This window comes from Staurois parvus, unplaced genomic scaffold (genome assembly GCF_062004578.1).
Source record: "Staurois parvus isolate SC_StPar_1 unplaced genomic scaffold, SC_StPar_1.0 ptg002162l, whole genome shotgun sequence".
NCBI lineage: Eukaryota > Metazoa > Chordata > Amphibia > Anura > Ranidae > Staurois > Staurois parvus.
This window is the reverse complement of record NW_028319958.1, coordinates 146,070-218,158: the sequence shown is the minus strand read 5'-3', so window position 1 is coordinate 218,158 and position 72,089 is coordinate 146,070. Positions and strand designations below refer to the sequence as shown.

At 49.0% G+C, this 72,089-nt stretch overlaps 1 long non-coding RNA gene across 1 annotated transcript; it reads left to right on the top strand.

The window, feature by feature from the left end:
- Positions 1–18,814: 18,814 nt before the first annotated feature.
- Positions 18,815–40,151, top strand: LOC149432319 (uncharacterized). Its single transcript, XR_016309147.1, has 3 exons — positions 18,815–19,019; positions 39,653–39,732; positions 39,853–40,151. It is a non-coding gene; the product is annotated as an uncharacterized LOC149432319 (long non-coding RNA).
- The last annotated feature ends 31,938 nt before the right edge of the window (positions 40,152–72,089 follow it).

The window sequence follows — 72,089 nt, the reverse complement described above, 5'->3', positions numbered from 1 at the left end:
ACACCAAATCCCCAACAGAATGCCACATCGTTCGCCATGGCTAAAGAAGGGAGGAATGGTAGGCAAAACAAAAGAGGGGGAAGAAAAGGGCTGCTCACCTAAAAGGGGGAAGAAAAAGGCTGCACACCTAAAAGGGGGAAGAAAAAGGCTGCACACCTAAAAGGCTAACCTCAAAGGAACTTTATTATGCACCATAGACAGTAATGAGACATTGGAGACATGACTCTTATTACTGTCTATGGTGCATAATAAAATTCCTTTGAGGTTAGCCTTTTAGATGTGCATCCTTTTTATTCCCCCTTTTTTTGTTTTTGACAATTGATTAGGTAGCACCTTCCAGATATTCTGGTGGCACCTCCACTTTTAGATACTGTGTGTGGATTCCCCAGCATTTCCCAGTTCCATTTTCCCTGATTTTTGAATGAATGGTAGGAAGTTTTCCCCAAGCCAACTCTCTTCTGACTGAAAGCTTCCTAGGACCCTCCCACTGACCATCTCCTGGAGCCCCTCCTGTTCCTGCCTGACCCACCAATCTAGTAGTACCCCTTGATTCCTATTTACTTTAATCTATGGAAAAAACCCACCTATGCCAAAGCCGGTAGGCATCTCTACCTAACAAGGTACCTGTAGGCCTCCAAGCCACACATCACCGACTCATTCAATAGCACCAATAATCATAGATACTACTATGAACTCCTCCAGCTCACTGTTGCTGAACCATACAAAATAAGAGGAGCCGTACCTAAGACAGGTCCCTACCAATGTACATTTTGTCCATAATGACCACCTTCAAGGACCTTGTTCCTGCAAGCTGTTATGACATGTCCACACCAAATCCCCAACAGAATGCCACATCGTCCATCAAGGCTAAAGAAGGGAGGAATGGTAAGAAGTTTTCCCCAAGCCAACTCTCTTCCGACTGAGGGCTTCCTAGGACCCTCCTACTGACCATCTCCTGGAGCCCCTCCTGTTCCTGCCTGACCCAATCTAGTAGTACCCCTTCATTCCTGTATAATAATAATAATTCCTATTTAATTTAACCTATGGAAAAACCCACCTTTGCTAAAGCCAGTACGCATCTCTACCTAACAAGGTACCTGTAGGCCTCCAGCCACACAACCCTGACTCAGTCAATAGCAACAACCATAGATACCACCATAAACTACCCCAGTTCACTGTTGCTGAACCATACAAAATAAGAGGAGCCATACCTAAGACAGGTCCCTACCAATGTACATTTTGTCCATAACGACCATCTACAAGGACCTTGTTCCTGCCAGCTGCTATGACATATCCACACAAAACCCGCAAAACCCCAGCAGAATTCCACATCGTCCACCAAGGCTAAAGAAGGGAGAGAGGGTGGGAAGTTTTCCCAATGCCAACTCTCTTCTGACTGAAGGCTTCCTAGGACCCTCCCAATGGCCATCTCCTGAAGCCCCTCCTGATCCTGCCTGACCCACCAATCTAGTAAGCACCCCTTGATTCCTATTTACTTTAATCTACAGAAAAAAATCCTCCTAGACCAAAGTCAATAGACTTCTCTACTTAACAGGGTACATGTAGGACTCCAGCCATGCAACGCTGCTGCTATGACATATTCACCAAACCAGTAAACCAAATGCCTCATTGTCCACCAAAGCTAAAGAAGGGAGGGACTTCAGAGTGAACACTATCTAGGACCCTCCTATTGGCCATCCCCTGAGGCCTCCCCTGTTCCTGCCTGACCCACCAATCTGGTAAATACCCCTTGATTTCTACTTACTTTAACCTACAGAAAAACCCTACATTGTGAAACCCTGCGTCCATGCTTCTCTAATATTCTGGGCCTACATTATTCATTCTATTTCATTGTAAAGCTTTCATTTAGGCCTCATTCACACAAGCTGTAAACACAGGTGGTTGAGCCATGGTTTTACCACACCTTGACCGTCCATCTAAAGTAAAAAATGAAGCCATCTAGGATTGTACACTAAGCAAAACAAAAATGATACCCCATGCCATGTTCAGTGGGCAACATCACCAGTATTCAAGTGAATGGGGCCATGCAACAAGAGCCTTACTGCGCGTTGTTGAGCGTGGTGATGCCTTAGCTCACTTCCTGTGAGCTGCAAAACAGAATATCCTCCCTCCTCGCCATCTTCTGTAAACTACCAATTGCCCTGCCCCCCCCGTGTAATGGAGATGAAGAGATATGGATGCGTTGTTATTCATATCAGGTGAGCAGCCCAGAGTGACAATCATGGCTCCCTCCATAGATACAGTGGAGGAGTGTCATAGCCCCCCAGGGACAGGAAGTGTGTTATTTGGAGGATCACCGGGTCAAAATAAAAGGAATGAAGCTTGAAAAAAGAAAACAAATGCAGCCACCACACCAAGTACTAGTAATCTGCAATATATTATTAGGATTACAGCTAACACCCTGAGACACATGGGAAGGGTTTGGATACATCGAGTTTGGGGAAGAAAACTCCTTTCAGCCCCATATCCAATCGCTGTCCAGATCCTGCTGCCTCCATTTTTGTAAATTGTTTTTTTTTAAATATGCCCCTTTCTTAACCAACGACAGCACAGAGCTTCTGCTCTGCTCACTGGTTGTCTCCCGCCTTGGGTATTGCAACTCCCTCCTTGCTGGCAGACCTCTAAGCAGACTATTGTCCCTTCAGTCCATCATGAATGCTACTGCCAGACTCATCCACTTTATCAACTGCTCAGTGTCCTCCACCTATCTCTGCTGATCTCTCTATTGGCCTCCGCTCAGTGTCCTCCACCGCTCTTGGCCAATCCCTCCACTGGCCTCCACTCAGTGTCCTCCACCGCTCTCTGCCAATCCCTTCACTGGCCAACACTCAGTGTCCTCCACCCCTCTCTGCCAATCTCTCCACTGACCACCACTCTGTGTCCTCAACCCCTTGATACTAATCCCTCCACTGACCTCCACTCAGTGTTCTCCACCCCTCTCTGCCAATCCCTCCACTCAGTGTCCTCCACCCCTCTCTGCCAATCCCTCCACTCAGTGTCCTCCACCCCTCTCTGCCAATCTCTCCACTGACCACCACTCAGTGTCCTCCATCCCTCTATACCAATCCCTCCATTGGCCTCCGCTCAGTGTCCTCCACCCCTCTTTGCCAATCCCTCCACTGACCTCCACTCAGTGTCCTCCACCCCTCTCTGCCAATCCCTCCAGTGGCCTCTGCTCAGTGTCCTCCACCGCTCTCTGCCAATCCCTCCACTGGCTTCCTCTAACCCAACAAATAAAATTCAAAATACTAACAACTTACAAAGCCATTTACAACTCCGAGTTACATCACCAACCTCATTCCAAAATATCACCCAAACCATCCTCTCCGCTCCTCACAAGATCTCCTGCTCTCTAGCTCACTCTTTAGCTTCCTCATCCCCTCCCGCCGATACTCACCTCTAGGACTTCTCCAGAGCCTCTCCCATCTTCTGGAACTCTGTACCTCAAAATGTCTGGCTATCTCCTACTTTCCAAGTTTATGTAATCCCTGAAATCTCATCTCTTCAAAGAAGTCTATCCCACCCCCCCACCTAACGACTGTACTTTTACTTTCTCCAGCAGCTCATCCCCCAGTTATTACCTTTTGTATCACTTGATCCTTCCTGTTTCTGTTGTAAGCCCCTGGTGCCCAAACTATGTCCCAAGAGCCACATGTGGCCCTTTAGTGTTTGAAGTGCAGCCTTTGAGCCCCAGCAGTCAGTAGAGGGAACATTTGAGATTTGAAAAGGGTCCCTTAGAAGTAAAGTCTTGCAGTTTCAGGCAACATGGCCCTACAGTCTCCTATTGCATCATTATTATTATTATACAGGATTTATGGCGCCAACAGTTTGCGCAGCGCTATACAATATAAGGGGGGGGGGGGGCGGTACAATTACAATACATTTCAGTACAGGAGGAATAGGAGGGCCCGGCTTGTGGAGCTTACAATCTACAGGAAGGGGGAGGTGATACAAAAGGTGATAACTGCGGGGGATGATCTGGTGGTGGTGGCTCAAGTACAGTTCTTAGGTGGGGGTGGGGTAGGCTTCCCTGAAGAAGTGAGTTTTCAAAGATCGCCTAAAGGCAGACAGGGTGGGGGTTGACTGGACACACTGTGGTGGGGAGTTCCAGAGGATGGGAGAGGTTCTGGAGAAGTCCTGGAGGTGAGTGTGGGAGGAGGTGATGAGGGAGCTAGAGAGGAAGATATCTTGGCAGGAGCGGAGCGGGCGATATCTGTGGATGAGGTCGGTGATGTAGCCGGGGCAGTGTTGTGGATGGCTTTGTAAGCTGTGGTTAGCAATTAGAATTTTATACATTGGGTTAGTGGAAGCCAGTGAAGGGATTGGTAGAGAGGGGTGGAGGACACTGAATGGAGGCCAGTGAAGGGATTGGCAGAGAGGAGTATAGGACAATGAATGGAGGCCAGTGAAGAGATTGGCAGAGAGGGGTGGAGGACACTGAGTGGAGGCAGGTGGAGGGATTGGCAGAGAGGAGTGGAGGACACTGAGTGGAGGCAGGTGGAGGGATTGGCAGAGAGGGGTGAAGGACACTGAGTGGAGGTCAGTGGAAGGATTGGCAGAGAGGGGTGGAGGACACTGAGTAGAGGCCAGTGGAGGGATTGGCAGAGAGGGGTGGAGGACACTGAATGGAGGGCAGTGGAGGGATTGGCAGAGGGGGGTGGAGGACACTGAGTGGAGGGCAGTTGAGGGATTGGCAGAGAGGGGTGGAGGACACTGAGTGGAGGCCAGTGGAGGGATTGGCAGAGAGGGATGGAGGACACTGAGTGGAGGCCAGTGGAGGGATTGGCAGAGAGCGGCAGAAGTCGCTGATCGGTTGGTAAGGTGTATGAGTCTAGCAGCAGCATTCATAATAGACTGAAGGGGCGATAGCCTGTGTTGCACGTATTTCATGACTTCAGCCTCTAACCATTCCAGTAGAATATTTTTGACCATTTCCTCTAGTAAGTCTTCAGTCTGCAACAGTTTTCTGGAGCATTACATGCAACAAACATTATATGCTGCCCTTTGGACACAGTAGGGGCCACATTTGAGGCCCCCTATACCTTGCAAGTTAACAACCACTGCTATAGACTCTAATGAGCGGGGCCCTCTGATCCTTCTTGTATTGAATACTATCATAACTGTACTGTGGGCATGGGGGGTATTTACCACAAGGCAAACAAGGCATTTGCTTAGGGTGGCATTTTTCAGGGGGGCAGCACCACTCCCTGGAAGAAGGAACAGAAGAAGGGGCCCATGCGGCATGGGGACCAGGTGGGATCCGAGAGAGGCTGCGGACTGTTTGAAGGTGTATGAAGAGCCTCAGAGACTCTCATTCCAGGGGATGTCTGGACCTGTGAAGGGGGTGGGGTGTACGCTGTATGGAGGGTGGTGGTAGTGGAAGGCTTTCTCGGATGGGGGTGGAGGGGGGAGGTGGTATTGGTTGGTGTCAGGCTCTCTCCGTGGGAGGGGGGGGGGGGGCAGCCAATTTTTGTGTTGCCTGGGGCAGCACAAAATCTAAATTCACCGCTGACTGTGGGCCCTCATTTTGTAAAGTAAGACACAAACTGTCAGCTGTATATAAATCCTGAATAATAATAATCATTTTTGGTTTTGGGTTTAGATTCCCTATAAGTCCTGTTTTTGGTACAGAACAATTCCTCAAAGTGAAAACCCCCTTTGAAACCGAACGAATACATTTCTTTTTCTCCTTTGAATACGACTTCCATGGTGGTAACCCTTAAAGGAGATCAAAGAGCGGCATATTATGGATGATCTGAGGGCCTCTAATCTCCATCAACTCCATTAATATAACACGGCAAACCGAACAAGAAATCCTCCGCCATTCCCTTTGTGGTTTGACGTGCGACGACTAAATGGAAGAAGAGACCGATTTTAAGAGACGGCCGTATTAACGCGCCCTGTCCGCTCTTCACATGACTCCTCATCACAGCCATCGGCGCGAGGATTTGTCGCTTTATGGGGGAATCTGCAACCCTTTACATCTCTCCGGAGCTCCACAATGAACAATGGCAGCACACATACGCCATTAATGTCAAAGAGAAGCAGGACACATGGAAATTTCCTGCCGCAGAGCTCCATTTCCTCATCATGTGGAATTTTTCACATTCTTCTTGCAAAACAAAAGCGCGTCCTGTTGGTCTGTCATCTGCTTTTTTGGCCTTAGTTAAGGGCTTGGGAAAGAGAAGGAGGAGGCGGAGCGTGGCGCGCATGGACGTATGTATGGATTTAGTGGCCTCGCTACAGTCCATCCATCATGTGCAATGGCCTTTTGGGAGTGTTCGCTCTTTTCCTGTGTGCTTAGATCGCTTCCTTCCACTGAAAAGGCCGGCTTCATCATCAACAAATCACAAGTCAGGCTCTGTATTCTGCGATGTGAAACCCATCATGGTGAAGGTCTGTCCTAGACTGGATATTGTCTCAGATGTGGAGTTATATTTGAAGCTGAGATTCAAAGCTGAACCCCAGGAAGATACAAAGCAGGAAGTAAAAAAACAGCAGCGCTAAAATCTTACAAATAATAACTGAATAAATTCCGAAAAGAGTTACCGTATGCACTCACCGGCCACTTTATTAGGTCCACCTGTTCCATGGCTCAGTAACACAAATTGCTAATCAGCCAATCACATGGCAGCAACTCAATTAATTTAGGCATCTAGACGTGGTGAAGATGACTTGCTGAAGGTCATGCTGGGGAAAAAAGGGGGATTTAAGTGACTTTGAACGTGCCATGGTTGCTGGTGCCAAACAGGCCGGTCTGAGTATGTCAAAAACTGCTGATCTACTGGGGTTTTCATGCACAGCCATCTCTGGGGTTTACAGAGAATGGTCCGAAAAGGAGAAAATCTCCAGTGAGTGGCAGTTGTGTGGAGGAAAATGCCTTGTTGATGTCAGAGGAGAATGGGCAGACTGGTTCCAGATGATAGAAAGGCAACAGGAACTCTGATAACCACTCATTACACCCAAGGTATGCAGAATACCATCTCTGAACGCACAACACGTCCAACCTTGACGCAGATGGGTTACAGCAGCAGAACACCACACCGAGTGCCACTCCTGTCAGCTAAGACCACACCAGGGGCCTAATCCTGTCAGCTAAGACCACATCAGGGGCCACTCCTGTCAGCTAAGAACAGGAAACGAAGACTACAATTCGCACAGGATCACCAAAATTGGACAATAAAAGATTGGAAAAACATTGCCTGGTGTGATGAGTCTGGATTTCAGCTGCGACATTCAGATGGTAGGGTCAGAATTTGGTGTAAACAACATGAAAGCATGGATCCATCCTGCCTTGTATCAATGGTTCAGGCTGGTGGTGGTGTCATGGTGTGGTGGATCCATCCTGCCTTGTATCAACGGTTCAGGCTGGTGGTGGTGTCATGGTGTGGGGATCCATCCTGCCTTGTATCAACGGTTCAGGCTGGTGGCGGTGGTGTCATGGTGTGGGGGATCCATCCTGCCTTGTATCAATGGTTCAGGCTGGTGGTGGTGGTGTCATGGTGTGGTGGATCCATCCTGCCTTGTATCCATGGTTCAGGCTGGTGGTGATGGTGTCATGGTGTGGGGGATCCATCCTGCCTTGTATCAATGGTTCAGGCTGGTGGTGGTGGTGTCATGGTGTGGTGGATCCTTCCTGCCTTGTATCAACAGTTCAGGCTGGTGGTGGTGGTGTCATGGTGTGGTGGATCCATCCTGCCTTGTATCAACAGTTCAGGCTTGTGGTAGTGTCATGGTGTGGAGGATCCATCCTGCCTTGTATCAACAGTTCAGGCTGGTGGTGGTGTCATGGTGTGGTGGATCCATCCTGCCTGGTGATCCGCTGGCCAGCACTGGTACTGCAGCCTGCACAGCAGGTCAGTCATTTCCTGGATCTGTGAGGAGAGGCTGTGTGAGGAGCTGCTGCTGCTGAGCTGCAGGACAGCTTGAGGGGCCTGGGGCTTGCCTGCCCCAACCCAGCCCAGGTGGGATGTCGGTCCCTGGGCCTGGTTCTGCTGACCTGAAGGCCCCAAAGCCTGGGACCTCAGGGGATGTATCCGGCTTAAACAGGATGGAAGACCCTGGGCCTAGTCCTGGAGGGAAGAAGGCCCCAAAGCCTGGGACCCCAAGTGCCCTGCCCGATCCAGGAAGGAAGGAGGGACCTGAGTCCAGTGAGGTTAGTACCCTGGAGGGACTTAGTACCGGCCTCCAAATCCCAGCAGTGGAGGACCTGGGAACGGGCCCAAAGATGGGGGAGACCTACTCCCAATACAGGGAGCGTGTGGCGGCTCGGATCAGGCTGGTGGAGCAGGAGGGGGCAAAGCTTAAGAAGCTGTCTCTTGGTTTGAAGAAGCTGCGCACCTCTTACTTACGCGTGTGGTCCTCCAAGAGGCAGGCGATGAAGCCAGGTCTGGAGGCCTTGGAGCTCCAGGTGTCCCAACAGGAGCGGTATGTTTTGGCGCTGCAGCGGAAGAGTGGGGCCCTTAGTGAGCGGTATCTAAATGAGGCCAAGTTCAAGGCCGCGAGGAGCCGCAGGGTAGCGGCTGTGCGGGGCCCTGTGGAGGAGGCCTCATCTGTGGAGGATCTTGCAGTGGAGTTGTCGGAGGATGGTGAGAGGAGACAGGGGCTGGCTGAGCCCGCTGTGTCGGTGGAGGAAGAGGTTCGGCCTGATATGGAGGAGCGTGCGGCTGTAGAATTATCAGAGTCTCTCCCCCCTGGGCAGCATCCCACAGATTGGGGGACACAGATGGAGGAGGCAGAGCTGGCAGGTGGGCTCCAGTTTACGGTGGAGGAAGGACCGGAACTGCGTCATGCGGACTTCCAGTTTTCATCCGAGGAGGAGGAAGTGGACGCCGGAAGTGACGTCATCCCGCGCAAACCCGCCAAGCCGGTGGCCAGGGAGCGTGCCGCTTTCGTGCGGCTGGATCACAGTCCGCAGGAGGTGCTGGCTAAGGCTGGGGAACTTCCCTCAGGACACAATGGACAGGACTCTGCTACTGGGACTGGTGAGGTATTCTCGGGCATGGGGGTGACAAATGTCATATCTGTTGATGTGTCAGGAGCGCAGGTCCGCCCCACGGTTCTGACTAGGGGTCTCCTCTCCCCAGTAGTCCTGCCGGGCCCCGCCCCCTCGGGGGTTGTGATGGCTGCAGGTGTACAGCCTCATACTACTCCTCGGGGGGATTTGTCTTCTGAGCCTCTAGTACAGGCTCCTATGGGTCATGTCCAGGTGGGCTCCCCTGCCCAGGTGGGTGATGTCCAACTCCCAGCTCCCTGGGGTCCCAGTGTTTCACAGCCTGTGCCCCCTGTCTTGGCTGCCAGTGCAGTGGTTCCTCCTGCAGGATCCCCTGGTATAAGTGTCCCTAAGCCCGCGTTGAGCTACTCCGCGGCGGTTAGGGGTGGTCCAGTGCCCATGGGGTCAGCCAGGGCAAGGGCAGGCAACCTACCCACTTCAGCAGCCAGGCGCAATGTTGTCCAAATTAAGTGGACAGGGGTGGGTCCCCCCCTTGGTAGGAGGGAGGTAATCGACCGGATTCTGGAGATGGGGTTCCAGGCAAGTGAAATCTTTGCCTTTATCGCTCCGGTTGGGACCGGGGAATATGATGTCTCTTTCATGCGGCCTGACCAACTTGATTTGTTTTGGCAGCGGTATGAGGCCACTTTTGTGTCCAGTCCCAGGTGGGTGGGTTTGACCCCCCGGCTTTTGTCCCGCCAGTCCCTGGTTAAGAAGGTTACAATCCTGGTGCGGAATGAATCCATCCCTGCTGCGGATATCCAGGTCTGGTTGGGCAGGTATGGAGATGTGTTGGGGCCCTTGGGAAAGGTCCTGGATGACCGGGGGATATGGACCGGCGGGTGGACGGCTTCTGTTCGCCTCCGTGTGGTCGGGAATGTTATCCAGCATGTCCCCTCCTCTGCGTTCTTGGGGAAGGATCGGTTAATTATCTTTTATCCTGGCCAGCCGAGGGTCTGTCACCGGTGCGGGGCTAAGGGGCATTTTGCTGCCACCTGCCCAGTTGTACGTTGCTCTCTCTGCCAGGAGATAGGGCACTTGGCAAGAGATTGCAATATCATCAAGTGCAACCTCTGTGGTACGGAGGGGCACTCGTACAACAGGTGCCCAGAAGCCCTCCATAACCTCCCTGTGGGAGAGTTGGCAGCTGAGTTTTCCCGCATGGATGCGGAGGAGGCGGGGGAGGAGTTAGTGAGGGCTGCTTCGGCTTTGGCAGCTACCCTGGCGGGGGAGGTGGAGGCTGCTGAGGCTTCTTTGGTCTCTGCCCCTTCTGCCCCATCTGTCCCAGTTGTGTCCTCTGTCGCCCCTTCTGGCATGCCTGTCCCCCCTCCTAGGAACAAGAAACTGCTGAGGGAGGCTGCTAGGGGGGCTGGGTTGGTGGAGGCAAGGTCTAGTGTAGTTGTGGCCGCTCCCCCTGTGCTCTTGCCTTTGCGGAGGGAGAAGCCTGGTAAGGGGCCTCAGGAGTCCCAGGGTTCTGTCCCGGTAGGGGCTCAGGAGGAGGAGGGGTGGTCCCAGGTGTCTGGGGGTAGGCATAATAGGCCTGTTCTATCCCCTGCGGGGTCAGTCTCCTCTCTGGAGGTGGGGGAGGTGGCCCTGGAAAACCGGTTTGGGGCTCTATCGGGGGATGAGGGTGAGTTGGATCCCACTTCTCCGATGGAGGATGAGGAAGCGAGAGGGCTCCTGAAGCGTGTAAGGGACCCTGCTAAAAAAGTCAGGAGGAGGGTTAAGAAACGTCCCTCTCAATTATCTTAATGGCAGTTCCCGCTCCGATAAAGGTGGCAACCATTAATGTTGCCAGCATAAAGTCTGTAAGTGCTAGAGAAACAGCCTTATTTTTGATCAGTGGGATGGAAGCTGATATTTTCTTTTTGCAGGAGACCAGGTTGCCCACCTTGGCTGATGTCCATCTGGCCAAGCGTGAGTGGAGGCGTGGGCCCTCCTACTGGTCTCTTGCGGCTGAGCCTTACAGCGGAGTTGCGGTACTTTTTACCGGCATGGTAACGTGTCGGCGGATAATTGAGGTAGAGATGGGAAGATGTCTGATTCTGGATGTTCTCGTAAGGGGGCAAGAGCTCCGGCTCATCAATATCTATGGCCCACAGTCCAAGTGGGACAGGAAGAACCTCTTTGCGAGGATTAAACCTTACCTCTTTACATCCCGGCTGGTAGTCTTTGGAGGTGATTTTAACACCATTACTAGGCCCAAGGACAGGAGAGGCTTCACTGACAGGCTGGGATACGACAGCGTTTTTCTAAATGCTATAGTCAGGGAGGCAGGTCTGGTTGACCCTTGGATTCAAAGTGTCCCAGACGGCACGGGTTTCACCTATAGGAGAGGTAATAGCCAGAGTAGGATAGACAGGTTTTTTTTGAAGGAGAACTCTGCCTTCTCGGCACCTGAGTGTCGGGCGGTGGAGTTTTCCGATCACCTTATGCTATCTGTCACCTTGAATATTTCAGACACGCCGCTGAGAGGAAAGGGCATCTGGAGGATGAATTCGTCTCTGCTGGAGGACGAGGAGGTGAGACGATCTTTCGAGGAGTTCTTTCAGGCGCAGGAGACTGTGCTGGATTTCTGCGGCAGTAAGTCTGAGTGGTGGGAGCTCACCAAGGTGCGGATCAGCAGGTTTTTCAAGGCCATTGGTAAGAGACGGCAGTTTAAACAGTATAACGCCTACCAGCGGTTGCGGAGGAAGCTCGACCGCCTTGTTTCTAGCGGTGGAGATTCGGGGGCAATCTCGGAGGTAAAGCTTCTCCTCAGGCAATTCCAGTATGATCGGCGTGCCTCTTTGGTTCTGGAGAGGGATTATGGGAAATACCACTCACCCGACCCTTTCCAGAATTGCAAACGGAGTGCAGCAGTTAAGACGATCTCTGCTCTGAGGGATAGTACGGGGTCCCTGACTAAATCCAGGTCGGGGATTCTGGAGGTCTCCAGGTCCTTTTATGCGGATTTACTGAGTGAGAAGCACCTTGACCGGACAGGGATGTCAAGCTTTTTGGAATCCACGCCTGGTCTGGACAGTGATGTCCCTCTGGCGAGTTTGACTGGAGAGATTACTGCAGAAGAGGTGTCCAGAGCAATTGATAGTCTGGCCATTAAGAAGACTCCTGGGCCAGACGGTCTGACAGCCGAATTTTTTAAGGCTTTTAAATCCCGCCTGGCACCTCGTCTCACGGAAGTGTATAACAGCTGTCTGGATGAGGGATCTCTCCCTCCTTCCATGAGACAGTCTGCAGTTATCCTCCTGTCAAAGGGTAAGGATCCTTCGGCTATTGAGAACTGGCGCCCCATCAGCCTCCTCAATGTCGATAGAAAGGTTCTGGCGAAGATCTTGTTCTGGCGCTTGTCGTCAGTGGCAGACAGTTTGCTTTCCCATCAGCAGCATTGCTCGGTTCAGGGCAGGAGTACCTTTACAGCGGTGTTAGCTGTCCGGGAGGCTCTGGAGCGATGTAAGGCTGAAGGATGGGGAAAGTACTTGCTGGCGGTGGATCAGGCAAAGGCCTTTGATCGAGTTGATCACAAGTACCTCTGGCATCTCCTAGACCGGTATGGTTTGGAGGGGAGGTTCATCGGCTGGTTGAAGACTTTGTACCAAGAGGCTGAGAGCTTCATGTTGGTGAATGGTTGGGTTGGGCAGCCCTTTGAGGTTGGATCTGGGGTGCGCCAGGGGTGCCCGCTGAGTCCCTTGCTCTATGCCTTTGCCATCGACCCCTTCGTCAGGAGGCTAGATGGTGGGGCAGTGAGCGGGGTGCCGGTGGGTGCCACTGGAGATCCGCCTTTGAGAGTTGTGGCTTATGCTGATGACGTTTCTGTTTTCATTTCTGGACCAGAGGAGGCGCAGGAGGTGGTTTTAGTAATGGATCAGTATGCCGAGGCATCAGGTTCCAAGGTCAATCAGGACAAATGTGAAGTTCTTTGGATGGGCAGGGAGGGTGAGAGCTTCTCACTCCCGGACGCCTTCCCAGTGCCTCAGCCGAACATCAAAGTGTTGGGCATCAATTTTGGCCCTGCTGATTACAGCAAGCAAAATTGGGAATCCAGGCTGTCGGATGCCGAGGTCAAAGTGAGATGCTGGAAGGGGTGGCGGCTCTCCTTGAGGGAAAGGGTTGACTTGATCAAGACTTTCCTGCTCCCAGTCTTTTTATACGTCAGCTTTGTTTGCCTCTTGCCAGAATCGCTCTATGCGAGGATCTATAGCTGTTTCTTCCAGATGTTATGGGGGAATCGGCTGAACCTCGTCAAGAGGGACGTGACTTACTCATCCAGGCGGGAGGGTGGCCTAGGTATGGTCAACCCAGTGGTCTTTTTCTCTCTGATGTTCTTGAAACATAACTTTGGTAACATGCTGGCAGAGAGTCCGCCTGCATGGGTAGGACTGTTCCGGATCTGGTTTGGACCCTTTCTGCACAGTTGGGAGAGTGGTGGGCCAGTGAGAAGCCTGCGGGTCAAGCATGGTGAGCTCCCGGCTTATGCGGCCCCGTGCCTGAAGTTACTCCGGCGGTGGCATGTGACTGCGGAGGAGGTCCGGTCCCTCCCTAGGAGGCTCCTGGGTGAGAGGATTGTGGCATCTGCTTTCCATGCGCCGCTGGCCTTGAGAGATTGCCCGGGCCATGTTTTGAGGGAGGGTTTGCGGTTGATAAATCTGGAGCGGATCCCCCTGAAGTTGCGGGACCAGGCCTGGCTCGCCTTCCACGGCAGGCTCTACGTGAGGGGTAACCTGAAGTACCGTCCTCCGGATGACCGTGGTTGTCCGAGGTCGGAGTGTGGGGGTGAAGTGGAGACTATGGACCACTTCTTGCTTCAGTGCCCCTTTAACGTAGAGGTGTATAAACAGGTGGGAGGGTCTCTGGGTGTTCCTTTCCTCCATCGCATGTCGTATGCGGAGTGGGTGTACGGAGCATTCGAGTGTCGCATGGGTTTTGATTTGGACACCTTGTTTTTAGTCAGCTTAGTTGTCCGTTACTACACTTGGATGGCACGGTGTCAGGTCTCCATTCGGCAGAAGGTCCTCCCTGTTCAGGTGGTGGTGAGTGACATTCTTGGTGAGGTTGGGAAAATTCGGGGTCTTGAGAAAGACAGGCTGCGGCGTAGGGCTTGGATGGAGGCGTGGAGGAACATCAAGCCTGTTGCTGCGGTCTGTTGATCTCGGGTGATGGGAACTGTCCCTGTTTTCTGCCTCTTGTACTCCCTAGCTTTTGCGTTTCGGTCTTTTTGGTAGCCTTTTGTATGGTAGGTTGTAGGTGTCAGACGTGGAAGATCTGCGGGTTCCTTAGCCCTCCCCCATAGTGTATAAAATGGTTAGGTGTTTTTGTGTATAGTTTGGGCCATATAGGCCGTAAGCGGCAGGTTTAATATGGAAATTGTTTATGGTTTACGTTTATGTCTGAGCCATAAAGGCTCCTAATTATATGGTCTTGGCCATAGAGGCCTTGTACTGCACATATTGTATATAAGTTCCGTTTTTTCCTTTCAGGTTATGGACTTTTATGTTCTTTGTTTATTATTTCTCCCACAGGGGTTGTTGGGACTTTTTCAGTTTCTTTGTTTAGTTTTGTATTTATTTATTCTATTTATTATATTTTGTACTTTTATATATAAGTTGAGGATGGATATGTATGACATTAATACATAAATAAAAAATCTCCATCCTGCCTTGTATCAACAGTTCAGGCTGGTGGTGGTGGTGTCATGGTGTGGTGGATCTATCCTGACTTGTATCAGCGGTTCAGGCTGGCGGTGGTGGTGTCATGGTGTGGTGGATCTATCCTGACTTGTATCAGCGGTTCAGGCTGGTGGTGGTGGTGTCATGGTGTGGGGATCCATCCTGCCTTGTATCAACAGTTCAGGCTGGTGGTGGTGGCGTCATGGTGTGGTGGATCTATCCTGACTTGTATCAGCGGTTCAGGCTGGTGGTGGTGTCATGGTGTGGTGGAGATTTTCTTGGCACTAGCAAGGTGGACCTAATAAAGTGGCATAGGAGGATGGGATGGGAAATTTTCCAAGAGCTTAGTCAATGAGTTGAAACTCTGCTGACTTCTCTCATCCAATCATGTGCAAGCAAAACATCTGTCTTTTTTTTCCTGGAAGTGATTGGATATTCTTTGAGAAGTAAAATTTCACCACATTCACTGAATTAGGAGGTAATCTGCTTGCAAAGTGAAAATGCCCCCACAAAGTGAGCCGCCTATTTGTCTTGGACCATCCCCATTGTCTCCCCGATTCAGTCTTTTTCCATTCCCATCTTTTTTTCTCTATTTTTGGATTTGTTTTGTTTTTTGTTACATTTTACTTTTTTTTTTCAGCGAGCATAATATCCTCTCTTGCCGAGTGGGCGGTCCTTATATGCCTTTAGTAATACAACCCCTGTAAGTGATTAAATCAGCCGCCTTCATTTAAAGGTCAGGTTGGGGTTAAGAGAGTCCCATTAGGAGGTCAGAGTCAGGTTAGCTGGTTGGCGTTGGGTTCAGGGTAACACTTCGATGGATGGAAGGACTCTTCTGGATCAGATACTTTCCTCTCGTATGTTTCTGTGTTGTGCCAGGACAGGACGCACCCACAAGGACGCACCCGCAAGGACGCACCCGCAAGGACGCACCCGCAAGAACGCACCCGCAAGGACGCACCCGCAAGGACGCACCAACAAGGATGCACCCACCAGGACGCACCCACAAGGATGCACCAACAAGGATGCACCCACAAGGACGCACCCACAAGGATGCACCCACCAGGACGCACCGCACAGAGTTATTCATCAGATATTCTGTACCCCGAAAGTCTATGAGCACCGAGGCTCGGGTCACATCTCCGTGTGCCGGGAACGCATACAAAATCGCATGCCCCATGAGTTGTCAGTCCGCCCTGTGCTTACCCGACAGGCAGACAAAAGTGTTGCACGTTAGCAAACGCATGGAGGTGCCATTGATTGTTAATGGCACCCCCATGCATCTGCAATGCACGCATTTTTTAGGGTGCCATGCACATCGGTGCCGCAAGATTTTGGAAAAGCGTCAGGGACTTCATAGAGCAGCCTATTGAAAGGGTGAGCCTGACATAAGGGGAACTGTGGGGGGAACTCCGCTAGGGACTCTAAAGCAAGGGTGCTCAGATGTAAGGGAGACTCTGATGGGGACTCGGACATAAGGAGAGACTCTGGTGTTGTCCATGATGTAGGAAGACTCTGATGGGCACTCTGGGGGTACTCTTATGAAGATCCTGACATAACAGGGGCTGTGATGGGAACCCTGATTTGAGGGGGAGGGGGGTGCTCTAATACTCTAATAGGGATTGTTATGTAGGAAGACTCTGATGGGGACTCTGATGTAAGGGTATGTCTGATGGAGACTCTAATATAAGGGGGGACTGTGGTGGACACCTTGATGTAGGGTGACTTTGTCAGGGATTCTGACGTAAGAGGGTCTCTGATGGGGATTCTGATATAAGGGGGGACTCTGGTGGGCACCTTGATGTAGGGAGACTTTGTCAGGGATTCTGATGTAAGAGGGTCTTTGATGGGGATTCTGATAGAAGGGGGGACTCTGGTGGGCACCTTGATATAGGGAGACTTTGATGGGGACTCTGACATAAGAGGGTCTCTGATATAAGGGGGACTCTGTTGGAGATCCTAACATGAAGGGAAACTTGGATAGGGACTCTGACATAAGGGGGGACTGTAATGAGAACCCTGATATGAGGGAGGGCACTGCAATCAGGACCCTGATGTGAGGGGGGACTCTGAAAAGGACCCTGCTGTAGGGAGACTTTGATGGGGACTCTGACATAAGGGGGTGTCTGATGGGTACTGTGATAAAAGGGGTCTCTGATAGGGACCCCAGTGTGAGAAAACTCTGATGTGTACCCTAACACATAGGAGTACTCTCATGGAGACTCCGACTTAAAGGGGGGCTATGATGGAAATCTTGATGGGGGGGCACTCCAATACGGACTCTGATGTAAGAGGATTCTAATAGGGCCTTTGACAGGAAGGAAGGAAGTGTCTGATGGGGACATATAAGAGGATGCCCCGATGGGGATTCTGATATAAAGGGGTCTCTGATGTGGACCCTGGTGTGGGGGGGAGGGGGACTCTGAAAGGAGACCCTGATGTTAGGAGACTTTAATGGGGTCTCTGACATAAGGGGGTCTCTGATGGGTACTGTGATAAAAGGGGGACTCTGATGGAAACCCTAATGTGAGGGAAAACTGTGATGGGGACCCTAACATCAGGTGGTACTCTCATGGAGATCCTGACATAAAGGGGGATGATGATGATGGGAACCCTGATAATGGGGGGGGGGCACTCCAATAGGGACTCTGATGTAAGGGGACTCTAATGGGGACTTTGAAATAAGGAAGTGTCTGATGGGGACACATAAGAGGACACTCAGGCGGGAACTGTGACATAAAGAAGTCTCTGATTGGGACTCTGATATAAGGGGGGCTCTGATGGAGAACCTAATGTAAGGGGAAACCCTGATGGGGACCCTAACGTAAAGGGGTACTCTCATGAAGACCCTTACATAGAGGGGAGCTATGATAGGAACCCTGACATGGGGGGGGGGGCGCTAATGTAAGGGAACTTTACATTGGTGTTGGAGGACTCTGAAAGGGACCCTTATATATGGGGGATGACTGATATGAGTTTGACCCTGATGTAAGGGGAAACTCTAAACTCTGATGTAAGGGGAAACTCTGATAGGGATCCTGATATTAGAGGGACATTGAAGGGGACTCTGAACTCAGATGAGGACCCAGATGTTGGGGGACCCAGATATAAGGGGGGAATGTGATGGGGCCCCTGATATGAGTTGGACCCTGATGGGGCCCTTGATATGAGTTGGACCCTGATAGGGACCCTGATATGAGTTGGACCCTGATGGGGACCCTGATATGAGTTGGACCCTAATGGGGCCCCTGATATGAGTTGGACCCTGATGGGGACCCTGATATGAGTTGGACCCCTAATGGGGCCCCTGATATGAGTTGGACCCTGATAGGGACCCTGATATGAGTTGGACCCTGATGGGGCCCTTGATATGAGTTGGACCCTGATGGGGCCCTTGATATGAGTTGGACCCTGATGGGGCCCTTGATATGAGTTGGACCCTGATGGGGCCCCTGATATGAGTTGGAACCTGATGGGGCCCCTGATATGAGTTGGACCCTGATGGGGCCCCTGATGAGTTGGACCCTGATAGGGACCCTGATATGAGTTGGACCCTGATGGGGACCCTGATATGAGTTGGACTCTGATGGGGACCCTGATATGAGTAGGACCCTGATGGGGCCCCTGATGTAAGGTGGAATCTAGAGGGGACCCTGCTGGGCTGAAGTTGATTTCTTTGTTTTCTCTGTTACTTTGTATCATTTCCTGCTGAACCCCAACAAACAAACAACCATTTACATTGTATTCATTCTTTCTTTTGTCCTGCGAATATTTGTAAAATCTACAATGGGGCCCTTCCAAGGAGACGTTTGGTGACCCCAGAAACAGGAGTCCTAAAGACGGACCAATCAGTGTGCCCCATCCAGGCTCCGGTCACTCCTTTATTCCCTCTACAGACCGGAGTTTCTCCCGGAATTGTTCGTTGTTGGATCTTCCATTCGTCCTTGTCCCAGGGTGGAGCGTTCGATCCCCAGAAGCCCTGTCCTGGGATTGGCTGGTTCTGTGTAGGAGCTTCCAGCGTGTCGTTCTGCGGAGTTCATGGAACGTTAGACTCTATTTCAGGACACGCCATACACGTGACTCCGGCTATTCCTTCTGGCAGCGCGGATGAATATGTCACATGATATCACACAGACTGCTGAAAGGGATTTGTGACCCTGTGAGCGCCCTCTCCATTCCCCAACCCGGCCGAACTTCACATCGATTGGCTGGAAGGGCCTTCGTTCGGCCATTGGGATAATCGGGGGAAACGTGACCAATCCGCTCTGTATGGAGGAGAAGATATACGGGAGTCTAGGAAGTACACGAATGACAAACGAACAAAAACCAACGCTCCTCCAGTAAGTCCATGTGTACAGTAAGTCGATGTGTACAGTAAGTCCATGTGTACTGTAAGTCGATGTGTACTGTAAGTCGATGTGTACAGTAAGTCGATGTGTACTGTAAGTCGATGTGTACAGTAAGTCAATGTGTACTGTAAGTCCATGTGTACTGTAAGTCCATGTGTACAGTAAGTCGATGTGTACTGTAAGTCGATGTGTACAGTAAGTCGATGTGTACAGTAAGTCGATGTGTACTGTGTGTTTCCACCGACACCCCTCAACCTTTACATACAAGAAATTTTACAAAGGAGGGAAAGATGGAGGAGGAGCCGTCACCCAACACAACATGAAACCATCGTCCGACCAGAGCGAACAGCCGGAACAGTCCGACCAGACAGAACAGACCGACCAGATCGAACAGCCGGAACAAACTGAACAGCCAGAACAGACCGAACAGACTGAAAAGACCAACCAGACCGACCAGACGGAACAGACGGAACAGACCGATCAAACGGAACAGACCGACCAGATGGAACAGACCGACCAGACTGAACAGACGGAACAGACCGATCAAACGGAACAGACCAGACCGAACATCATTAATTGTGCAGGAGGAAAGGGCTGGATGGTTTGCATTTCAGAGATATGTTTCTACTATTTTGCCCTCCTATCCCTCTTGTATTGATCTGTATTCTGTATTGTCTCCCGTTATATCGTAAAGCGCTGAGCAAACTGTTGGCGCCATAAATCCTGTATAATAATAATTTTGACTATCTATTACCCTGGTGGCCAATCCATAGCCCAAGGGCCACATGTGGCCCTTTGGCACTTTTTCTACTGCCCTTAGGGCCTCAGGGATCAAATCCTTCTTTCCCTCATGAACATGCAGATCCGTCATCATTTGTTAGACGCATTTCTGCTGAATTTGTTGTTGTATTCTGTCTCTCAGTGTTACACCGAACATTCCATTGTTAGACCGATCATTTCTGTGTGAGGGGCGAACATTCAGCATCGGGGGGGAGCAAATACACATTTCCTTCACTGTATGCCTGATCTGTGTGTAACTACTGGCATCCAGCAATCAGGTACATAATCAAACACAGTAAGCAAAGTTACAGTAAGCCATGGCTGCCATATTGGAGCCCATTTGAAGACCAAAGTTGGGAAACACTGCTCTACATTAAGCCATGGCTGCTATATTGGAGCCCATTTGAAGATCAGAGTTGGGAAACACTGCTCTACATTAAGCCCTGGATGCCATATTGGAGCCCATTTGAAGACCGAAGTTGGGAAACACTGCTCTACATTAAGCCCTGGATGCCATATTGGAGCCCATTTGAAGACCGAAGTTGGGAAACACTGCTCTATATTAAGCCCTGGCTGCTATATTGGAGCCCATTTGAAGATCAGAGTTGGGAAACACTGCTCTACGTTAAGACTTGGCTGCTATATTGGAGCCCATTTGAAGACCGGAGTTAGGGAACACTGCTCTACATTAAGCCATGGCTGCTATATTGGAGCCCATTTGAAGACCGAAGTTGGGAACCACTGCTCTACATTAACCACTGGCTGCTATATTGGGGCCCATTTGAAGATCAGAGTTGGGAAACACTGCTCTACATTAAGCCCTGGATGCCATATTGGAGCCCATTTGAAGACCAAAGTTGGGAAACACTGCTCTACGTTAAGCCTTGGCTGCTATATTGGAGCCCATTTGAAGACCAAAGTTGGGAAACACTGCTCTACATTAAGCCATGGCTGCCATATTGGAGTCCATTTGAAGACCAGAATTGGGAAACACTGCTCTATGTTAAGCCCTGGATGCCATATTGGAGCCCATTTGAAGACCGGAGTTGGGGAACACTGCTCTACATTAAGCCATGGCTGCTATATTGGAGCCCATTTGAAGACCGGAGTTGGGGAACACTGCTCTACATTAAGCCATGGCTGCTATATTGGAGCCCATTTGAAGACCGGATTTGGGGAACACTGCTCTACGTTAAGCCCTGGATGCCATATTGGAGCCCATTTGAAGACCGAAGTTGGGAACCACTGCTCTATGTTAAGCCCTGGATGCCATATTGGAGCCCATTTGAAGACCGAAGTTGGGAAACACTGCTTTACATTAAGCCCTGGATGCCATATTGGAGCCCATTTGAAGATCAGAGTTGGGAAACACTGCTCTACGTTAAGCCATGGCTGCCATATTGGAGCCCATTTGAAGACCGAAGTTGGGAAACACTGCTCTACGTTAAGCCCTGGATGCCATATTGGAGCCCATTTGAAGACCAAAGTTGGGAAACACTGCTCTACATTAAGCCATGGCTGCTATATTGGAGCCCATTTGAAGATCAGAGTTGGGAAACACTGCTCTACATTAAGCCCTGGCTGCTATATTGGAGCCCATTTGAAGATCAGAGTTGGGAAACACTGCTCTACGTTAAGACTTGGCTGCTATATTGGAGCCCATTTGAAGACCGGAGTTAGGGAACACTGCTCTACATTACGCCCTGGATGCCATATTGGAGCCCATTTGAAGACTGAAGTTGGGAAACACTGCTCTACATTAAGCCATGGCTGCTATATTGGAGCCCATTTGAAGACCGAAGTTGGGAACCACTGCTCTACATTAACCACTGGCTGCTATATTGGGGCCCATTTGAAGATCAGAGTTGGGAAACACTGCTCTACATTAAGCCCTGGATGCCATATTGGAGCCCATTTGAAGACCAAAGTTGGGAAACACTGCTCTACGTTAAGCCTTGGCTGCTATATTGGAGCCCATTTGAAGACCAAAGTTGGGAAACACTGCTCTACATTAAGCCATGGCTGCCATATTGGAGTCCATTTGAAGACCAGAATTGGGAAACACTGCTCTATGTTAAGCCCTGGCAGCCATATTGGAGCCCATTTGAAGACCGGAGTTGGGGAACACTGCTCTACATTAAGCCATGGCTGCTATATTGGAGCCCATTTGAAGACCGGAGTTGGGGAACACTGCTCTACATTAAGCCCTGGATGATTAATGGCTTAATAAAAATCAGTGGTTCCCAACCTCAGTCTTCAAGCACCCTCAACAGTTCATGCTTCCAGGGTTTCCTTCACCTTGCACAGGGGCTTTAAGTCAATGTCAGAACACAAGTTCAATGACAATATTTCATGAATATTCCAGCGTTGATGTGAATCTCCCTCGTAGTCCTTTTCCTGCTGGGTTGAAGCTGCCACAAAAAGCTTCCCTGGCGCTACACACCCGAGGAAACCGTAAGTGACCCCAGGAGGTACAAACAAAAGCCTACACAAGTACCGGGCTGTTTTTTGGTGTCGCTTTATTTTTTTAAATCCCATTTTCTTCATGAATTATCGGGGACGTGGCGAAGCTTCGCCCACAATTGAGGCCAAGTCAATGCAGGAACCCAGTCCATTGTGAAGGCCGATGAGTACGCCTGTGCTTTATCTCAGCTGTATTTGCACATAAATATCTTTTTATCGCGGCGATGACACAATTTAAAATCAAATTCTGCCTCTTTTTAAACTCCAAAATGTTGTCTATTATGGACGGAGCGCGGCGATGTGCGAGGAACAGGTGCGGCATAGGAAACATAACATATGGTTATCAAGGAGGCACGCTCCTTGGAGACTCCGCTCTATATTTATGAGATGGAAGGAAAAAGACAAAAAAAAAAGTGCGCCGTTCTCTTTTGTACTTTTTACAATTGTTGTCTTCAGGTCTGGCGGGATTATTCAATAAGGCGATGGCGAGAGCAAAAATCAGAAAGAGCCAGGAGCGAGAACCTACGGCGACACGTTGGACGCCATAGACGGGGCTTCCGTCAGCTGCAGGCAGATTCCTTACTATTGATTTCGGCATTTAACACACAATCTCCTAAATCAGGGGGGGGCAACTGTGGCCCTCCAGCTGTTGTAGAACTACAAGTCCCAGGAGGCATTGCAAAACTGACAGTTACAAGCAGGGGTGTGTTTACCACAAGGCAAACAAGGCATTTGCCTAGGGCGGCATTTTTCAGGGGGGGGGGGCACCACTCCCCGGAAGAAGGGACCCATGCGGCATGGGGACAAGGTGGGATCCGAGAGAGGCTGTAGGTTCTTTGAAGGTGTATGAAGAGCCTCAGAGACTCTCATTCCAGGGGATGTCTGGACCTGTGAAGGTGAATGTCTGGACCTGTGAAGGTGAATGTCTGGACCTGTGAAGGTGAGTGTCTGGACCTGTGAAGGTGAGTGTCTGGACCAGGGGCCGCTGAATGGAGGGTGGTGGTAGTGGAAGGCTTTCTCGGATGGGGGTGGAGGGGGCAGGTGGTGTTGGTGTCAGGCTGTCTCCGCGGGAGGGGCGGCGGACGATTTTTGTGTTGCCTAGGGCAGCACAAAACCTAAATACACCATTGGTTACAAGCATGACTCCCAAAGGCAGAGGCATGATGGGACTTGTAGTTCAGGCATGATGGGACTTGTAATTCAGGCATGATGGGACTTGTAGTTCACCAACAGCTGGAGGGCCACAGTTGCCCACCCCTGTCCTAAATGCCTTATTCATTTACACGGATGGGCGAGGGGTGGTAAAACTAGACAGTTTAAACAGGGTTTTACCAACCCCCAACTGCCGAGCCATAGGTTAAAGTGGTTGTAAACCCTTCCATATACCCAGTGAAGTGACACAGAAATGAAACAAATCCTCCTACATAAGTTGTACCTGCTTATCTACAGCCGTCTAAAACATACAGATCAAAGGATTCTGCTCAGCTCCAGAAAGCAGGGGGTGGGGATCTGATGATACACACTGCACAGCATAGAGCAGGGAGCTGAGTGTAATCTGAGACCTGAGTGTAGGGATAGGACAACCCCCCCCCCCACTACACAGTCACACAGGGAAACATGCACAGCTGTGGCTGTCAATCACAGGCTATGTGCTGAAAGCCCCCTCCCCGTTCCCTCTTGATTACCTGGAGTCTGTACAATCTGTCAGAAGCCAGTGAAGTGACTGGCCTCGGGTGATACACAGAAATGAAACAAATCCTCCTACATAAGTTGTACCTGCTTATCTACAGCCTTCTAAAACATACAGATCAAAGGATTCTTCTGAGCTCCAGAAGGCAGGGGGTGGGGATCTGATGATACACACTGCACAGCATAGAGCAGGGAGCTGAGTGTAATCTGAGACCTGAGTGTGGGGATAGGACACCCCCCTGCTACACAGTCCCACAGGGAAACATGCACAGCTGCGGCTGCCAAATCATAGACTGTGTGCTGAAAGCCCCCTCCCCGTTCCCTCTTGATTACCTGGAGTCTGTACCAGGGGCGGACTGACAACTCACGGGGCCCCCGGCAATTGTGAATCATGGGGCCCCTGTGTCCTTGCCCACACTCAAAACACACCCAAAAAAAGCCTATAAAAAGGTACCAGGGGCATTTTATGGGGCCCCCTTCTGACCCCGGGCCCTCGGGCAGTGCCCTAGTGGTCGAATGGTCAGTCCGCCCCTGGTCTGTACAATCTGTCAGAAGCAACTCATGCAGATAGTAGAGGACAGAGAGAGGAGACAGAAATCACACTCAGTGCTTTGGATGGAGGCAATATACACTATAGAAGGATATGCTTTGTTCATTTTACATGTCAGGGGTATGACCTGCGGTCATGTTAGTTGACATCACCATGGTTATGACGCAGTGAAAATTATATAACCTGCCGCTTTTGGCGGAGAGAGGAGCAGAAGAGTACCTTGCCATCCTAGACTATGGGCCCGTGTGTTTCTATTGATGCACACAGTGTAGGAAGACACAACTCTAGTTCCTACATGCAAAGGTGGCTCCATAGGATGCTGCAAGAGAATGGAGCCACCCTGGAACAGGAAACCTGAGGTCATGACTCCAGCTGGAACACAGTGTAGCCACTGGTTACTCCTACGAGTGAAACGCGTTGGTATTTGCACCTCACATGGATTGGTCTGTTCTTTGGATGGATTAATAAACGGTTCTGAGGCTTTCAACATGATGAACGGTTCCCCTTTCTTCTTCAGAGTTATTATAGAAAATAGACGTGCGGTTCGTTTCGGTCCAAATAGAAATTCAGACAAACGTTTCACTATTCTCAGATTCGGATATTTCTGAATTTACAAATTATAATAATAGTAACAAATTTAAATGAATCCGAAATAACAAAACTAAATTTTGTCCAAAATTTGAATCAAATGCGAAAATGAAATCGAATTCAAAAACAAATTTTAAATATAAACATATTGCCGATTTCCAAAAACTGTGTGCGTTATATTTGTTTTCCAAAAATTAGAATTTTGAAAAGAATACAATACAGTAAAATAAAAAAGACTAGAATATAAAAGGATGGAGTAGAAAAAAAAAATAGAAAATAAAAATAAAATAAAGGAATAGAAAAAAAAAAAATAGAAAGAATATAGCTGTCTAGCCCCGAAATTCGAATTTCAAAAAGAATAGAATAGAGTAAAAAAGAACAGAATAGAAAATAAAGGAATAGAATAGAAAATAAAGGAATAAAATAGAAACTGATAGAAAGGAATAGAATATAAAAGAAAAGAATAGAATGCAATAGAACTTCAATTGTAAATAAATACAAATTTTGAATGAAATAGAACCAGCTGTTCTTCACAATTAATTTGGATCGATTCAATATTTTTATGTATTAAGTACTTATTAGGGTTGGACATGATGTTCGTATGTTCGGCGAACGCACAAACCGTAAGGGCGTTCGGCGGTCTTTTCGCCTGCCGCGCCCCACAATGCACTGCACCCTGACAGTGCATTGTGATTGGCAAAAAAAAATGCACCTGGCCACAGGTCAGGTGCAATGCTTTGGCCAATCACAATGACGGCGCAAGGGGCAAGGTGACCCCACCCCCTTGTGACATCACAGTATTTAAGAAATGTCATCCGGTACAGCTGTCAGACGGTAGGAGACGGCGTAGAGAGCGGAGTGTTTTTTTTTCGGGTTGGCGGTGGCGGCGGACATCGTGATTGACGTGAGATCTACTTCAGGGGACATTTTTTTAATTTTAATAAAGGACTTGTCACAGACGGTCTCCTGTCATTTTTTACACTACACTTTTTTTTTTCCACATGGGGGGGGCAGGATCTGGGGATTCTGTTAAGCCCCCCCCCCCCCCCCCGCCTGCAGACCTCTACAACCACCGTCCACTGTTGTGAGGAAAAGACTCTTGTTCCCATCAACATGGGGACAAGGTGCTTTGGGGGGAGCCCCCCTGCCCCAAAGCACCCCCACCCATTTTCAGGGCATGTGGCCTAGTATGGTTCAGGAAGTGGGGCGCTCACTCATCACCCCCCCTTTCCTGACCTGCCAGGTTGCATGCTTGGATACGGGTCTGGTATGGATTTTGAGGGGGACCCCCATACCATTTAAAAAGAAAATTGGCGTAGGGGTTCCCCTCAAAATCCATACCAGAACTGAAGAGCTTGGTATGGATGGGGTGAGATCAGGGGTGTGTTTAGGTTTTGTGCTGCCCTAGGCCAGTGTTTCCCAACCTTTTTTCAGTCAAGGCACCCTTTAAAAATGATGGACGGTCCCGAGGCACCTTTAAAAATGATGGACAGTCCCGGGGCACCTTTAAAAATGATGGACAGTCCCGAGGCACCCTTTAAAAATGATGGACAGTCTTGAGGCACCCTTTAAAATGATGGACAGTCCCGAGGCACCTTTAAAAATGATGGACGGTCCCGAGGCACCCTTTAAAAATGATGGACAGTCCCGAGGCACCCTTTAAAAATGATGGACAGTCTTGAGGCACCCTTTAAAATGATGGACAGTCCCGAGGCACCTTTAAAAATGATGGACGGTCCCGACGCACCTTTAAAAATGATGGACGGTCCCGAGGCACCCTTTAAAAATGATGGACAGTCTTGAGGCACCCTTTAAAATGATGGACAGTCCCGAGGCACCTTTAAAATGATGGACGGTCCCGAGGCACCCTTTAAAATGATGGACAGTCTTGAGGCACCCTTTAAAATGATGGACAGTCCCGAGGCACCCTTTAAAATGATGGACAGTCTTGAGGCACCCTTTAAAATGATGGACAGTCTTGAGGCACCCTTTAAAATGATGGACAGTCCCGAGGCACCCTTTAAAATGATGGACAGTCCTGAGGCACCTTTAAAAATGATGGACGGTCCCGAGGCACCCTTTAAAATGATGGACAGTCTTGAGGCACCCTTTAAAATGATGGACAGTCCCGAGGCACCCTTTAAAATGATGGACGGTCCCAAGGCACCTTTTAAAATGATGGACGGTCCCGAGGCACCCTTTAAAATGATGGACGGTCCCAAGGCACCTTTTAAAATGATGGACGGTCCCGAGGCACCCTTTAAAATGATGGACAGTCTTGAGGCACCCTTTAAAATGATGGACGGTCCCGAGGCACCCTTTAAAATGATGGACAGTCTTGAGGCACCCTTTAAAATGATGGACAGTCTTGAGGCACCCTTTAAAATGATGGACAGTCTTGAGGCACCCTTTAAAATAATGGACGGTCCCGAGGCACCCTTTAAAATGATGGACAGTCTTGAGGCACCCTTTAAAATGGTGGACAGTCCCGAGGCACCCCTTAAAATGATGGACAGTCCCGAGGCACCCTTTAAAATGATGGACAGTCCCGAGGCACCCTTTAAAATGATGGACGGTCCCGAGGCACCCTTTAAAATGATGGACGGTCCCGAGGCACCCTTTAAAATGATGGACGGTCCCGAGGCACCCTTTATAATGATGGACGGTCCCAAGGCACCCCATTCTAAAATATGAGAAACTCTTCTAATAGTTTTTATAACACAGCAACACCCACACTTGTAGGACACCCAACATTGGAGGTGATTTATTAACTAAAAGGCCTGTCCACCCACTGGTTTGTATACAAGTTTTGGGCAATTTTTAGACATTTTGCCAAGGCATCCCTGAAGAGACCTCAAGGCACCCTAGGGTGCCTGGGCACCCTGGTTGAGAAAGGCTGCCTTAGGCAACACAAAAATTGTCTGTCCCCATGGACACCGACCAACACAACCCTCCCTTCCCCCTCCTGCGTAGAGGGACATTGACCAACAACACCCCTGCCCCCCACCCGGGAGAGTCTTCCACTACCCCTCCTTCCCAAGCGACAGAGAGACACTTATCTTCACCGCTCCGGAATCAAGCAGCCCGCAGCCTCTCTCGGATCCCACCTGGTTCCCATCATGCACGTGTCCCTTCTTTCATTCCTTCTTCTGGGGGGAGGTGCTACCCCCCTGAAAAATGTCGCCCTAGGCAAGTGCCTTGTTTGCCTGGTAAATACACCCCTGTTTATGTTTTCAATTCAATTCTTTTTACAATCAGCGGTCAGTGCGGAGCTTTGCTGACAGCGGAAACATGGAAGAATGTGTTTTGTAGCTGAACGGTGTCATACGCAGACGCGGTAAGATTCCGCTTTGTGAATTGTCCCCTCTGTTGGAAGCAGAGGCGTAGCTAGGATATTTTGCGCCCGGGGATGAACGGCCACCTCATGACACCCCCCCCGCTTTATATGGTCCCTTTAGACACCTCCCCTATCCCGATCACATTGCCCCTCTCCCCTTCTTCATCCATGGCACTACTCACCCGGCTTGGCCTCTCCCCTCGTCCCCCCCGGCACATGCCCGGCTCACTGCCCTCCTCTCCGCTCCTCCCCCAGCTGGCTCCTCTCTCCTCTCATAACTCACTGTGGATGGCAGACTTATCGGATGACATGACAGTGATCTTGTGACCTCATTTTGGCACCCCTGTACCTTGGCGCCCAGGTACATATGTACCCCCCTGCCCCCCCTAGCTACGATCTGGTTTGAAGTTCGCGGTCAAACTTTCGTTAGGTTTGAATCTTCGACCATGAACCGAACATGGGGATGTTCAGCCCATCACTGGTACCTACTGTATATGGCGCCATCAATTTACGCAGCGCTTTACATATATATTGTACATTCACATCAGTCCCCGCCCCGTTCTGCACATGTCTAATAGAATGCGCTTCTCCCTAGGTTCACATCTGTGCGGGTGGTGCCGCAGCTCCGCACAAAAATCCGTGCAGCCGCCCCACCCGCACAAAGAAATGCTGACCTGCGGGCGAGTGCCATTAATTCTAATGGCACGCCGCCTGCGCTGGAAAACGCAACCGTACTGGGAACCGAGGTTCCTGTGTTGGCTGCGTTCCCTCCATGTCTTGGGGTACGGGAGTCCATTCAAATGAATGGGCTCTTGTGCCCGTGCACAACACAGCCTGCATGGCCGCATAGATGTGAACCGGGGGTCTATGACAGATCAGAAGGGATGAAATAAGAGAAGTCCATTGTAGAGTTTACACTTCAGACTCTTTTTATATGACTCTTCTTTTACGGCGATATCTACAATGACTGCAGTGATAAAACGCACATAGAAGGTTCTCCGTCTAAATCATTAAACGCACTTCAAACACCATAAAAGAGCCAGTGGCCCAATAAACTGCAACCGGTTCAGCGTTCTTGTAATTCATGTTCGCCATACCAGTGCAAGCTTCGCCCAAGGGAACGAAAATCCCAACCCAGAGGATATATAGTATAAAATGTTGGCTTTCTCACAGGCCTTTCAGACTCACCAGCACACATCACCCAACTATAAACGCTCATTTGTAGGCTCTCGAAGTTTTCTGCTTGGCACATACCCTGGGTGGCCCATTCTACCAGTGAGCTGTTATAAATCAGCCATAGCGCCTTGCTTAAGAGTCTCATAAATCCTTTAACATTCTTTTATTTCTTTTCTTTCTTCTTCTAATCCCTATTTCAATTTAGACGTGCCTTCTGTGAATTACCCAACACGCACGTGGGGAAATTTATCACAGAAAACCGGCTGCGAAATAATCGGAGATGAAGAGATCACGATTCTTGTACTTCGTGTATCAAGAAATTCAATCTCTGAAAGATTACGTTTTGTGGTGAAAAGTACCCGCGTCTGTATGTAGACACAATATATGTCATCACAATAACTTCAAAAGGATCAAGTCTTGGAGATGGGAGCCTTTAAGTGGCTGTTGGCTTTGCCGTGTACCTGCATTCAGCATGGATATTGGAAGGCTTGGCGAGAGCATGTTTGAGACGAACGAAGAGTCCAAGTCTCATATCCATGTATTGTCTACGGCTAAAGGACGGCGTATGTAGCATGAAGAAGGCAACAGAACACCAGCACTAAATAAGAAATGGCTTGTGTTCTTACCCTTTTAGACTTTCCAGTTCCCCATGACCCTGCCTTCTCTCTCGGGAAGATGAATAAGTGCTTGGTGCTCATCCCTATAATCAATACATCTCTGCCCTCCAATGTTGGTCAGACACCTGGACCTTGGCATAAGGGTTTGCCAGAGTAAAAAATATTAAACTGATAGAGAACCACATGTCCACCATTAGGTGAACACTAAGCAAGAAATGGCATGTTTTCTTCAGACATTAACAGACTTCCCAGTTCCCCATGACCCAGCCTTCTCTCTCGGGAAGATGAATAAGTGCTTGGTGCTCATCCCTATAATCAATACATCTCTGCCCTCCAATGTTGGTCAGACACCTGGACCTTGGCATAAGGGTTTGCCAGAGTAAAAAATATTAAACTGATGGAGAACCACATGTCCACCATTAGGTGAACACTAAGCAAGAAATGGCATGTTTTCTTCAGACATTAACAGACTTCCGAGTTCCCCATGACCCTGCCTTCTCTCTCGGGAAGATGAATAAGTGCTTGGTGCTCATCCCTTTAATCAATACAGCCCAAGGATGCATCTCTGCCCTCCAATGTTGGTCAGACACCTGGACCTCGGCACAATGGTTGCCAGATTACAAGATATTAAACTGATGGAGAACCACATGTCCACCATTAAGTGAACACTAAGCAAGAAATGGCATGTTTTCTTCAGACATTAACAGACTTCCCAGTTCCCCATGACCCTGCCTTCTCTCTCGGGAAGATGAATAAGTGCTTGGTGCTCATCCCTTTAATCAATACATCTCTGCCCTCCAATGTTGGTCAGACACCTGGACCTTGGCATAATGGTTTGCCAGAGTGAAAAATATTAAACTGATGGAGAACCACATGTCCACCATAAGTGAACACTAAGCAAGAAATGGCATGTTTTCTTCAGACATTAACAGACTTCCCAGTTCCCCATGACCCAGCCTTCTTACTGCTCCATCATAACACAATCATAACACAATACTCTGAAAGACACATAAGTGTTTGGCACTCAACACAGCCAGGGTATGCATCCCTGCCCTCTGGCATTGGCCATACCCCTAGACCTTGGCACAATGATTTTTCCAGAGTAGAAGATAGCAAAAAAATGGAGGACCTTGTGTCCCCCGTTAAGTGAACAGAGGAATCACAGACTTCCCAGTTCCCCGTGACCCTGCCTTCTTCCTCAGGAGGACGAATAAGTGCTTCGTGCTCACCCATTTAATCAACACAGCCCAAAGATGCATCCCTGCCCACCAACGTTGGTCAGACACCTGGACCTCTGCACAATGGTTTGCCAGATTACAAGATATTAAACTGATGGAGAACCACATGTCCACCATTAAGTGAACACTAAGCAAGAAATGGGATGTTTTCTTCAGACATTAACAGACTTCCCAGTTCCCCATGACTCAGCCTTCTCTCTCGGGAAGATAAATAAGTGCTTGGTGCTCATCCCTTTAATCAATACAGCCCAAGGATGCATCTCTGCCCTCCAATGTTGGTCAGACACCTGGACCTTGGCATAATGGTTTGCCAGAGTGAAAAATATTAAACTGATGGAGAACCACATGTCCACCATAAGTGAACACTAAGCAAGAAATGGCATGTTTTCTTCAGACATTAACAGACTTCCCAGTTCCCCATGACCCAGCCTTCTTACTGCTCCATCATAACACAATCATAACACAATACTCTGAAAGACACATAAGTGTTTGGCACTCAACACAGCCAGGGTATGCATCCCTGCCCTCTGGCATTGGCCATACCCCTAGACCTTGGCACAATGATTTTTCCAGAGTAGAAGATAGCAAAAAAATGGAGGACCTTGTGTCCCCCGTTAAGTGAACAGAGGAATCACAGACTTCCCAGTTCCCCGTGACCCTGCCTTCTTCCTCAGGAGGACGAATAAGTGCTTCGTGCTCACCCATTTAATCAACACAGCCCAAAGATGCATCCCTGCCCACCAACGTTGGTCAGACACCTGGACCTCTGCACAATGGTTTGCCAGATTACAAGATATTAAACTGATGGAGAACCACATGTCCACCATTAAGTGAACACTAAGCAAGAAATGGGATGTTTTCTTCAGACATTAACAGACTTCCCAGTTCCCCATGACTCAGCCTTCTCTCTCGGGAAGATAAATAAGTGCTTGGTGCTCATCCCTTTAATCAATACAGCCCAAGGATGCATCTCTGCCCTCCAATGTTGGTCAGACACCTGGACCTTGGCATAATGGTTTGCCAGAGTGAAAAATATTAAACTGATGGAGAACCACATGTCCACCATTAAGTGAACACTAAGCAAGAAATGGCATGTTTTCTTCAGAAATTAACAGACTTCCCAGTTCCCCATGACCCAGCCTTTTTCTTTTTCCATCATAACACAATTATAACACAATCCCACAATCCTCCGAAAGATATATAAGTGTTTGGTACTCAACACAGCCAGGGTATGTATCCCTGCCCTCTGGCATTGCCCATACCCCTAGACCTTGGCACAATGATTTTCCAGAGTAGAAGATAGAAAACAAATGGAGGACCTCATGTCCATCATTAAGTGAACAGAGGAATCACAGACTTCCCAGTTCCCCATGACCCTGCCTTCTTCCTCAGGAGGATGAATAAGTTCTTGATGCTCATCCATTTAATCAACACAGCCCAAGGATGCATCCCTGCCCTCCAACGTTGGTCAGACACCTGGACCTTGGCACAATGGTTTGTCAGATTACAAGATATTAAACTGATGGAGAACCACATGTCCACTATTAAGTGAACAGAGGAGTCACAGACTTCCCAGTTCCCCGTGACCTTGCCTTCTTCCTCAGGAGGACGAATAAGTGCTTGGTGCTCACCCATTTAATCAACACAGCCCAAGGATGCATCCCTGCCCTCCAACGTTGGTCAGACACCTGGACCTTGGCACAATGGTTTGCCAGATTACAAGATACTAAACTGATGGAGAACCACATGTCCACCATTAAGTGAACAGTGGAGTCACTAAGCAAGAAATGGCATGTGTTGTTCAGAAATTAACAGACTTCCCAGTTCCCCATGACCCAGCCTTCTTCCTTATTCATCATAACGCAATCCCCAGAAAGACATATACGCCTTTGGTACTCAACACAGCCCAGGTATGCATCCCTGCCCTCTGGCGTTGGCCATACTCCTAAACCTTGGCACAATGGCTTGCCAGAGTAGATGAAAGCAAGAAAATGGAGGACCTCACATCCACCATTAAGTGAACAGAGGAATAACAGGCTTCCCAGTTCCCCATGATCCAGCCTTCCTCCTTCTCCATCATTACACATTACACAATATAAGCGTTTGGTACTCAACACAGCCCAGGTATGCAACCCTGCCCTCAGGTGTTGGCCAGTTGGCCTGGATTTTAGTACAAATGTTTGCCAAAGTAGAAGATAGCAAACAAATGGAGGACCTCACTTCAACCATTAAGTGAACAGAGGAATCACAGACTTCCCATCTCCCCATGACCCAGCCTTTTTTCCTTCTTCATCATAATATGATCCCTAGGAAGGAAGACGTATAAGCACTTGCTGCTCACCTATCTAATCAACACAACCTGGACATGCATCCTTGCCCTCTGGCATTGACTGAACACCAGACCTTGGCACAATGGCTTGCCAGAATATAAGATATTGCACTAATGGAGGACCACCCTTTCACCATTATGTGAACAGAGGAATCACTAGGTATGAAATGGCATTCGTTCTTCAAAAAGTTACAGACCTCTCAGTTCCCCATGACCCGTCCTGTTTCCTTCTCCATCATAACATGATCCCCAGGAAGACATATGAGCACTTGCTGCTCATCCGTTCCATCAATGCAGCCTGGGCATGCATTCCTGCCCTCTAGCATTGGCCAGCAAACCCCTGAACTTGGCACAATGGTTTTTCCAGTATAAAATATCTAATAGAGGACTTCACACCCACCATTAAGTGAACAGAGAAATCATTAAATGCAGAAATTCACAGACTTCCATATTTTCCCATGACCTGGCCTTTTTCCTTCTCCCTCATAACATGATCCCCAGGAAGATGTCAAAGCAAGCACTTGGTGCACAGATATTAAACCAGTGGAGGACCACATGTCCACCACTAATGGAAGAGAGGAAGCCTATTGCCAGTGAATTTAAATTCTTGGAGGAATACACCTTTTACATGGTAGCAACCTGAGACTCTCGCTAGCCACCTGGCCATCCCTATATCTTGAGGTTTGGACTCACACCTTAAAGGAGTGTTATTGCTGTTCTGGTTTACCACAGATTACTTTTACAGAATCCTTTTTATTGTCATTTGTGGATGTCTGTTGAAAGACTATGTTGTATCAAAAAGGAATACCTACCTGCCTGGAAATGAAGACGTATATTAAACTGAATGGTTCAGTACACACTAGCACTTGGCAAGGTGCTTTATTTTGTGTTTCAACAAAATGAATGAGGGCTGTAGCATACATAGACATTAAATGTTGGGCGCGCGAGGCGGATTCTTGATTCTCTATCCCATCCGTGCCCTCATTGTTGGGCAACTGGGACAGCAGTACCTATGTGCTCATTGGATGGTGGCATGGCCCACCCAAGGCATCTTCGTGGTTAGGTAACAGGTCAGCTACATCTGCCTAGCCATCTGTAGGCAGGTGCAGTCATTATTCTGCACTGCGGATGGTGCTCGACTGTAGTGCCAATGCAGATGGATACCTGGAGGAACTCAGTTCTTCAACAGTTTCCTCGGTCACAGGGTGTAGTTATCCCATTGGATGGTGGAACCCCATGTGATTTTGGTGGTCATCTTGGGTCAGCCAGAGTCTATTTAGACCCTGGCTCCTGGGCTTGGTGTGCTTTTGTTGAGTAGACAGGCTAGGGACAGGAACCCCGTCTGTCAGGGAAAAGCTATAGGTAAAGGTTCCAGTGGAGAGAGCAGGACCTACATCTGTCTTTTCAGGAAGCCTCCCCTTTTGGTCCGACCAGCAAAGCCACACTCTGCTACTCCTGACAGATGCTGTTGGCATCTCGGAGTCTTCTGTCCACTGATTGTCTGCTGCTGCTCAGTTGTAAGTGGACCCAGATGGGTAGCATCCCACTAAGACTGTTCATACTGCTGACTTGGCTTACAATGCAACGTTCTTTGCGAACTGGGACTGTGTGTTTTCTGCCTGCCACACCACATTGCACTTACTTCAACACATCCACAGCACTGTTTGGTCTATGAACCCTACCTTTAATTCCTGCTCCCTGATTGACTGTGTGCTTCCTGGTGCTTTAAGCATTAAGCATCAGAATCCCAGGGCTCTGGACTTGTGATAATGTCATCTTCTTAGCTCCCTTCTTGTTGTGCCCTGTTGTGTGTTACCTGTTGCTGGAAGTTCTCATTGCGAAACTCTGCCTTGTACCCAGATTTCTTTGGATTGCCACCTGAACTTGACCTCAGATTGTTTCCTGCCCCAAGCCCAGAACTGCCTATTGGATTACACGCAACTGCTTTCGGACTACACTAGCTTTCTGCCTGCCCTAACGCTGGACTGTCCCAGAATTCCTCTACCAACCACTGTCCACTGTCTGACCAGCCTTGGTGCTACAGGTACCCTTCCTTGTCTCACTCAGTCCCGATGCCGTCTGGCCAAGAAATATAGATTGTGTTTTAAGACTGGGGGGCAACCAAGTGCTGCTAGTCCTGCTTGCCTTACAGGAACAAGAGCTGCTAAAGGCAGAAGAAACATCAGCTAGCTATAATTCCTGGCCTAGGTGCTACAGGTACCTCTCCTTGTCTCTCCCAGTCCCGGTGCATCTGACCAAGAACTATACCATTGCGTTTAAAGACCTGGGGGCATCAAAGTACTTCTTGGTTTGCTTGCCTCATATGAATGAAGGCTGATAAAGGCAGAAGAAACATCAACTAGCTATAGTTTCTGACCCAGATGCCACAGGTCTTGCTCAGTCTCAGAGCCATCTGGCCAAGAAATACAGTCCTGCTTGCTTCATAGAAACAAGGGCTGTGAAAGGCAGAAGAAACCTCAACCAACTATAGTTTCCAACCTTGCCAGCCTTGGTATTGGACTGTGCGTTACATTGAAGCTACTACTTACTGATTGGAGGCTGAAACTGGGACCTTCATGAGCAATAGGCATGCAATATAGGCGCCTTCAATCTGTATAAGTACTAGGTACACAAGGGACACCCCTTATCAGCGCCCCGACACAAAGACGCAAGACTATAATCCATAAAGCTGCAAAATTAACTACTGCCCCATAGCACGCTTTTCCACAGTATCTCCTCAGCCAACTATAGTTTCCAACCTTGGCATTGGACTGTGCATTACATTGAAGCTACTACTCACTGATTGGAGGCTGAAACTGGGACCTTCATGAGCGCTAGGCATGCTAGGCACTTACTGCTTTTGCATAGGACTGTTTACGCACCAATATAGGTGCCTTCATTCTGTATAAGTACTAGGAACACAATGAACCCCCCTTATCAGTGCCCCTGACACAAAGACCCAAGACTATAATCCATAAAGCTGCAAAATTTAACTACTGCCCCATAGCACGCTTTTCCACAGTATCACTCGTAAAATCCACTCTTGGCCTGGACATTCCTTCTTAGCCACAAAATGTCAGAATTAGGAATCACCTTGTTATTGCCACTTGCCCAGAGCATGTCTGAGAGCATTTCAATGCAGTTTCTGGCTGAATAGAATGAAAGGAGAGCCAAACAGTACAGTAAGCAGGACATCCTGCTGGGACCCTCATAAAAACCTAAGGACAACAAATAAAGGTGAAACTAGGCAATTAGTATAATATAGCAGGAGGGGGGGGAGCAGCAACCTTTCAAGTCCAGCTCTGGATACGCCCTTGTGGGAAGCACTTGCCTTTAATGGAAACTTCAAACAATGGTGGCCTATTGAAAGATCTGACCCAGCCCTGGGAATGTTTAACATCTGAAACACAGACCCCAGGCTGGTCTATGGTGGGTTCTGTAGGCCAGAGCGGCCTGGTTTTTGTCTCCATCAGGAGGAAGAGGGGGTGGAACTGGCAGAATGTGTTTAATATCACGCCATGAGGCCTGGAAAAGTATAACAGGCTCATTGGACATGAAGGCTATGGTCTAATCGATGTAGTAATGCAAATTTCTAATTAGCATGAGATGTTACTGGTGAAAAAAAAAGTTGTCATTGTAGTTTTCACCTATTTCTCACTTCTACTTTGCTAAATCGTTAAAGCCCATCTCTGGGGAAAGGAAAACAGCCTTGTAATGGGGCTTCCCCTACACTGTATGGGTTAAAGGCTCGTTTAGGTCCAGGGTACCAGAAAAAGCAGCTTTACCCACCTGAACCCTAGCTCCCTGGTAGCCAGGGATCTCCTCTACTTCCCTGTGCTATGGCTGTGGACTCCACCTCCACGTCTTCCCATCCATAGCACATTGACCTGCATTGTATTTGATGACATTGGAGGACCTGCGACCAATAGAGCATAGGGGATCAGAGGTTGTGGGGACCAGACTAGCAGTGGGGAGGGAGCCTGTCAGTTGTTGGGGAAGCAAAAGTACTTTTACATTACCCTGGACCATAAACAAGCATTTAACCCTTGCAGTGAAAGGACAGCCCTGTGACAAGGGAGGATTTTTTCCTATTCCCAGGCTTTAACTATGTAGCGAAATAGAAGTAAAAAAATAGGAGAAAAATACGACAACTTTTTTTTCACCTGTAAGAATTTAAAGTTTAACTGCCACGAGCATCAACGCAGCGGGGGGTTAACGTTCACCGCCATGACCACAAATGAAGGAGGTTGGGGCATGAACTTTAACTACCATGACCACCAATGCAGGGAGGTGGGGGTGGACTTTCACTGCTATGACCACCAATGTCGGGAAGTGGGAGTGAACTTTCACTGCCATGACCACCAGTGCCGAGAGGTGGGAGTGAACTTTCTCTGCCATGACCACCAGTGCCGAGAGGTGAGGGTGAACTTTCACTGCCATGACCACCAGTGCCAAGAGGTGGGGGTGACTTTCACTGCCATGACCACCAGTGCAGAGAGGTGTGAGTGAACTTTCACTGCCATGACCACCAGTGCAGAGAGGTGGGAGTGAACTTCCACTGCCATGACCACCAGTGCCGAGAGGTGGGAGTGAAGTTTCACTGCCATGACCACCAATGCCAAGAGGTGGGGGTGAACTTTCACTGCCATGTCCACCAATGCAGGGGGGATGGGGGTGAACTTTAACTACCATGACCACTATTGCTGGGAGGTGGGAGTGAACTTTCACTGCCAGGACCACCAATGTTGGGAGGTGGGGGTGAGCTTTCATTGCCATGACCATCAATGCCAGGAGTTGGGGGTGGACTTTCAGTGCCATGACCACTAATGCCAGGAGGTGGGGGGTGAACCTTGAATGCCATGACCACCAATGAAGGTTGATGGGGGGGTGAACTTTAACTACCACTAATGTTGGGAGGTGGGGGTGAGCTTTCAATGCCATGACTCTCAATGCTGGGAGGTGGGAGTGAACTTTCACTGCCATGACCATCAATGCAGGGGGGTGGGGGTGAACTTTCACTGCCATGACCACCAATGCCGGGAGGTGGAAGTGAACTTTCACTGCCATGACCACCGATGTCAAGAGGTGGAGGTGAGCTTCCACTGCCGTGGCCACCAATGCAGGGGGGATGGGGGTTAACTTTCACTGCCGCGACCACCAATGCCGGGAGCTGGGAGTGGACTTTCACTGCCACGACCACCAATGAAGGGGGATGGGGGGTGAACTTTAACTACCACTAATGTCGGGAGGTGGGGGTGAACTTTCACTGCCATGACCACCAATGCCGGGAGGTGGGAGTGAACTTTCACTGCCATGACCACCAATGCCGGGAGGTGGAAGTGAACTTTCACTGCCATGACCACCGATGTCAAGAGGGGGGGTGAGCTTCCACTGCCATGACCACCAATGCCGGAAGGTGGAGGTGAACTTTCTCTGCCATGACCACCAATGCCGGGAGGTGGAGGTGAACTTTCACTGCCATGACCACCAATGCCGGAAGGTGGGGGTGAACTTTCACTGCCATGACCACCAATTCCGGGAGGTGGGAGTGAACTTTTATTGCCATGACCACCAAATTTGGGAGGTGGGAGTGAACTTTCACTGCCATGACCACCAATGCAGGGGGGTGGGGTTAACTTTTACTGCCACTGACCACCAAGGCAGAAAGTGTAAGGATTATGTTTCCCTATCAGTATTCACCAATTGGGGTGGGGGGGAAATAGTACTGACACCTCCAATGCTGGGGGCTATTATTGTAGCCACTGACACCAACATCAGAACTTATTATTGTACTCACTGACACCAATGTATAAAAACTAAAAGAGTGTTGACTGGAGATATTTTTTTTTGGTTGCAGCCGAAGTTGGTGAGTCAGGCGTCTGGTTTTCTTCCTCTTCAGCTGATGAAGCAAGAAGCCATCAAGGGACACAGACCCAGGTGGGAGAATTGCATTCCCATGGTATAAACGCACGTTTGGGTTTTTATTACGATGGGTGTAGAAAATGTGAAGAAAACACATTTTTATTGTATTTCACTAAATTGTCCTAATATCGTTAGATTCCGCAGATCATCGATTCTGAAGTCGCATGTTTGAAGACAACAGGGCAACATATGACGTGGAGTGAAATCTGCCTTAAAGTGCATGTAAACCCCAACAATGAACTTCTGATCACTCATTCCTTCTGCTCAATATATCATTCAAAGTGTTTTGTTACATCCCTTCCATAAATGTGAATAATCCCCGTCCATCCCGCCAGAAATCTTGTGCGCTGATAACTTCCTTTTGTTCGCTTCCTACGTAGAAGGAGGGGTTATGGAGATGGGGAGGGATTATGTAGAGGAGGAGGGGTTATGGAGTTGGGGAGGGATTATGCAGAGGAGGAGGGGTTATAGAGATGGGGAGGGATCATGTAGAGGAGGAGGGGTTATGGAGATGGGGAGGGATTATGCAGAGGAGGAGGGGTTATGGAGATGGGGAAGGAATATGTAGAGGAGGAGGGGTTATGGAGAAAGGGAGGGATTGTGCAGAGGAGGAGGGGTTATGGAAGTGGGGAGGGATTATGTAGAGGAGGAGGGGTTATGGAGATGTAGAGGGATTATGCAGAGGAGGAGGGGTTATGGAGCTGGGGAGGGATTATGGAGAGGAGGCCGGGTTATGGAGATGGAGAGGGATTATGTAGAGGAGGAGGGGTTATGGAGATGGGGAGGGATTATGGAGAGGAGGAGGGGTTATGGAGATGGGGAGGGATTATGTAGAGGAGGAGGGGTTACGGAGTTGGGGAGGGATTATGCAGAGAAAGAGGGGTTATAGAGATTGGGAGGGATCATGTAGAGGAGGATGGGTTATGGAGATGGGGAGGGATTATGTAGAGGAGGGGTTATGCAGATGGAGAGGGATTATGTAGAGGAGGAGGGGTTATGGAGATGGGGAGGGATTATGTAGAGGAGGAGGGGTTATGGAGATGGGGAAGGATTATGTAGAGGAGGGGTTATGGAGGTGTGGAGGGATTATGAAGAGGAGGAGGGGTTATGGAGATGGGGAGGGATTATGGAGAGGAGGAGGAGGTGTTATCGAGATGGGGAGGGATTATGTAGAGAAGGAGGGATTATGGAGAAGAGGAGGAGGGGTTATGGAGATGGGAGGGATTATGGAGAGGAGGAGGGGTTATGGAAATGGGGGGGATTATAGAGAGGAGGAGGAGGGGTTATGGAGAAGGAGAGGGATTATGGAGAGGAGGAGGGATTATGGAGAGGAGGAGGGGTTATGGAGATGGGGAGGGATTATGGAGAGGAGGAGGAGGGGTTATGGAGATGGAGAGAGATTATGGAGAGGAGAAGGAACATTTATGGAGAAGAGGAGGAATTAAAGACAGGAAGAAAAGACATTATGGATATAGGGAGAGATTATAGGGGGGTTGTGGAGATGAGGAAGATTTAAGGAGAGGAGGAGGAGGGGTTGTGGAGATGAGGAAGGGTCTGTGTTCTTTGAAATGCATCAGAAATTAAAAGGGAAAGACTGACGTCAGGTGCTTAAGAAATTAGAATGGTGTTGGAAGGTAGTAGGGGATATGGAGATGGTGAGGGATTATGTAGAGGAGGAGGGGTTATGGAGATGGGGAGGGATTATGTAGAAGAGGAGGGGTTATGGAGATGGGGAAGGATTACATAGAGGAGGAGGGGTTATGGAGATAGGGAAGGATTATGTAGAGGAGGAGGGGTTATGAAGATGAGGAGGGATTATGGAGAGGAGGAAAGGATTATAGAGATGAGAAGGGATTATGGAGATGAGAAGGATATGTTGTGGAGATGAGAAGGGATTATGGAGAGGAGGAGGGTTATGGAGATGAGAAGGGATTATGGAGAGGGGAAGGATAGGTTATGGAGATGAGGATGGAGTTTATGTTCTTTGCAACACATCAGAAAGGAAACAGGCAGGGCTGACACCACACGCTTAGGCAGCTTGAAGACGTCGCACAGTAATGACGAAGCGCGTAGGTTGGGACTTCCATCACGTCACTTGCTGAAGGATGAAATGCATGCTGCAGAGCCAGCAACGCTTCTTGTATCAGGTATTGTACATGCAGTGTTCTTCTATCTTTGTGTAAATAGAGTTTTATCTGAAATAAAGTGGTTTACGCAAATGGAGACTTCTCCATCTCCTTCTAACACTGCCACAAGTGGTTTAAACCCAGGGAGAGGACCAAATTACAGATAAAGAGGGGGCTAATGCAGTATTGTTTGAAATACCTGTCAAAACATCATCCCAAGCCACAAGAAGACTATGGGCTTCCTTCCATATTGGGTAATGCTCCAATCTCAAGCCACAGGAAGACTATGGGCTTCCTTCCAGATTGAGTGATGATCCAATCCCAAGCCTCCAGAAGACTATGGGCTTCCTTCCAGATTGGGTGATGATCCAATCCCAAGCCTCAAGAACACTATGGGCTTCCTTCCAGATTGGGGGATGATCCAATCCCAAGCCACAAGAAGACTATGGGCTTCCTTCCATATTGGGTAATGCTCCAATCTCAAACCACAGGAAGACTATGGGCTTCCTTCCAGATTGAGTGATGATCCAATCCCAAGCCTCCAGAAGACTATGGGCTTCCTTCCAGATTGGGTGATGATCCAATCCCAAGCCACAAGAAGACTATGGGCTTCCTTCCAGATTGGGTGATGATCCAATCCCAAGCCTCCAGAAGAGTATGGGCTTCCTTCCAGATTGGGTGATGATCCAATCCCAAGTCACAAGAAGACTATGGGCTTCCTTCCAGATTGGGTGATGATCCAATCCCAAGCCTCCAGAAGAGTATGGGCTTCCTTCCAGATTGGGTGATGATCCAATCCCAAGTCACAAGAAGACTATGGGCTTCCTTCCAGATTGGGTGATGATCCAATCCCAAGCCACAAGAAGACTATAGACTTCCTTCCAGATTGGGTCCAAGTGATGATCCAACCACAAGGGATTTATTCCTTTCTTGTGTAAGCAAGGGGACAAAATCGGTCTGGTGAGTGCGGACTATTTCTTTTTGGTGTTGACACAGTGGAATTGGAGCAGATCGTTATTGTATCCACTTGCCAATCAGTCACCTACCTGGTACATCATGGGTCTTCCAGTGGTTGTACCGGGATGATGTCTGCAGCAGTATTGTTATTTACAGCTGATAGTTGGCTTTCTTGTAATAGCAATCGGAGCGACCCCCCCATCTTCCTTTCACCGCTTTTAAGTGATCTCCTGTCCCACCAGGGGTCCCGATCGACCAGCCGGCTAGTCACAGATCCAAGCAAAGACCGGATCAGCTTTGTCCAGCTCTGTTAAATAGCAAACTGGAAGCGATGACCTGACATCCCTTTCCGTTTACTCGGAAACAATCGCCGCCATTTTGAAAAAAATAAAAGCATCCAATCACTCCGATATTGGTGTGATTGAACGCTTTTATAGGCAGAGGAGGGATCTGGGGGTCTTACTGACCCCAGATCCCTCCACAAAGAGTACCTGTCACAGGCCTGTTTCTGCCACAAAGGATGTTTACATTCTTTGTGACAGCAATAAATGGGATCAAAAAATGTTTTTTAAAGTGACAATGTAAGATAAAAAAAATGTAAGTGCCCCTGTCCCCCCCATTCTTGCACGCAAAGGCGAACGCACACGTTGATCCTGCACGCACGCACACAGCGGTCATCCTACACATGTGAGGTATCCCAGTGAACATCAGATCACGGGCCGTAATTCTAGCACCAGACCTCCTCTGTAAATATAAAGTGGTCACCTGTAAAGGCTTTTAAAATGTCACCTATGGATAGTTAATTGTTTGTTTGTCGCCGTTGTGTGGGCGTACGCAATATTAAAGTATGACATGTTTGCTATCTATTTACTCGGCGTAACGTCATCTTTTATATTTTACCAAAAAAATGGGTTATGTATTGTTTTTGTTTGCATTAAAATTCAAAAAAGTGTATTGGGTTTGAAAAAACGCTGCGAAAATACAGTGTGATGTAAAAAATGGCAAAACCCACCGATGTATTCTCTAAGGCAGGGGTGTCAAACTTCATTGTGGGCCGCATCAGCATTATGGCTGCCCTCAGTTGTATTGACAAGACTAGATGTCCACATCACTTCACCCCCCCCCCCTCCACCGCTACTTACATCAGAAGTCAAGCGTCTTCCACCCTCTCTTAGCACAGTGCTATGGCCGGGAAGAAGCTGGAGATGGAGCTGGGAAGCAGAAAGTGCAGGGTCTGCAGGAGGACCATGTTCTCCCTCTGCCTGTTTGGGTTTCCTCTGGGTACTTTGGTTTCCTCCCACACTCCAAAACCATGCTGGGAGGTGAATTGGCTCCTGTCTAAATTGGCCTTAGTCTGTGTATGTATGAATGTGAGTTAGGGACCTTAGATTGTACGCTCCTCAGGGGCGGGGACTGATGTGAATGCACAATATACAGTTGTGTACGTTTATGTTTTCAATTCAATTCTTTTTACAATCAGCTGTCAGTGGGAGCTCCACTGACAGTGGAAACATTGAAGAATGTGTTTTGTAGCCGAACGGTGTCATACGCAGATGTGGTAACATACCGCTTTGTGAATTGTTCCCTCTGTTCAAAGTTTGCGGTCAAACTTTCGTTAGGTTTGAATCTTTGACCATGAACCGAACATGGGGGTGTTCAGCCCATCGCTGGTACCTACTGTATATGGCGCCATAAATTTTCGCAGCGCTTTACATATACAGTTGTGTTGAAAATACTAGCAGTCAGACATCACTCGCCGGATCAATCACTGTTTTTGGTGGAAATGATATTTCTAGATGGCAAATAATTTCCTAGCAGGTGTAGTAGAGTCATAGAAATCCAACAGACCCGACAGTCATGACATGCATGCTGCTGATTCTGTGTCATTGAATCACTCATTGAAAGGGGCGTGTTCACAATAATAGCCGTGTGGAGTTCTATTAGTGAGGTCATTCATTCTTTGATAAACAGGTGGCAATTATTGCCCTTATTTAAGGAAGGAAGGCAGCAAATGTTGGACATGCTGGTTACAGTGCATTTCTCTCTGAAATTCTGAGGAAAATGGGTCGTTCCAGACATTGTTCAGAAGAACAGCGTACCTTGATTAATAAGTTGATTGGAGGGGAAAACATATAAAGAAGTGCAGAAAATGCTCAGCTAAAATGATGGCAAATGCTTTAAAATGGCAACCAAAACCTGAAAGACGTGGAAGAAAGCGAAAAACTGCCATTGGAATGGATAGAAGAATAGCCAAAATGGGGCGGACTCAGCCAACAATCAGCTCCAGGAAGATGAAAGAAGGTGTGACGTTCCCTGTGAGGACTGTTACAATTAGAAGACGCCGATGTGAAGCCAAGCTATCTGCAAGAAGTCCCCGCAAAGTCCCACTGTTGGAAGAAAGACGTGTGCTGAAGAGGTTACAATCTGCCAAAGAGCACATTGACCGGCCTAAAGAGAAATGGCGCAACATTTTGTAGACTGATGAAAGTAAGATTGTTCTTTTTGGGTCTAGTGGGCGGAGACAGTTTGTCAGACGACCCCCAAACACTGAATTCAAGCCACAGTACACTGTGAAGACCGTGAAGCATGGTGGTGCAAGCATCATGATATGGGGATGTTTCTTATACTACGGTGTTGGGCCTATTTATCGCATACCAGGGATCATGGATCAGTTTGAATACATCAGAATACTTGAAGAGGTCATGCTGCCTTATGCTGAAGAGGAAATGCCCTTGAAATGGGTGTTCCAACAAGACAACCACCCCAAACACACCAGTAAACGTGCAACACCTTGGTTCCAGACCAACAAGATGGACGTTATGGAGTGGCCAGCCCAATCCCCGGATCTTCATCCAATAGAAAACTTGTGGGGTGACATCAAAAATGCCGTTTCTGAGGCAAAACCAAGAAATAGAGAAGAACTGTGGAATGTGGTCCAATCATCCTGGGCTGGAATACCTGATCACAGGGGCCAGAAGTTGGGTGACTCCATGCAACACAGATGTACAGCAGTTCTCAGAAACAGTGCGACTACAACCAAATATTCATGAAGTCATTCAAAGGAAAGCAAAATCTTCAAACATTTCTCAGTTTATATAGTGAATGTTGGAGTTTGTAAAGAAGAATACAAACACTGAGATTTTTTTGAACCGTCTAATATTCACTTTTCTTCCATTTTTTTAGAGGAACAACACAAATTTGATGTATTTTTCTTCATGTTGTGATTTGGAATAGAATGTGTCGTGTTCCCAATGCATTTGTGTGGATGGAAATAAAAGCGATTAGAAGGATTTTCAGCTTTAGTCACTTTTTTCAACACACTGATATTATTTTGAACACAAATATATATGTAAAGTGCTGCATAAAATGATGGCGCTATATAAGTACCTGAAATAAATAAATATAAAGTCACACAGCGTGCAGGAGCGGTATGCACCACGGCATGAATGGGCCCTTATTGGGCTTTCTCTCTGGGGGTCACAGTGGTCAGTAAACCTCTCTGATGTGACAGGGACCTGACAGTCAAGTTTACAAGAAGAGGGTGAGTAAATCCAGGCAGTGAAGGGTTAGCTGAGGACCTGTACACAGAAGGTTAGAGGGTACAAGAAGGGAGGCCAAGGTTTGAATTACACTCCAAGAGCTTAGTTGACTGACAAGGTATTTGGAGGTGAAACCACTTGGCCTCCCCTGAAGGAATTGGATAGGGACATGACAAGCCCGCAGAGTGTCAGGTCCCCAGGAAAAAGCCTCCTCCCGCACATTCCTGTCACCGGATCAGGCCATGAGCAGGAACAAGATCAGAGTCTCTCACACCTCGCTGTCATCAGTACAGGGCCCCGGAGAGGCTGCTGACAGCCTGAGTGCTGCAAGGATTCCCCCATCCATGTCCACCATGGCTGCACACTTGAGGTTGTTGTATCGGGACAAGTACCGATCCTTACACACCCCAACACCTCAGGCTACTGTGTAGAGTTTCTTCTTTTATCATCGGCTTATTCCTGGTGTCCTTAGAGAAGGTAAAGGAAATACGTAGTCCCGGGGCCACAGGGAAGTTCAGAAATGGGGATATGTTCTGATTTCCGGAAAGCCTGGTGTTACAGATGACTATAGACAAGGAGATTGTCCTGGTCAGGGGTCGGGCTTGGAGGCCAGTAGCTATAGCAGTAGAGATGTTCCAACCAACCAGACAGGGCCGGGACAAGGGGTGGGCAGGAGGGGCTGTTGACAGCCTGAGTGCTGCAAGAATTTCCCCATCCATGTCCACCATGGCTGCACACTTGAGGTTGTTGTATCGGGACAAGTACCGATCCTTACACACCCCAACACCTCAGGCTACTGTGTGGAGTTTCTTCTTTTATCATCAACTTATTCCTGGTGTCCTAAGAGAAGGTAAAGGAAATACATAGTCCCAGGCCCAGGGCCACAGGGAGGTTCAGAAATGGGGATATGTTCTGATTTCCGGAAAGCCTGGTGTTACAGACAACTATAGACAAGGAGATGGTCCCGGTCAGGGGTCGGGCTTGGAGGCCAGTAGCTATAGCAGTAGAGATGTTCCCACCAACCAGACAGGGCCGGGACAAGGGGTGGGCAGAAGGGGCTGTTGACAGCATGAGTGCTGCAAGGATTCCCCCATCTATGTCCACCATGGCTGCACACTTGAGGTTGTTGTATTGGGACAAGTACCGATCCTTACACACCCCAACACCTCAGGCTACTGTGTGGAGTTTCTTCTTTTATCATCGGCTTATTCCTGGTGTCCTAAGAGAAGGTAAAGGAAATACGTAGTCCCGGGGCCACAGGGAAGTTCAGAAATGGGGATATGTTCTGATTTCAGGAAAGCCTGGTGTTACAGACGACTATAGACAAGGAGATTGTCCCGGTCAGGGGTCGGGCTTGGAGGCCAGTAGCGATAGCAGTAGAGAGGCTCCCACCAACCAGACAGGGCCGGGACAAGGGGTGGGCAGGAGGGGCTGCTGCCCTGGGCACTGTAGTATTATATGAGGGTTAGGGGTACCACAAGGAGATTGGGGGGAGGGGATTTGTGTTCGGAGAAGGAATATCAGGAGGGCGGCCGGGGGGCAAGAATGGTTCTAAGAGGGGAAATTTGGGGAGCTGTGCTAGGAGTGCTGATTGTTGGAGATTTATTTTGGGAGGGGGGGGCGGATTTGTGTTAGAAGAGGGGTGGGGCTAGAAAAGATGATATAGTAAAGGGAGGGGACTTGGTGCTAGGAGGGGTAATTTTTTTGGGGGGCAGGGGATGATTGAGGGGTTTTTGTGATAGGAGGGGAACTTTGGGGATGGGTTGTACTAGGATGGAAAATTGGGGGAGGGGAATTTGTGCTGGGGAGGATTTAGAGTGTGTGTGTGGGGGGGGGTTTCATGCTTGGAGAGGACAGTTGAGGGGTAGAGGATTTGTGCTAGGCGGGGGAAATATTTTGGGGGGGGAATTTGTGCCATGTGCATTTTTTGTAGAGAGAGGATTTGAGCTGGGGTGGGGATGAGGGAGGAATTTCTGTGAGGGGAAGGGGGGCTTTCAGTAGGGGGCGGATTTGTACTGGAAGAAAAATGAATATATGCTTAGGGGGTAAGCATGCAGTAAATGATTTTTTTTGGGGGGAGGGGGGCTTTTGCTGACATTATGCTCTTAACTCTTACGGGGGCCACAATTTGGCATTTTCGCCCTGGTCCTCTAGATTACTTTGTCCCGGCACTGAGTACAGAAGCAGGTCACCCTGGCACATGACGGGGACTCACCCGTGGTGGGGGGTCTAAGCGCTAACCTATATTCCCCAGAGCTCCTGATGGTGGGGATGGGTTTTGTTGCGTGTTAGTACCAGGTCCCGGCCCTCAGGATCACCCCACCAGGAGGTGAGAAAGCTGGGATCCAGTAGAAGATATATCAGGTAGGGATCAAGCAAAAGGTCGGTAACAAGTCGCTGTAGCTTGGGATCAAGCAGAAGCGTAGTCAAGGAACAAGCCAAATTTCGGTGACAAATGGTAGTGAAGATGCAGACGGTAACAGGAATGAAAAAATCAAGATATCGGCTGGGGAGGGCATAATAATCTGGCAAACAGGAAGCGCAGAGGCATGGCTTAAATAGGAAGTTCATGGGAAGAGCAAAGAGTTGAAGGTTCTACAGAAACAAGGTACAGGGCAGGATTGTCCAATGGAGCTGTTGAGGGTATCAGGTGGCTCAGCAGGAAGAGACATCGCCAGACACAGCAGAGGTCGTAGGTTTAGGCCCGACAGAGATCTTCCTGCTTGGTCCCATTTGTAATCCTCAAATTCCATAGAAAATGGTCATCTGGACAGACAGAGACCTGAACCCCAACTTGGCCCATCAAACATGACATGTTAGGTGGTTGTCCAAGAGCTCATAGCTTATAGCGAATCTTTCGCACCCCCTGCAAAGAACTTAGTCAATGCCGATCCCACCGATCTCCACTGTATTGAAAATAAACAACTTTATTAGAATCTTCATCATCTAACACTAGTGGTGAGCCAAACTGGTCTTGGTTTGGTTTGAGCCGGGTTCAGTAAACTTTGAATGCCAAACCCAAAACTCACTGAAACTAATGGGAGTCGAATCTGTCAAATTAAAAATGCACATTTTCTGGGCTAGTAGGCATTGGGGATGGGCCCTGCCCTGAGGAACATGAACACCCCCCCAAAAAACCCATACCAGACACGTACTCCAAGCATGCAGCCTGGCTGGCCAGGAAGAGGGGGGGGAACAAGCATCTTCCCCACTCCTTTCTGAACCATGCCAGGCCATATGCCCTCAATATGGGGGGTCTCTCCGGCAAAGCACATATCGATGACGACAAGGGTCTGCCAGGGTTGTGGAGCTCTGCCACTGGGGGGTTTATCGAAATCTGGAAGCCCTATTACCCTAAACTTTCAGTGTTTGGAGGAAAATACAAACACTGAGCTCTTCCCTATCTAACACTTCCTGGGGTGTTGATTTTCTGGACCCCCAATGCACTGCCGGCCCTAGAGACATGCGTGTATATTCCTCTTGTATTACAAGGGTGCTGCAACAACTCCCAACTGGTCACGGTGTACAACATGGATGAAATATGTCGCCAGCATTCCGACAGAGCTCTTCGGACTTTGAACCAAACTCGCCGGTGTGCTGGCCACGTTTCATCCATGGTACGAGATGAAGACCCACCAGTAAGTCAGGGACTGGTGCATTGGACTGCTGCTTCACTTGCTTCTGGTCCTGCAGATACAAAAGGAAAAGAGAAGAAATCTTTCCAAAAGTTAGACTGTTGTCACTGAAACAGATGTCCATACTGGACGATTTCCTCACCTTCTGATTCAGTGACAGCTGGGGGTTCATCATCAGGCCTCTTTGGGTTCATAGGAGGATTCTGCACTGATCTGGGGTCACTAGGGGAAGTCAACACTATGTAACATTCTACCTACCACCAGCGGAAGCAACATCCACCTACCATCAGAGGAAGCAACATTCCACCTACCACCAGCGGAAGCAACATTCCACCTACCATCAGAGGAAGCAACATTCCACCTACCATCAGAGGAAGCAACATTCCACCTACCACCAGAGGAAGCAACATTCCACCTACCACCAGAGGAAGCAACATTCCACCTACCACCAGAGGAAGCAACATTCCACCTACCATCAGAGGAAGCAACATTCCACCTACCACCAGCGGAAGCAACATTCCACCTACCATCAGAGGAAGCAACATTCCACCTACCATCAGAGGAAGCAACATTCCACCTACCACTAGCGGAAGCAACATTCCACCTACCATCAGAGGAAGCAACATTCCACCTACCATCAGAGGAAGCAACATTCCACCTACCATCAGAGGAAGCAACATTCCACCTACCATCAGAGGAAGCAACATTCCACCTACCACCAGAGGAAGCAACATTCCCCCTACCACCAGAGGAAGCAACATTCCACCTACCATCAGAGGAAGCAACATTCCACCTACCATCAGAGGAAGCAACATTCCACCTATCAGGGGAGGCAACATTCAACCTACCATCAGAGGAAGCAACATTCCAATTACCACCAGAGAAAGCAACATTCCACCTACCATCAGAGGAAGCAACATTCCACCTACCACCAGAGGAAGCAACATTCCACCTACCATCAGAGGAAGCAACATTCCACCTACCATCAGAGGAAGCAACATTCCACCTACCATCAGAGGAAGCAACATTCCACCTACCACCAGAGGAAGCAACATTCCCCCTACCACCAGAGGAAGCAACATTCCACCTACCATCAGAGGAAGCAACATTCCACCTACCATCAGAGGAAGCAACATTCCACCTACCATCAGAGGAAGCAACATTCCACCTACCATCAGAGGAAGCAACATTCCACCTACCACCAGAGGAAGCAACATTCCCCCTACCACCAGAGGAAGCAACATTCCACCTACCATCAGAGGAAGCAACATTCCACCTACCATCAGAGGAAGCAACATTCCACCTATCAGGGGAGGCAACATTCAACCTACCATCAGAGGAAGCAACATTCCAATTACCACCAGAGAAAGCAACATTCCACCTACCATCAGAGGAAGCAACATTCCACCTACCATCAGAGGAAGCAGACGATTAAGAGGATCTGTGATGTCAATCAACTGTTGTCAGTGGGAGAATTAATTCTCCATCATTGGTGTCAGTGAGAGGAATAGTGCCCCATCATTGGTGTCAGTGGGAAAATTAGTTCCCTATTTCTGGTGTCAGTGGGAGGAATAGTGCCCCATCATTGGTGTCAGCGGGAGGAATAGTGCCCCATCATTGGTGTCAGTGGGAGGAATAGTGCTCCATCATTGGTGTCAGTGGAAGGAATAGTGCCCTGTCATTGGTGTCAGTGGAAGCAATAGTGCCCCATCATTGGTGCCAGTGGGAGGAATAATGTCCCATCATTGGTGTCAGTGGGAGAATTAGTTCCCCTTTTTTGGTGTCTTTGGGAGAAATAGTTCCCCATCATTGGTGTCAGTGGGAGGAATAGTGCCCCATCATTGGTATCAGTGGGAGGAATAGTGTCCCATTGTTGGCATCAGTGGGAGGAATAGTGCCCCAACATTGGTGTCAGTGGAAGGAATAGTGCCCCAGTATTGGTGTCAGTGGGAGAATTAGTTCCCCATTTTTGGTGTCATTGGGAGAAATAGTTCCCCATCATTGGTGTCAGTAGAAGGAATAGTGCCCCATTGTCGGTATCAGTGGGAGGAATAGTGCCCCATCATTGGTGTCAGTGGAAGGAATAGTGCCCCAGTATTGGTGTCAGTGGGAGAATTAGTTCCCCATTTTTGGTGTCATTGGGAGAAATAGTTCCCCATCATTGGTGTCAGTGGGAGGAATAGTGCCCCATTGTCGGTATCAGTGGGAGGAATAGTGCCCCATCATTGGTGTCAGTGGGAGAATTAGTTCCCCATTTTTGATGTCATTGGGAGAAATAGTTCCCCATCGTTGGTGTCAGTGGAAGGAATAATGCCCCATTGTTGGTGTCAGTGGGAGGAATATGGCCCCATCGTTGGTATCAGTGGGAGGAATAGTGTCCCATCATTGGTGTCAGTGGGAGGAATAGTGCCCCATCATTGGTGTCAGTGGGAGGAATAGTGCCCCATCATTGGTGTCAATGGGAGGAATAGTGCCCCATCATTGGTGTCAATGGGAGGAATAGTGCCCCATCATTGGTGTCAGTAGGAGGAATAGTACCCCAAGAGGCAGATAAAGCAAGAAAAGGGTCACATCCGCAGTTTGGAGACCGCTGATCTAAAGAACAATAAATGGCAAAACAGAAAACGATATAATCCCGGTGATTGGTCTTGTCCCCTGGAAGATTGGTGCTGTAAAAAGGAAACCCATAAAGATGATGGATGAGGGGCTTTTCTGTACATATTTCCCTATAAATTGTGTGTCGGGATCATGAATGGCGGAGGATCAGGCAGAGCCTAGAGATGTTTAGGTAGCGCGGGGTGGGGGGCTGCCTGGGTGGGCTGCACATCTATGCTATCTCTTGTCACATCTCACACTCCAGCATTGCAGGTTTAGGCTGGTCGTAGACGGGTGGAAAATCGGCCGATTTTTCACACTGTTAGTGGGTTAATTGGTTGGCCGTTTTTTGGGCTTTTTGCACTTTTTTATCAGGCATGTTGGAAAATTTGTGTCCGATTTTGACGATCGGACGATTTCCCAGCAATGATGGGCAAATCGGACGGTTGTTTTACCAATAAGAAATCTGCGCATGAGCCGTGACCTGCAAGAAGAAGTAAAAGAAGAAGAAGAAGAAAAAGAAGAATTCCAGTCCGCTATTATATTTTACATGAAAGTCTTGCGGTTGCAATAAATGTATCCATTTGTATCCGAATAAAAACATCTGTATCCGAAATGGCTACAAATGGCTACAAATGGATACAAATGGATACAAATGGCTACAAATGGCTACAAATGGATACAAATGGATACATTGTTGCAACTGCAAGACTTTCATGTATAATATAATAGCGGAGCTCTCTGCAGGGACAGAAGTAATTATGGGGTTAAATGCTGGCCGTAGACGGGACGAAAATTGGCCGATTTTTTTACCGTTGGTGGTAACGTCTGACGATCGAAAGACTGAATTTTTCGTGTTTTTTTTTTTTTTTTTTTTTAAACGGCCGATTTTCGACCCGTCTATGGCCTGCAGTAGCCTATCATACCCTACAGAGGGCTCGGCCATCTTTGCTGAGACTCGTCTCCCCATGGTCTTCCACAATCTCCTTTCCTTTCAATGCTGGGCGACCAATATACCCAAAAAGCCATCTACACAGAGCTGCTCCCGAGTGTGCGGAGTTCCCCCTCCCGGCTGCGGCTGATCAGAATTGAAGGTATTTGACATGAAGTCATTATTATGGGGGGGGGCATGTTTTCCCAAAACACCGCTTCCTTCTAGTCAACACGTTACATTGAATGTTACGGCTTCTCCTCCACCTTCCGGCCTGGAGTCGCTGATAACATAAAGCAGGGGTCTTCAATCTATGGTCAGATATTATCAAGCCCTCTGATGTAAGGGGGGACTCTAATGTTTCTAACAGCAGCCCTGATGGGGAGAACATGCAAACTCCAGGCAGGTAGCGCCACGGCTGGGATTCGAACCAAGGACCCGAGTAATGCTAGGCTAAAGTGCTATCCATTTAACCACTGTGCTGCCCCTCCCTCCAATCAGCTCTCAGAGCTCTCCAGGGTGTATATTTCAACTCTCCGCCCCCTTTTTTTTTTCAGAACTCTCAAACAAGTGTTATAATGAAAGAGAATTCGGCAGGTAAACAGGTACAACTTATGTAGGAGGCTTTGCTTCATCTCTGAGCCAGTCACTTTACTGGGTACATGGAAAGGTTTACAACCGCTCTAACCCCTCCCCCTCCAGAAGATTTCCCCCCCCTCCTGACCAGACCATCTTTTGCGGTAAGGCGTTGCGTTACTTTAGCTGACAATTGCGCGGTCGTGCAACGCTGCACCCGAATGAAATGTACGTCCTTTTTTTCACACACATAGAGCTTTCTTTCAGTGATATTTGATCCCCTGTGCGGTTTTTATTTTTTGCGCTATAAACAAAAAAAGTCCGAAAATTTTGCTTTCAAACACGTCCAGTAAAAAAATGTAAAAAATCAAATTCCGTCATAAATTTTGTTAAAAATCCCGATACGTGTAAATTAATCAGTTTACGTGAAAGTTATATCGTCTTCAAATGGCGGCATATATACTGGGATTTTTATGTATTTTTTTTTTATACTATTAATGGCGGCGATCAGCGACTTGTAGCGGGACTGCGGCGGGCATTCTGACACTGGGGGGGGGGAGGAAGTGACTTGGTGTCACTGACATCCCCAGTGATATCAATACAGTGATCAGTGCTAATAAAAACACTGACACTGGGCAGGAAGGGGTTAACGTGAGGGGCAATCAAAGGGTTACCTGTGTGCTGGGAGTGTTATTAGGGAGACATGCTGTGCAGAGAAATACAAAGCAGCATGTCCTTGCTGGCAGGAGAGAGACCTATGTTGTTTCCAACAGGTCTCTCCCCTGTCAGTGTTCCTCAGCGTTCGCGGTGTGGGTAGGTCGGTGTGGGTAGGTTGGCGTGGGTAGGGCAGCGTGGGTAGGGCGGTGCAGGTAAGGCGGCGCGGGTAGGGTGGGCCAGGTAGGGCAGCACGGGTAAGGCGGTGCGTGTAGGGCGGCGCGGGTAGGATGGCTCGGGTAGGGCCAGGGGCGGACTGACAACTCATGGGGCCCCCGGGCAATAGGGGATCATGGGGCCCCTGTGTCGTTGCCCAAACTCAAAAAAGCCTATGAAAAAGGTACCAGGGGCATCCCATGGGGCCTCCTACTGACCCCAGGCCCTCGGGCAGTGCCTGAGTTTCCAAATGGTCAGTCCGCCCCTGGGTAGGGCAGCGCAGGTAGGGTGGCGCAGGTAGAGTGGCTCGGGCAGGGCAGCGTAGGGCGGGCCAGGTAGGGCAGCACGAGTAGGGTGGCTCGGGTAGGTCAGAATGGGTAGGGCAGGCCAGGTAGGGCAGCACGGGTAGGGTGGCTCGGGTAGGTCAGAATGGGTAGGGCAGGCCAGGTAGGGCAGCACGGGTAGGGTGGCTTGGGTAGGGTGGCTCGGGTAGGGCAGCACAGGTAGGGTGGCGCAGGTAGAGTGGCTCGGGTAGGACAGCGTAGGGCGGGCCAGGTAGGGCAGCACGGGTAGGGTGGCTCGGGTAGGGCAATGCAGGTAGAGTGGCGCGGGTAGAGTGGCTCGGGTAGGGTGGCTCGGGTAGGACAGCGTAGGGTGGGCCAGGTAGGGTGGCTCGGGTAGGACAGCGTAGGGCGGGCCAAGTAGGACAGCATGGGTAGGGTGGCTCGGGTAATGCAGTGCAGGTAGAGTGGCGCGGGTAGAGTGGCTCGGGTAGGGTGGCTCAGGTAGGACAGCGTAGGGCGGGACAGGTAGGGTGGCTCGGGTAGGACAGTGTAGGGCAGGCCAGGTAGGGTGGCTCGGGTAGGGTGGCTCGGGTAGGGTGGCTCGGGTAGGTCAGAATGGGTAGGGCAGGCCAGGTAGGGCAGAACGGGTAGGGCAGAACGGGTAGAGCAGCGTAGGGCAGGCCAGGTAGGGTGGCTCGGGTAGGGTGGCTTGGGTAGGGTGGCTCAGGTAGGGCAGCACGGGTAGGGTGGCTCGGGTAGGGAGGTGCGGGTAGGGTGGCTCGGGTAGGGAGGTGCGGGTAGGGTGGCTCGGGTAGGGAGGTGTTGGTAGGGTGGCTCGGGTAGGGCAGGCCAGGTAGGGTGGCTCGGGTAGGGTGGCTCGGGTAGGGAGGTGCGGGTAGGGTGGCTCGGGTAGGGAGGTGCGGGTAGGGTGGCTCGGGTAGGGTGGCTCGGGTAGGGCAGGCCAGGTAGGGTGGCTCGGGTAGGGTGGCTCGGGTAGGGCAGCGTAGGGCAGGCCAGGTAGGGTGGCTCGGGTAGGGTGGCTCGGGTAGGGCAGGCCAGGAAGGGTGGCTCGGGTAGGGTGGCTCGGGTAGGGAGGTGTGGGTAGGGTGGCTCGGGTAGGGAGGTGCGGGTAGGGTGGCTCGGGTAGGGTGGCTCGGGTAGGGCGGTTTGTGCCCCCTACCCAGAAGTACAAATAACGTATATATATGTGACTTTGCACAGCCCTGCTGCCCTGTCGCAGTACGGAGGCCAACTGGTTAAATAAACTTTTTTTTTGTTGTTTTTCGCCCGGAGTTCACCTTTAACATCCTACATAGGAAGAAGCTGGCGCAGGGGAGAGCGCTGTACTCGCTGTACTCGTACTAGCTGCACCAGAGAGGATGTGAAGGGGTTAAGTGCAGGAAAAGGCGCTCCCTCCTCGCTCAGCCCCTCTGGCTTCTTCTATGACAGGTTGGCTAAACCTCAAAACACGGACTTGACAGTTTAATAAGTTAGATGTCTCACTAAGTTAAACAGATGTCACCACTCACTCTGTGCTGTTAAACAGCCCGAGGGGGATAAAACTGAGAGGAATCACAGAAAAACAGCCTGTTTCTGTTGATTAAATGTCGGTGTCATAAATCAGTAAAACAATTCTGTCATTTATCAAAGGGAAGAGCCCTTGTTCTCCAGTCTTTGAAGTGAGGAGGGGGGGGGGGCGGTAATTTCCAAAGCCATAAAGATACTGGGCTTTCCCATGTGTCAGGGACTGGGACTGACAGCTATGGGGTATAGGAGTCTCACCACGCTGATGCACCTTTCTGGGACAACAGGGCTGATCCGGACGACCAATCGGATGAATCCTAGAGGACGGCGAGTTCAACGTTTTTAAAAAAAAAATAATAGGAACCGGAAAGCAAAGAGTAAATGTCCCGTGTATCCATGACCAGGGGCGGACTGACAACTCATGGGGCCCCCGGGCAATAGGGGATCATGGGGCCCCTGTGTCCTTGCCCAAACTCAAAAAAGCCTATGAAAAAGGTACCAGGGGCATCTCATGGGGCCCCCTACTGACCCTGGGCCCTCGGGCAGTGCCCGAGTTTCCAAATGGTCAGTCCGCCCCTGCCGTGGGCCAAATGTGGCCCTCTGCTTGCATTAATCCGGCCCTTGGGCCCCATTGATATAATCCACTATTCCTCCTACTGACATCAACAATGAGGCACCGTTCTTTTCAATGACACTAACAAATGGGCATCAATTCTTCCACTGACACCAAATGTTGAGGCAGCATTTTTGGTGCCCAAGTTTCCAAATGGTCAGTCCACCCCTGTCCGTGACCCTCAAGAACAGACTGAGACCTTGAGCGTTTTTTCAGTTCGACGCTCAAAAACGCTCAATGAGTAACAATCCCATTATTTCCAGTGGCCCCGTTCACACTTGAGCGTTCTGTCACCGGTAGCAAAAGGCCTGTCGCTCAAAAAAAGTACTTAATTATTTATTTATTACAGGCACTTTATGTGTATATTGTACATTCACATCAATCCCTGATCCTCAAGGGGTAATTTCAACTCTCCGCCCCCCCCTTTTTCTGAACTCTCAAACAAACTTTATAAATTCAGCACTTTGAATGGATGTAGAGAAGAGATTATTTATTCATTTCAGGTACTTGTTCACCGTCAATTTACGCCGCGCTTTACATATATATATTGTACATTCGCATCGGTCCCTGACCCTCAAGGGGTAATTTCAGCTCTCCGCCCCCTTTTTTCTTAACCCTCAGACAAACTTTATAAAGTCAGCACTTTGAATGGATGTAGAGAGGAGATTATTTATTTATTTCAGGTACTTACATAGCGCCGTCATTGTACGCAGCACTTTACATGTATATTGTACATTCCCATGAGTCCCCGCCCCCGAGGAGCGTACAATCTAAGGTCCCTAACTCACATTCATACATACACATACTAGGGACAATTCGCCCGGGTTCACACCTAAGCGTTTTCCGCAGCGTTTTGCAGAAACGCAGTACAGTCCATGTAACACGATTTCCTATGGGACATGCTCACACCTCCGCGTTTTCACCCGTTGCATTTATTTTTATAAAAAGGGTCGGGGATCCTTTTTGAACGCAAAAATAGTTTTAGGTTCTATCGACTAAAATGGAAATGCTGCAGAAAAGCATGTAGCACATTTTTGCTGCGTTTTTGACACGTTTTCATGCGTTTTGCATTTTAAATCTGCCTAGCAACAAGAATAATTACAAAAAAAAGCAAAACGCATAAAAAAACGCCAAAAAAAAAGAGTAAAAAACGCAGGTGCAAAACGCAGTGAAGGAACGGCTCAAACGCAAACTGCATAGGTCTGAACCCAGCCTTAGACAGGATCCAGTTAACCTGCCAGCATGTCTGTGTACTTGCCATACTTTCCAGGCAGATCTGAGTGTTTTGTTCCCATAGACTTGAATGGGAAATACCTGAACAGTGAGAGTTTTTTCAAGCGTTTTCAGCTCAAACAGCAGCTGTTTCTATTGGCCACAGCAAAAACGCCTAAATGAAAAACGCCTGAAAAAAATTATAATATTTGCAAATCTGCTCAAAAAAACACCCAAAGACACCTGGAAAAAACGCTTGAAAAAATGCCTGAAAAACTCTCATGCTTAGTGTGAATGAAGCCTAAGGGCTTCGAAATGTGGCATTGGACACACTTTTTTAAAGCGCTCTAAATGCCAATGAAAGCTCCTGTCACTAAATAACATGGTTACCTTACGGTCCTGTTCACACGTTGTGTTTGCTTCATTTCAAAAAGTAATTGGACAATAGAAGATTGGAAAAACGTTGTCTGGTCTGATGAGTCTGGAATTCAGCTGCGACATTCATATGGTAGGGTCAGAATTTGGCATAGACAACATGAGGGCATGGATCCATCCTGCCTTGTATCAATGGTTCAGGCTGGTGGTGGCGGTGTCATGGTGTGGGGGATCCATCCTGCCTTGTATCAATGGTTCAGGCTGGTGGTGGTGGTGTCATGGTGTGGTGGATCCATCCTGCCTTGTATCAATGGTTCAGGCTGGTGGTGGTGGTGTCATGGTGTGGTGGATCCATCCTGCCTTGTATCAAAGGTCCAGGCTGGTGGTGGTGGTGTCATGGTGTGGGGGATCCATCCTGCCTTGTATCAACGGTTCAGGCTGGTGGTGATGGGGTCATGGTGTGGTGGATCCTTACGGCCTTGTATCAACGGTTCAGGCTGTTGGTGGTGTCATGGTGTGGGGGATCCATCCTGTCTTGTATCAACGATTCAGCCTGGTGGTGGTGTCATGGTGTGGTGGATCCATCCTGCCTTGTATCAACGGTTCAGCCTGGTGGTGGTGTCATGGTGTGGGGGATCCATCCTGCCTTGTATCAATGGTTCAGGCTGGTGGTGGTGATGTCATGATGTGGTGGATCCATCCTGCCTTGTATAAATGGTTCAGGCTGGTGGTGTCATGGTGTGATGGATCCATCCTGCCTTGTATCAATGGTTCAGGCTGGTGGTGGTGGGGTCATGGTGTGTTGGATCCATCCTGCCTTGTATCAATGGTTCAGGCTGGTGGTGTCATGGTGTGGTGGATCCATCCTGCCTTGTATCAATGGTTCAGGCTGGTGGTGGTGGTGTCATGGTGTGATGGATCCATCCTGCCTTGTATCAATGGTTCAGGCTGGTGGTGGTGGGGTCATGGTGTGTTGGATCCATCCTGCCTTGTATCAATGGTTCAGGCTGGTGGTGTCATGGTGTGGTGGATCCATCCTGCCTTGTATCAATGGTTCAGCCTGGTGGTGATGTCATGGTGTGGGGGATCCATCCTGCCTTGTATCAACGGTTCAGGCTGGTGGTGTCATGGTGTGGGGGATCCATCCTGCCTTGTATCAACGGTTCAGGCTGGTGGTGGTGTCATGGTGTGGTGGATCCATCCTGCCTTGTATCAACGGTTCAGGCTGGTGGTGGTGGTGTCATGGTGTGGTGGATCCATCCTGCCTTGTATCAACGGTTCAGGCTGGTGGTGGTGGTGTCATGGTGTGGTGGATCCATCCTGCCTTGTATCAACGGTTCAGGCTGGTGGTGGTGGTGTCATGGTGTGGTGGATCCATCCTGCCTTGTATCAACGGTTCAGGCTGGTGGTGGTGGTGTCATGGTGTGGTGGATCCATCCTGCCTTGTATCAACGGTTCAGGCTGGTGGTGTCATGGTGTGGGGAAGATTCTGTTGGCACTAGCAAGATGGACCTAATAAAGTGGCCGGTGAGTATATAATGTTTGGAGGTTTTAAGTAATCTTCAGACCTAAAATACATTTTTTTTAAAAGTATGGAAAAAGGTTAAAGGTGGAGCTAGGCACGTGGGGACAAGCCTTGTCCCAGCGAGAGGGTGGTTCACATTCTGATAGACAAACCCAGGCAATCTCTTTGATGGCAGATACCCGCCGAGACTACATGTGAACGAGACTACATGTGAACGAGACTACATGTGAACGTGCAGATTACAGGTCCTCTTTAGTTGGACAATGGAAGTCCTGGCAGGAAAGCATTCCCTTCATCACTCATCCAATCAATAATAAAACGTCAAAGCGTTGGATGCACGACTTTCACAGATCAGGTTCACACTAATACCCCTCTACATGCGGGACGTTCCCCTTTGTTTGGATCTGTTTCCTGATAACACTTGGCATGTTCCCAGCTGTCAGTATGATATGTACTGAGCTGAGGGCCCCCGCTGTCTTCTGCTCTTATTGGCCCTCGTTCAAAAACCTTCAGCTCAGGAGAGCAGATGAGGGACTGATGACATGTTTATAGAATACATAAACATTTCGGAACATACTCACTGTATGTATATATTGGATGTATACATTGTGAAGTTCAGATAAATGTTTTATCAGCGGGGATTTATATGCAGTCAGGCGCAATGCACAGAACACGGATAAAACACGGCCTGCAGACATTAATCCCGCACAGCAACAACACATCAGCCTGATATATATGATTTATATTACACAACTCCCTGCACTTTGTAAACTTCTCATTGGAGCTCAGCTGTGGGGCAGTTACATGGATTTCAGAGGATTACATCCCTTTCTGAAAGTTAATTCAGGGGGGGGGGGTTGTTTTATAGTCCAACAGGGATCCAGGGAATAAACCCGATTCTACAGGGGATTCTTTTTTCGTTGTTGTTTGGTTGAATTGACCACTTAGTCCATAGGGCAGCCTTTTCAACATTTTGCCTTAGAGCAGTGATCTCCAAACTGCGGCCCTTTGCTTGCCTCTATCCGACCCTCAGGGAACCATTCCTCCCACTGATACCAACAAGGAGGCACCATTCCTCCCACTGATACCAACAAGGGGGCACCATTCCTCCCACTGATATCAACAAGGGGGCACCATTTCTCCCACTGATACCAACAAGGGGGCACCATTCCTCCCACTGATACCAACAAGGGGGCACCATTCCTCCCACTGATATCAACAAGGGGGCACCATTTCTCCCACTGATATCAACAAGGAGGCACCATTCCTCCCACTGATATCAACAAGGGGGCACCATTTCTCCCACTGATACCAACAAGGGGGCACCATTTCTCCCACTGATATCAACAAGGGGGCACCATTTCTCCCACTGATACCAACAAGGGGGCACCATTTCTCTCACTGATACCAACAAGGGGGCACCATTCCTCCCACTGATACCAACAAGGAGGCACCATTTCTTCCACTGGCACCAACTGTGGGGCATTTTTCCTTCTACTGACACCAATGATGGGGCACTATTCCTCCCACTGATACCAATGATGGGGCACTATTCCTCCCACTGACACCAATGATGGGGCACTATTCCTCCCACTGACACCAATGATGGGGCACTATTCCTCCCACTGACACCAATGATGGGGCACTATTCCTCCCACTGACACCAATGATGGGGCACTATTCCTCCCACTGGCACCAATGATGGGGTACTATTCCTCCCACCGACACCAATGATGGGGCACTATTCCTCCCACTGACACCAATGATGGGGCACTATTCCTCCCACCGACACCAATGATGGGGCACTATTCCTCCCACTAATACCAATGATGGGGCACTATTCCTCCCACCGACACCAATGATGGGAGACTATTCCTCCCACCGACACCAATGATGGAGCACTATTCCTCCCACTGACACCAATGATGGGGCACTATTCCTCCCACTGATACCAATGATGGGGCACTATTCCTCCCACTGACACCAATGATGGGGCACTATTCCTCCCACTGATACCAATGATGGGGCACTATTCCTCCCACTGACTCCAATGATGGGGCACTATTCCTCCCACTGACACCAATGATGGGGCACTATTCCTCCCACTGACACCAATGATGGAGCACTATTCCTCCCACTGACACCAATGATGGGGCACTATTCCTCCCACTGTCACCAATGATGGGACACTATTCCTCCCACTGACACCAATGATGGGACACTATTCCTCCCACTGACACCAATGATGGGGCACTATTCCTCCCACTAATACCAATGACTGGACACTATTCCTCCCACTGACACCAATGACTGGACACTATTCCTCCTTCCACTGACTACAAACACTGTCATTATTTTTTACTCCCTTGTATGCTGGGACATTTTCTACTCCCACTGACCACTCCGGCCCTCCCAAAGTCTGAAGGACAGTAATGCGGCTGTTTGTTTAGACAGTTTGGAGGCCCCCGATCTAAACCAATGGACAGATTGCTTACCAATGTGGAGTCATGCTGACAAAGGGCCAGACAGGGGCACCAACAGACCTCCCCCACGGCAGACACGGGGGGGCAAGACATTAGGCACAATTACCCGGCACACCTATACAGCTGAAAAACACCAAAATAATCATATTGAGAGAAAAAAACATTAACTTCTTTCTAGTCATTTCGGACGGCCGTACCCCGATTTCACTTTATGTCGATGTCAATAACTTTGGATTCCCTTCATTCATATGTAATATGAGGACACGACTGATGGTGGTCCTTACAGGTCTGAAGGGTCAAGCCGATAAGGCAAAAAAAAGGGGATCTGAAGGATAGTTCAGGGTGTCCACCAGAAAAAAAGGAGGAGAGGCGGGAGATCCCTATACTGCAGATCAGGGGTCTCAAAACTTCATAAACAAAGGGCCAGTTCACCATCCGTCAGACTTTAGAGGGGCCAGACTGTGGTCAGTGGGAGTAGAAAATTCCTGGCATAAGTTAGAGTAGACAATGCATCAGACTTGGTGGTCATGCAGAGTAAAAAAATTAATTGTGTCCTATTGTTGGTGTCAGTGGAGGGAATTATGCCCAATTGTTGGTGTCAGTGGAAGAATGGTGCCTCAACATTTGGTGTCAGTGGAAGAATGGTGCCTCAACATTTGGTGTCAGTGGAAGAATGGTGCCTCAACATTTGGTGTCAGTGGAAGAATGGTGCCTCAACATTTGGTGTCAGTGGAAGAATGGTGCCTCAACATTTGGTGTCAGTGGAAGAATGGTGCCTCAACATTTGGTGTCAGTGGAAGAAATGATGCCCATTTGTTAGTGTCATTGAAAAGAACGGTGCCTCATTGTTGATGTCAGTAGGAGGAATAGTGGATTATATCAATGGGGCCCAAGGGCCGGATCAATGCAAGCAGAGGGCCACTTTTGGCCCACGGCAGGGGCAGACTGACCATTTGGAAACTTGGGCACTGCCCAAGGGCCCGGGGTCAGTAGGGGGCCACATGAGAGGCCACTGGTACCTTTTTTCATAGGCTTTTTTGAGTTTGGGCAAGGACACAGGGGCCCCATGATCCCCTATTGCCTGGGGGCCCCATGAGTTGTCAGTCCGCCCCTGGCCCACGGGTCACAGTTTGGAGACCACTGGTTTAGAAGTTCTACTACATAGTGTATATTGATTTATGATATGTTGTATTTTGATTATTATGATTTTGTTTCAGAGTATTTCTTGACTTTTCCTCCTGAAGAAGCGGATTATTTTCGCAAAACATGTCAACATCATCCCCCACGTGTAGATTTTTAGGGGGCGGAGCTACAATATTATGAATTATGTAACCTGTTATACCATGCTGTTAAATCATGTGGTTTCTAAATGTGAAATCATGTACATGTTTGACAATTCTTTAAGTTTTTCTATCAATAAAAATACACGGCTAAAAAAAAATGATAGGAAGACTTTGAAAACCCATCAGATCTCAATGGGGAGGAGTCTCCTGCTGGATCTCTATACTGACATGGACGGGGGATGGGTGAGGAACGTAAGGATGCCCCATCGTTGGATGGAAATGATCGACCTACAGAGGACTGAATTCAAAGACACCCCGAAAATCAAAGTGAAGAAATGATGCAGCAGGCGAGTCCATTTGGCTGAAATGTCATTGCAGCAACTCAGAATGGTCCTCAGTAGTCTGTGTGGCCCCCACGTGCTTGTATGCATGCCTGACAACCTCAGGGGAGGGTCCTAATGAGACCACGGATGGTGTCCTGGGGGATTTCCTCCCAGATCTGGACCTGGGCATTGCTGAGCTCCTGGACAGTCTGAGGTGCAACCTGGCAGCGTCAGACGGTCCAAAACATGACATCCCAGAGGGGTTCTATCGGATTTAGGTCAGGTGAGCGTGGGGGCCATTCAATGGTATCAATTCCTTCATCCTCCAGGAACTGCCTGCATACTCTCCCCACATGAGGCCAGGCATTATCGTGCACCAGGAGGAACCCAGGACCCACTGCACCAGGAGGAACCCAGGACCCACTGCACCAGGAGGAACCCAGGACCCACTGCACCAGTGTAGGGTCTGACAATGGGTTCAAGGATTCATCCCGATACCTAATGGCAGTCAGGGTGCCATTGTCTAGCCTGTAGAGGTCTGTGTGTCCCTCCATGGATATGCCTCCCCAGACCATCACTGACCCACCACCACAACGGTCATGCTGAACCATGTTACAGGCAGCAGATTGTTCTCCACGGCTTCTCCAGACCCTTTCATGTCTGTCACATGTGCTCAGGGGGAACCTGCTCTCATCTGTGAAAAGCACAGGGTGCCAGTGGTGGACCTGCCAGTTCTGGGGTTCAATGGCAAATGCCAATCAAGCTCTATGGTGCCGGGCAGAGTTAATTTCATGAACACCAAAGCAGCTGAAACTGATTACCAACCCCCTCTGCGACTTACCTGACCAGATCCATATCCCAGGAGTTTAGTTGACTTGATGCGACTCGGATTACAAAGTCTTCCTTTCATTTTTTTTGAGCCGTGTATATCATTTTTATATTATTTTGTTGATAATGGGTACCGAGATAGTCCATACATTCCATTTTTCAGGGTATTCCCCTCATATTACATAGTTTTGATAGATCTAAAGTTAATTGTACAAATATTGTACGTTCAAACTGTAATGTGTATGGTGGGGCTTGGACTAGCCATTTGCACCCTCCTCGGTAGTGATGCCTCTAGATCAGGGGGTCTCCAAACTTTCTAAATAAAGGGCCAGTTTACTGTTCTTCAGACTTTAAGGGGGCCAGACTGTGGCCATCAGGAGTAGAAAATGTCCCGTATCAATTGGAGTAAACAAAGCTCCATTGTTGGTGTCACTGGGAAGAATTATGCCTCATCATTGGTAGAAATTGTGCCCATTATTAATGTCATTGGTAGAAATTGGTAGGAATAGTGCTCCAGCATCAGTATCATTCGGCTTCATCATTGTTGTCATTGGCAGGAATTGTGCTCCATCGTTGGTGTCATTGGTAAGAATTGTGCTGTGTCAGTGGGAGGAATAGTGCCCCATCACTGGTGTCATTGGGAGGAATTGTGCCCCATCACTGGTGTCATTGGGAGGAATTGTGCCCCATCACTGGTGTCATTGGTAGGAATTGTGCCACAACATCGGTATCATTGGGCCTCATCGTTAGTGTCACTGGCAGGAATTGTGCCCCATCATTGGTGTCATTGGTAAGAATTGTGCCCCATCGTTGGTGTCATTGGTAAGAATTGTGCCCCATTACTAGTATTATTGGGCCCATTGTTGGGGTTATTGGGAGGAATTGTATCCCATCATTGGTATCACTGGCTGGAAATATGCCCCTTTGTTGGTGTCAGTGAATGAAATAGTGCCCCAAGGACCAGATTAAAGCAAGCAAAGGGCCAAATCTGGCCCTTAGGCCACAGTTTGGAGACCACTGCTCTAGATGAACCCTTTCCTATAACGTAGGAACATTCTGTGCACCCTTCTATTACATAGTTTTGGAAAATCTAAAGGAGATTACACAGAGATTGTACAATATGATTGTATAGAGTATGGTCAGATTTAGTGCTGTCCACCCAGTGAAAAGCTAACATTGAGCCAATCTAGGGGAAGGTTACCACTGCTGTTCTACCTTGCAGGCCCAAGGGAATAGCCGCAGTTCCTGGGACTGTATCCTCTGCATTTGTAGCACGCTATCTTTAGCATAGCTATGTGGACATTGAAAGGGGATGTTGGGTTTGCCGCTGTCCATCAACTTCATCCACACCTCGTACCCGAGTTAGGTTGGCCTTACACCTGTATTTTAATTCCAAAATTGTCATTTTTCAGAAAGTTCGATTGATTATTTTTCATTGGGATGATTCGGCAATCAATTTTGACCGAAGCGAGCAGGAAAAGCGAAGGATAAGAATGTAAAACTTTTCTCAAATCTAATGATCATCGAATTATTATTATTATACAGGATTTATGGCGCCAACAGTGTGCACAGCGCTGTACAATATAAGGGGGGCGGTACAATTACAATACATTTCAGTACAGAAGGAATAGGAGGGCCCGGCTCGTGGAGCTTACAATCTAAAGGAAGGGGGAGGGGATACAAAAGGTGACAGCTGTGGGGGATGATCTGGTGGAGGTGGCTCAAGTACAGTTCTTAGGTGGTGGTGGGGTCGGCTTCCCTGAAGAAGTGAGTTTTCAAAGATCGCCTAAAGGCACACAGGGTGGGGGCTGACTGGACATGCTGTGGTAGGGAGTTCCAGAGGATGGGAGAGGCTCTGGAGAAGTCCTGGAGGCGAGCGTGGGAGGAGGTGATGAGGGAGCTAGAGAGGAGGATATCATGGGAGGAGCGGAGCGGGCGATTTAGGCGATATCTGTGGATGAGGTCGGTGATGTAGCTAGGGGCAGTGTTGTGGATGGCTTTGTAAGCTGTGGTTAGTATTTTGAATTTTATACGTTGGGTTAGTGGAAGCCAGTGAAGGGATTGGCAGAGAGGGGTGGAGGACACTGAATGGAGGCCAGTGAAGGGATTGGCAGAGAGGGGTGGAGGACACTGAGCGGAGGTCAGTGGAGGGATTGGCAGAGAGGGGTGGAGAACACTGAGTGGAGGCCAGTGGAAGGATTGGCAGAGAGGTGTGGAGGACACTGAGTGGAGGGATTGGCAGAGAGAGGTGGAGGACACTGAGTGGAGGCCAGTGGAAGAATTGGCAGAGAGGGGTGGAGGACACTAAGTGGAGGTCAGTGGAGGGATTGGCAGAGAGGGGTGGAGGACACTGAGTGGAGGTCAGTGGAGGGATTGGCAGAGAGGGGTGGAGGACACTGAGTGGAGGGATTGGCAGAGAGGGGTGGAGGACACTGAGTGGAGGTCAGTGGAGGGATTGGCAGAGAGGGGTGGAGGACACTGAGTGGAGGGATTGGCAGAGAGGGGTGGAGGACACTAAGTGGAGGCCAGTGGAGGGATTGGCAGAGAGGGGTGGAGGACACTGAATGGAGGCCAGTGGAGGGATTGGCAGAGAGGGGTGGAGGACACTGAATGGAGGCCAGTGGAGGGATTGGCAGAGAGGGGTGGAGGACACTGAGTGGAGGTCAGTGGAGGGATTGGCAGAGAGGGGTGGAAGACACTGAGTTGAGGTCAGTGGAGGGATTGGCAGAGAGGGGCAGCAGTCGCTGATCGGTTGGTAAGGTGTATGAGTCTAGCAGCAGCATTCATAATAGACTGAAGAGGGGATAGCCTGTGTAACGGTAGACCAGTGAGGAGGGAGTTGCAGTAATGGAGGCGGGATATAACCAAGGCGTGGATAAGTTGTTTTGTGGTGTCATTGGTCAGGAAGGGGTGGATTTTGAATATGTTCCGGAGGTTGAGGCGGCAGGATTTAGCCAGTGAGTGGATGCGGGGCCCAAAGGAGAGGTCAGAGTCTAGGATTACGCCTAGCACCCTGACATGAGGGGAAGGACCAATGGTTGTGATATTGATCTTAATGGTAAAGTCGTGAATGGGGGATTGGGGAGGAGGACGAGCTCAGTTTTTGAGTTGGCTTCCGGCTCGTCGTATGTGCGTGCACTTGTCAAATATTTCTATGAAGATCTAGGCAGTGACAGGTACTCTAACGAAAAGTTGATCCAAAATGAGTCAAGTCCATGAAGGCACCAGTGAATGGTTGGATGAGTGATTTCTCTTCTGAACATCCAAAGGAAATTCTGCAGGTGTAAGGCCAGCTTTAGGGTTCAATCATAGGTGACATCCCAATGTAACATCTCTTGCTCGATGGCGTACAAGGCGATGGAGAGGTGACAGCAGAGGCTACACCCAAAGAACGATGGGAGACCAGGGTCACCAGGTAGCCTAGATTAAGTCCACAGTAGCAATTAGAGCAGCAATTGGGATACCACCCTTTCTCACACTTCTTAAAGCACCATCAGACAAAGGGTGGAACATTACAAAGAGTGACAAAGAGAAATCAGCCATTCAGTAGCCCTATGTGTCATGTATGGATTTCGCTGCGAGCCGAAACGTTTTGTCTTTTTTCAATCTCACCAAATACGTTACTTTGTTACCTCTTCAGATACAAATAAACATTTCTGCATTTTTACCGTAAGAACAATTTACTACAACTGATCTACATATAGGTTTGTCAGGAAACAATGCTGAGAAGTTCACTTACCTTCACCAAGCCATGGATAAGATTCTTCTCTGATGAGTATTTCCACCACAAAGCTTCTCTGCCTGTGTTCCATATTGAAATAATAAATGAAAGTGGTACTCAGCTCCCCCACCCACCCCCATGTTTTTTTTCCCACTTACTTGTAGTGCTCTTCTAAGTGCTCACCTGCACAGTCAATCTAGTACTGTCCTGCTGAGATCTGCAGTTCAGTTGCCACAGTAGGTCCTGCATCACTATCTTGGTCTTCAGCTGGACGGCTCTTCTGGGTGTAGGCAGCCAGCTTTGCTGGCACTCCGGACAACCACCCACCTGCCAAACCACCCCTTTCCCCAGCTTCTCTGTGTGCTAATCCTGCAGCCTCCTGGAAGATGTGAGGTAAGTATCCCAGGAGGCTGCAGGACCAGGAACACATCATTCTGGCCTAGGCCAGAATGGTCAGGAAACAATGCTGGAAAAGTTCACTTACCTTCACCTAGCCATGGATAAGATTCTTCTCTGATGAGTATTTCCACCACAAAGCTTCTCTGCCTGTGTTCCATATTGAAATAATAAATGAAAGTGGTACTCAGCTCCCCCACCCACCCCCATGTTTTTTTTCCCACTTACTTGTAGTGCTCTTCTAAGTACATACTCACCTGCACAATCAATCTAGTACTGTCCTGCTGCGATCCACAGTTCAGTTGCCACAGTAGGTCCTGCATCACTATCTTGGTCTTCAGCTGGACGGCTCTTCTGGGTGTAGGCAGCCAGCTCTGCTGGCACTCCGGACAACCACCCACCTGCCAAACCACCCCTTTCCCCAGCTTCTCTGTGTGCTAATCCTGCAGCCTCCTGGAAGATGTGAGGTAAGTATCCCAGGAGGCTGCAGGACCAGGAACACATCATTCTGGCCTAGGCCAGAATGGTCAGGAAACAATGCTGGAAAATGTCACTTACCTTCACCAAGCCATGGATAAGATTCTTCTATGATGAGTATTTCCATCACAAAGCTTCTCTGCCTGTGTTCCATACTGAAATAATAAATTAAAGTGGTACTCAGCGTCCCCACGCAACCCTATGTTTTTTTTCCCACTTACTTGTAGTGCTCTTCTAAGTACCTGCACAGTCAATGTAGTACTGTCCTGCTGCGATCCACTGTTAAGTTCCCACAGTAGGTCCTGCACCACTATCTTGGTCTTCAGCTGGACGGCTCTTCTGGGTTTAGGCAGCCGGCTCTGATGACATGCCAGAAAACCCCTTCTTCCACCCACCTTCCAAACCACCCCTTTACCTGGGCTGCTCTACGTGCCAATCCTGCAACCTCCTAGATGTGAGGTAAGTATCCCAGGAGGCTGCAGGACCAAGAACACATCTTTTTGGCCTAAACCAGAATGGTGTCGGAAGGTGGGGCTAAACATTTAGAAAATGTGAAAAAAAAAAACCTGGAATAGCTGGTGGGCCTCCTGGTCATGTCACAAGCAGCGTGGGACCAAGTGGTGGCAAAAGGTAAGAGGATCTCAGTGGGACAATGCTGGATCCTCTGGGTGGGTGAGTATCTGAAAGGTGCACAACACAATACCTGGAAAGTGGGGGTAAAAAAAGAAATAGGGGGCAAACAAAACCTCATTAGGTAGGGAACAGAAAGTCAACATGCTGAGATAGTGCCCCGGCACTGATGTCGACCATAGGCTTCTTATGGGGCATCCATTGTTGGCTGCAGGGGCGGACTGACCATTTGGAAACTCGGGCACTGCCCGAGTGCCCGGGGTCAGTAGGGGGCCCCATGGGATGCCCCTGGTATTTTTTTCATAGGCTTTTTTGAGTAAGGACAAGGACACAGGGGCCACATGATCCCCTATTGCCCGGGGGGGCCCCATGACTTGTCAGTCCACCCCTGGTCGGCAGTCCCTCCTCTACACTGAAGCCGGTGCTGGGACCCAATCATGTGATCAGGTGAAAATAAAGGAGAACAATCCGGAAAGAAAAGAAAGTGAATGCAGCCACCACCTAAGAACTGGTAGTCTGCAATATGTGAAATGTTTGTTCTTGGATTTAGCTCAACTTTAAATATAATAATTCTATCCTGAGATCAACTATCTCTATAAATATGTAGAGTGTATATTTACTTTAGATGAGAGAAGATTGATGACTATGAAGAGGATGCTCCGGTCTGGCATGCACTGGCATGCTGAACACTGTGCCAGACACAAACAATGACACACCATAGTTACCGACATACCGGTGAGATCTATACAGACGCCCTGCACATATCACATTACCCTCCCCTGGGACAGACAATGAAGATTATATAACCCGCAGACTTATGTTGAAGGAAAATGGCTACATTGTATAATCAATAGAAATAAGTAGCATTGTTCTGCTTCTGGATAAAACCGGAAACCTACTCAAACTTCCATTTTGTTTTTGGTCCCTGATGTTCACAGCCATGCTTTGCCATTACTGACTATATCTGACCTTTACGTAACCTACCCTGTACACTTTCTCGGTTTCAGCATTGGCAGTTAGTAGAGAAGGTATGGAGGAACAAGCAGGTCGTGTATCATTACTGGAAGGCACTAGGAGAACATCCCTCAAACTTGTCTTCATTTTGGATCATGGAATTATTATTATTATACAGTATTTATAAAGCGCCAATAGTTGGCTCAGCGCTGTACATTACAGAGGGGGACAGAACATGTGACAGAACATGTGACAGAACAATAACAATACAATGCAAAACATGAGGGGATCGAGGGCCCTGCTCTTTCCAGCTTACAATCTAGGAGGGAGGGGATGGTGGCACAGGAGGAGAAAGCTGTGGGGGATGGAGTGGTAGGAAGAGTGGAGGAGGTCGGCAAGTTAGTAGGGGGTGGGGTAGGCTTCCCTGAAGAGATGGGTTTTCAGGGTGCGCCTAAAGGAGAGGAGAGTAGGTGATAATCTGATGGGTTGGGACAGGGAGTTCCAGAGGATGGGTG